Source organism: Coregonus lavaretus (genome assembly GCF_964263955.1).
Source record: "Coregonus lavaretus genome assembly, chromosome: 7".
NCBI classification, from domain to species: Eukaryota; Metazoa; Chordata; class Actinopteri; order Salmoniformes; family Salmonidae; genus Coregonus; species Coregonus lavaretus.
In genome coordinates this window covers 46,069,442-46,141,530 of record NC_139994.1, presented here as the reverse complement: position 1 = coordinate 46,141,530, position 72,089 = coordinate 46,069,442, and the positions used below count along the sequence as shown (strand labels likewise).

The 72,089-nt window shown below is 43.3% G+C and overlaps 2 protein-coding genes across 2 annotated transcripts in view; both read left to right on the top strand.

Annotated features, from left to right (window-relative positions):
- The window catches only part of LOC311132979 (protein NDRG2), a 42,924-nt gene extending 35,525 nt beyond the window's left edge, over positions 1 to 7,399 (top strand). The window contains exons 6-16 of the mRNA XM_084166383.1: positions 3,015 to 3,077; positions 3,248 to 3,308; positions 3,757 to 3,843; positions 4,543 to 4,599; positions 4,790 to 4,893; positions 5,421 to 5,459; positions 5,760 to 5,811; positions 5,930 to 5,977; positions 6,086 to 6,121; positions 6,362 to 6,413; positions 6,550 to 7,399. Of these exons, the coding sequence (XP_084022509.1) occupies positions 3,015 to 3,077; positions 3,248 to 3,308; positions 3,757 to 3,843; positions 4,543 to 4,599; positions 4,790 to 4,893; positions 5,421 to 5,459; positions 5,760 to 5,811; positions 5,930 to 5,977; positions 6,086 to 6,121; positions 6,362 to 6,413; positions 6,550 to 6,713 (763 nt within the window). The 3' untranslated portion in view covers positions 6,714 to 7,399. The remainder of the gene's footprint in view (positions 1 to 3,014; positions 3,078 to 3,247; positions 3,309 to 3,756; positions 3,844 to 4,542; positions 4,600 to 4,789; positions 4,894 to 5,420; positions 5,460 to 5,759; positions 5,812 to 5,929; positions 5,978 to 6,085; positions 6,122 to 6,361; positions 6,414 to 6,549) is intronic.
- A 9,967-nt stretch (positions 7,400 to 17,366) lies between these two features.
- Positions 17,367 to 59,592, top strand: LOC311132540 (uncharacterized protein; the record flags this gene model as incomplete). Its single annotated transcript, XM_084165807.1, has 44 exons — positions 17,367 to 17,417; positions 24,087 to 24,155; positions 25,562 to 25,624; positions 25,945 to 26,156; positions 26,937 to 27,288; positions 27,596 to 27,646; positions 27,996 to 28,031; positions 28,163 to 28,237; positions 28,472 to 28,531; positions 28,768 to 28,857; positions 29,255 to 29,356; positions 29,960 to 30,019; positions 30,316 to 30,417; positions 30,848 to 30,946; positions 31,408 to 31,512; positions 32,390 to 32,461; positions 32,592 to 32,631; positions 32,722 to 32,779; positions 32,890 to 33,629; positions 38,249 to 38,324; positions 42,848 to 42,911; positions 43,374 to 43,436; positions 44,504 to 44,560; positions 44,940 to 45,017; positions 45,152 to 45,211; positions 45,302 to 45,364; positions 45,648 to 45,722; positions 45,907 to 45,981; positions 46,067 to 46,138; positions 46,234 to 46,302; positions 46,480 to 46,545; positions 51,369 to 51,440; positions 51,534 to 51,605; positions 51,692 to 51,769; positions 51,893 to 51,958; positions 52,748 to 52,831; positions 52,937 to 53,014; positions 53,217 to 53,270; positions 53,415 to 53,522; positions 53,713 to 53,752; positions 53,850 to 53,901; positions 54,116 to 54,530; positions 54,923 to 55,120; positions 58,090 to 59,592. 44 exons carry the CDS (start codon positions 17,367 to 17,369, stop codon positions 58,360 to 58,362), a joined length of 4,845 nt encoding a protein of 1,614 aa, XP_084021933.1. The 3' UTR covers positions 58,363 to 59,592.
- Between the last annotated feature and the right edge of the window lie 12,497 nt (positions 59,593 to 72,089).

Below are 72,089 nucleotides of genomic sequence, written 5' to 3'. Positions count from 1 at the left end.
GTTTTTTGTTCTTCCTCCTCCTTGTACCCCTATTTTTACAGTACTGTACCCTGCATCTCACAAACTTCTCCTTTGTCTCTGTGATACTGTAATTCTTGTTCTTAGTTGATATGAACCTGCAACCAGTCAAAATCTATTGAGCAGTCAGTACTGTTAACAAATGGAAAGCACAATGTTCAGGGCCATACAATTTGTCCATTGTACAGTATACAGCCTACAATGCACTGTACTATAGTTTACAATATTAAAAGGGACAAAAATCAAAGGAGTAAACATGTGATCAATGTGCTTCTTCTTGTCTTTGGGCTGGGTCAGGCCAGAGCACTTCGTCAACATCACAAGCAATATTGTCCTCCTGAGGCAACGGGGGAAGAAGCCTCTTGTGTGCCGTATCCAGCCCTGACATGATTCCTCACCTATATCACCACAGGCTAAATCCATGGCTTGCAGCAGATTTACTCTGGTGTAGGGTTGTCTATCATACACTTTCCATCTCCAAGAGGAGAAAAACTCCTCAATCGGATTCAGGAAAGGCGAGTATGGAGGGAGGTACAAGTTCATCAACTGCCCATTGATGTTAATCCATTCCCTTACCTGAGCAGCTCGGTGGAAACTGACATTGTCCCACACTATCACATAGGTGGGAATGGGATTCTCATTTAGCTCTTGACCCTGCTGCTCTTGAACCTGCTGCTCAAATAAAATATCTCTTAGATTGGCAATAAATCTTAGAAGGTGCTGGGTGTTATATGGCCCGAGTGTAACATGGTGATGTAGAACACCATGGTTGCTGATAGCAGCACAGATTGTGACATTGCCACCTCGTTGACCAGGGACTTCAACAATGGCCCTCTGTCCAATCATGTTTCGGCCTCTCCTTCTCCTCTTTGTTAGATTGAAGCCTGCTTCATCGACAAAGATGAACTCATGGGGTCTGTCCAAGGATTCCAAGTCAAATATTGTCTGTGTAGAAATACAATATACTGTATGTAGGATTTTGTAAGTCGTACAGAGACAGTGCTATACTGTAGAGTACAATTAGGCCTACTGTATGCACTTCTGATTCACATACATTGTATGTACTGAAGAGTAATGTCATTCACATAGTATGTGTTAGTACTGTAGACAATCTGGATTACAGTAAATGTTTCTGAATGTACACTAACTTGCACATACTGAGCTCGCAGTTCTTTCACCCTTGGTGAGTTGCGCTCAAAAGGTACTCTGTATACTTGTTTAATTCCCATCCTGTTACGATGGAGGACACGGTCAATTGTGGAAATGCTCACACTGTCGATTCCCTGGAAGTGTGTGTTGTCTTGTATCACTCGTTCCTGGATTTCTCTGAGTCGTATTGCATTATCTTGAAGGACCATGCCAACTATAACGGCCTCTTGCTCCTGAATGAATATAGCTGTCCTTCCACCTGCATGTGGCAGCCTTGCAATTCTACAAAAAGTAGCTGTGCAGTTACAAAACATATTCATGCAGTACAATACATACAGTGATTAACTTTACAAATGTCTATTGAAACAGCTGCAAATAGTGTAGTACAGTACATTTGCAATTACAAAAATACAGTAGTATACTGTACCTGTTCTCTTCTCTGAATGTCCTTACTATGGTGGACACAGAAAATCGGCTCAAATTGGGTTGCACTCTAAGTCCTGCTTCCCTCATTGTCAGTCCATGGACAAGAACATGGTCTATGACTGTTGCTCGAATTTCATCAGATATTTCCACTCTTTGTCTTCCTCTTCCTCCTCCTCTTCCTCTTTCTTGCCCTCTTCCTCCTCGTCGCCCACCTCGCATACGCACTCGTCCTCGTCCTCTCACATTGTTTCTTCTATCCATTCTCAGACTTTCTCCTTCCCACCTTCAACAACCTGTTTGCTCTCTGAACTGGCTTATATTGGTTGTGTCGCATCATTTGACACAGGTTAAATCAATTTTGAGTGGTTGTGTTCAATCAATCAATTTCAATCAATTTTATTTTATATAGCCCTTCTTACATCAGCTAATATCTCGAAGTGCTGTACAGAAACCCAGCCTAAAACCCCAAACAGCTAGTAATGCAGGTGTAGAAGCACGTCAATGACATGTGTTCTCTATTTGTATTTGATTGTTGCCACTTGTGTTTACCAGTATGGATGACATGTGCATTAGAGTGCAGAATGTGTTTTGAGAATGAGAATGTGTTTAGAGTTTTGCTGAAAAGTCTAAGTGAGATCTGCAAATTGTGTTTTACCATGTGAAATAGTTTAAGGTATTGACAACAGACTGCATAATTAGCTAAATGAGTCCAGGCAACTGAGAACTTTGTTCAGCCAATGGATTTGAGTGTTTTAGCAATTGAGAAAAACTATAATACTGTTACTGTACCATACTGGGGCATACGGTATTAACGTTAGTGCACACCAGGGGCGCCTTTTCTTTCCAAACTTTTGTTTAAAACAAAATGTATGCTAACAAAGGACTAGGGAATTCCCATAGCAGACGCTAGCTTAATGCTAACAAGTGCAAGCAAACATAAACTAAATGCAAGAACAGACAACCCAGCTCATAAAGTTATACAACTATCTCAAAAGGCTACTCACACTTGATCCAGGAGGAGATTGATTGTCTCTGCTGTAACCATTAAGCTTGATCTTGCAAGCTAGCCACCTATAGCTAGCAAGTTAGCAAACCAAATGGATAGCTGGAGCCCTGAGCAGGAGGACATGTATTTGGCACATTTTAGATAGCTAGTTAACGTTTAGCTGGAAAACATTAGTATTGAATTTCAAGTTTATCTTGAAACTTCCGTTTGCTCCATGTGAGAAAACATACCATGTGACTGGCTCAATTTATTTTGTATATTTTTGTTGACGGTATTGAAAATCATACAGTCAGTATTTCAAAATACCTCACTATGTACAGTATACCGCCTACGCCTAGTGTGTGTGAGTGTGAGTGTGTGTGTGTGTGTGTGTGTGTATATTTAATAAACATATGTTCCCGCTCATGTTTTTTAGATACCAGTATCCATCCATGGAACAAATTGCAGAGATGATCCCTGCAGTCCTGACATATTTCAAGTGAATCAGACTTATTTCATCATCATTACATAATACTCACTTGTTTACCAGCATGTCCACCGTAATCGTTATTTTATTTTATAACGTAGTATTCACAAACATCTGCAATACAGACATGTTGGCACTAATAGAATATCTGTCACTAAGTTTGTACTCTCTCACTGTTCTAGTTTCCGTACTGTCATCGGAGTTGGAGTGGGAGCTGGGGCTTACATTCTCTCCAGGTTCACAGTGAGTGTCTGATTTCACCTTGTCATGTTACTGCCCCATGTATCAGTTCATACAGCTGCCCTGTGAAAAATCACAGTGTACCATTCTGTTAGCTTCTGTTATGCAGTCTCTTGGTAGTCTGTGCATTGAACTAACATGGGTTAGCATATATTTGCTATATGGTGGCCCTCCTGTAGCTCAGTTGGTAGAGCATGGCGCTTGCAACGCCCGGGTTGTGGGTTCGTTTCCCATGGGGGGCCAGTATGAAAAATGTATGCACTCACTAACTGTATGTCGCTCTGGATAAGAGCATCTGCTAAAATGACTAAAACATTTTTTTTAATGGTGCTCTCCACAGTGTATACCAATGCTTGCTTCTTTTTGTCAATTCATACAATTCAACAGTCTCAATGTACAATTTACTTATTTTTTCTCTCTCTCTTTCATTCTCTCTCCTCCGCCCTCTCAGATGGCCCACCCAGACTCAGTTGAAGGTCTCGTTCTCGTCAACATCGACCCTCAGGCTAGAGGGTGGATGGACTGGGCTGCCCAGAAGGTTACTGTCTCTTCAATATGCTTAATCTTAATTTGAGCCACTTTGCCATACTGGAAATTACAAACTTTAGCCTTTTTAAGACTCAAATATACCACAAGTTTGCATTTCCTGCCATGCAGGAAAATTCTCAGCAACAAAGGAGTGATCAAATTAAGATCCTACATCTGTATAATACAGGCAAGATTAGTATTAAATATTATTATTATCATCACTCAGAAGCCCAGAGGATTTTTGAATATGTTCATGAGTACTAGCAGCATTTCCATCAATTTGACTTTTAGATCCAATATCAATCCAATATCCTATTCAATATCACCATTACTCTTCTGTGTTGTTGTGTTGACATCTACATTACAATTCAAGTTGATACTCAATTACCAGTACATATATCCATTACTCTTGATCTAGCAGTTAATAAACAGTCATTACTGTCTTGGACAATGGGATATTTTGATTTTGACCATTTGATAAAGTAACATTTAGATGAGGAAAATACATAGTGGAATTGTATTCATGGTGGTTTTACTGTACGTATGATATTGACTGAGCTGTTATTGATTTGTCCTAACTATACCCTCTCTCTCTCTCTCTCTCTCTCTCTCTCTCTCTCTCTCTCTCTCTCTCTCTCTCTCTCTCTCTCTCTCTCTGTCTCCCTTTATTTCTCTCTCCCTCTCTATCTCTCTTTCTTTCTGTCTCCAGATCACTACCCTGACATCCTCCCTCACAGAGCAGATCCTGAGTCATCTCTTCAGTCAGGTGTGTGTGTGTGCGTGCTTGCGCCCGTGCATGCATATGTGTGCGTGTGTCTGTGTGTGCCTGGGTGGTATCAAAGTCTGTGTGTGTTATCATAGACTGGAACCCTATGTGTGTTTTTTGACTATGGAGCTATTTTCTTGATCTTATAAAACTCACATTGTTATTGTATCATTTCTGTCTTGTTTTATAGGAGGAGATGTCAGCTAATGCAGACCTGGTGAAGTCACACAGAGATCGCATCTCTAAAGCCCCCAACCTCATCAACATCGAGCTTTTCTGGAGGGGCTACAACAGGTACATACACACACAGACACACATACACACACTGGACACACACACACACACACACACTGGACACACACACACTGGACACACACACACACACACACACTGGACACACACACACACACATTGGACACACACACACACACACTGGACACACACACACACTGGACTCTCACACACTGAACACACACACACACACACATTGGACACACACACACACACACACTGGACACACACACACACTGGACACACACACACACACACACACTGGACACACTGGACACACACTGGACACACTGGACACACACACACACTGGACATACACACACACACACACACACTGGACACACACACACACTGGACACACACACACACACACACACTGGACACACACACACACTGGACACACACACACAGGCACACATGCACACACACACACACACACACACACACACACACACACACACACACACACACACACACACACACACACTAACAAACCTACAATAGTGTAACCTTCCTTTCCTCTTTTCCAGCCGCAGAGATCTGATCATTGACCGTACCAGTAACTTCAAGTAAGCATTTCACCATAATAATAATATAATAATAATATGCCATTTAGCAGACGCTTTTATCCAAAGCGACTTACAGTCATGTGCGCATACATGTTTTACGTATGGGTGGTCCCGGGGATCGTACCCACTACCCTGGCGTTACAAGCGCCATGCTCTACCAATTGAGCTACAGAGGACCATCAAACCACTTACATCTGCTGTGACAATAGTATGGAATAGGTCTCTCACTCTTTCCATTGAATATACCTAAGAGTCTCTCTGTCTCTCTCAATCTATCTCTCTGTCTCTTCTCTTTCTCAGGTGTCCTGTGATGCTGGTGGTTGGGGATCAGGCACCTTATGAGGAGGCTGCTGTACGTTTTCTACATTATATATTTTAATGTAGGCCAACCATGTAGCCATCGAACACACCCAGGTAAAGCGAATGTAGTGATGTTGATTAATTCACATTTTCCCCTCCATGTCCACCAGGTGGAGTGCAACAGCAAACTGGACCCAACAACAACCTCATTCCTCAAGGTACTCATCACCCCCTCATTCATAAAAAAAAAAAACACACACACAAGCCATTTTCCTCAGGCATTCAGTTGCTACTAAACACTATATTATCCACATCTTCTTCCTCAGATGGCAGATGCTGGTGGTCTTCCCCAGCTTACACAGGTAAGACACATTAAACATGCCAAGTCGTTAAATATATATATATATATTTAGTTCACACAAGTTGTGAATTTAACATGTGTTGTGGTGCCAATACAGAAATACAGCACGTATCATGATGAATACAACTAACCATCCAGTAACTATTGTAATTCCTGCATGTCCATGTTATTGTACAAATATCGATTTTATATAACATATTTTATGGATAAAATGTAATGTACATTCTGTGTTTGCTTACAGCCCAGCAAACTGACCGAGGCTTTCAAGTACTTCATCCAGGGGATGGGCTACAGTAAGTTATATGTGGCTATGACGACCTACTGTGACCTTTTGTGTTACTGTCTCTCTGTATTAATCAAATTATCCTCCCTCTCCCCCTCTCTCGCTCTTTTTCCCCCTCCCTCTTGCTCCCTCTCCTTCTCCCACAGTGGCATCGTCCGTCATGACCCGTCTGTCTCGTTCGCGCACCACCTCGCTGTCTTCCTCGTACTCCATGGAGGGGGAGCGCGAGCGTTCTCGTACCCTGTCTCAGAGTTCTCAGGGTGGGCAGATGCCCCCCAGCCCCTCCCATACCATGGAGGTGTCCTGCTGAAGAGAGAGAGAGAGAGAAAGAGAGAGAGAGAGAGACAGAGAATGAGAGTTTGTGTGTAAGAGAGAGAGAGAGATAGAGAGAGGAATGGAGAGAGAGGTGGATTTAGAGAGGAATGGAGAGAGAGAGAGAGGGATGGGTGGAGGGCGGAGGACCAGCTGAGAGAGAGAGAGGGAGAGAGAGAGAGAGTGTGTTCTGGGAACGTGGATGTAAAGGAGAGGGAGAGTGAAAGACAGTTACTTAAACACTGTCATTTATGAATCTCTTCACCCAGAAAGCGAAGGATAGAGGGAATGGATAAACGAAAAAAGGAAGTATTTAGGAACAAGGGAGGGAATATAGGGAAAAGTGTAGCAAGGAAAGGGCGTTTTAGGGGCGTCAGCCAGTCCTCTCTCTCCTTCTATCGTAACATCTGCAGCCAATAGAGCCTATTAACCTAGAGAGTGGAATGGCCTGTAGTGATCTCACCTTAGTGTTCACCAGTAGTAATAATTATGATAATGGGAAAGATTGTGATGATATTAACACTATTAATAATGACAATGACAATAATGTCATAGTAATATTATTATTTTTTAAATCTCTTTATTTTTAAAGTATGAAATAGAAGGGAAAAAAGACTATAGCAGAAATACTTAAACTGAAAATGTGTGTCTGTCAACTCTAATAAAAAAAGTGTTTTTTTTGTGTTTATTTTACATTGTTTATTTTTGTAACCTGCCTCAGTGAAGGCGTGAAGTTTCTCATTGGTCACTTGATCCTTAACCATAGCAACGGCCAGTGAGAGTCTACTTCCTCCTTGCTGTTGCCAGGTAGATCATTTCTTCCATTGGCCCTGTTTAAAAGTGACTGTAATTTTTGTTCCCATGAGGGGCTTGGGTTGGGCGGGTAGGGTGTGTGTGTGTGGTCATTTGACTGTGTGGAGTATCTATACCTGATCTGATTTCAGCCCATGTGAAAATAGACTAGATGTTTCCTTTTTCTTTTATATGCGAAGATGAGTTTGTTGGTACGTGTGTGTGTTTGTGATGTAACTGATGGGTGAGGATTATGATGAAGATGAGGACGGATGATGAAGAGTGACCTTGTTAGAGTGAGTGAACTCCTATACTAGTAAATCAGTAACAAGTGCTTCCAATGCTGATGGCAGTTCCAGACTTGACCATCAACAAGGTGAAGAATCTGTCGATGTGCCCTTGAGCAAGGCACTTAACTCTAATTTACTCCAGGGGCTCTCTACTACTATGGCTGACCCTGTAAAAATAACATATTCTTTGGGGGTCACTGTGCTATTGGGTTTATGATGACATACGTGTACCTGCATACATACACTACTCACATATCAAAGAGATAAGTTAGCTAATACCTTCTTGAACAAGCATGCTGTACGTGTTGTGTGATCGCTAGATGTAGGTGTTGCATAGCCCTAGAGTGATGCACTGATCATGACTGATAGTTGAAAGCACCAATAGCATGTCTGTGTGTCAGACTGACAGCTGAGAGAACCAATAGCATGTCTGAAGTAGGACCTATGTAGGAGCTATTGTTCTAGAAGATGTGAGCGGGAATTAATGCTATCTGTAATTCTGTCATGCAGTGGAAGGTACTGGGTAGAGAGTGTGAATAAGGCATTATTTAAGTTGTGTGTGTGCTTGTTTGTAAGTATGTGTATTTGAAAGCTCTCAAACCTTCTAAGCACAATTTAAGATCATGTAAGTCGCTCTGGATAAGAGCGTCTGCTAAATGACTAAAAATGTCAAATGTTAAGAGGAGAGGACACCCACTGTACCATTGGACCTTCTTATGATCTGCCAACAGGGTATAGCCAGCTACTACACCCTGAACCCTAAACCTAGAATCCTGACTGTCCACGCTCATTTTACATTTTAGTCATTTAGCAGACACTCTTATCCAGAGCAATTAGGGTTAAGTGCCTTGCTCAAGGGCACAACGGCAGATTTTCACCTAGCCAGCTCGAGGGTTCGAACCAGCGACCTTTCGGTTACTGGCCCAACGCTCTTAACCACTAGGCTACCTGCCGCCCAGCAGTTGTACTATAGGAACTGTTCTCTGTGTGTACGAATCACAGTTAGAACTGAAGTGTTATAGACTCAAAATCTATGCTCATAACTGTTTTCTAGGAATGTAATATTATCATGATTTATATATAGTAAAACCTAAAAGACTAAAAGTATTACAATAGCAGCACATCCATGTGGAGCTCAACACTGCCCTGATCCAAACCAATGGACAGAACACACTGTTGAAGGACCCGATTAGAACAAAGAACACTTAGAGAGCTGTGTGTATGTGTATGTTTTTGCGTTTGTGTGTGTATGTGTGTGTGTGAGAGAGAGTGTGTGCTTGTCTGTTTGGATTCTGTAGTTGCGCGCAATCATTCATAATGGCGTATGTCGCATTTTTTAAAAGTATGACTTTGAACTTTCCAAACCTGTTTGGGGTTTGCTTGTTTCTTTCCGATTCTCTTCAGAGCTCCTCCCCCTACATCACTTTCTTATACATTTAGTAGAGCGGGTTGGATGGTTGATGATATTGAAGAATCTGAGGTTAAGTCGGATGAGAAGGGTATTTTGATGATGGTGGTGGTGATGATGGTGATGATATTTCTAGATATTAACAGGAATGTTATGTTGACGATGAGGAGAAGGGTGATGAAGACTGAAGAATAGAAGGAATGATTAGGCTCCTCCCAGTCTTGCATTGAGAATCAACCAATCTGGCATGATGTACCAAAAAAAAAGAAAACGGGTGACGCTTAATAGTTTACCAAGAAAAGGGGGTGGAACTTATTGTTTGAGTGGACTAGGGCTGTGTGAATGTACATTTGTCCATTTATTTTCTGTTTATTCTTGTTTTTCCTTTGATCATATTCTTTTTCCAACTTTATTTTGGACAATTTTGTTTTACTACGTGAAGTGTTAGTTTCCCGTCCCAGTTAGAGCACAAGTTAGACAACAGTGTGTTAGTTCTTGTGTAAAAAGGAAGAATAATAGAAATCATTAACATAAAAAAGTTAAAGAATAACAAAATACAATCAAACATACTTGTGTGGCTAATTTGTCTGTATAATTCAATGAACAACCTAAAAAATGTAATAATATTAAAAGAAGAAGAAAGAAGAAATCTTGACTATGTTATTTTTTCATTATTAGTCAAATGGGTGGTATTCAAAATGGCATTGGAGTGAGTTTAAGTAAGAGAGAAGATTGGGAATTGCTTGTAAAAAAATTAATATATATATATATATATATATATATATATATATATATATATAGCACCAGTCAAAAGCTTGGACACACCTACTCATTCAAGGGTTTTTCTTCATTTTTACTATTTTCTACATTGTAGAATAATAGTGAAGACATCAAAACGATGAAATAACACATATGGAATCATATAGTAACCAAAAAAGTGTTAAACAAATCAAAATATATTTTAGATTTTAGATTCTTCAAATAGCCACCCTTTGCCTTGATGACAGCTTTACACATGCTTGGCATTCTCTCAACCAGCTTCATGGGGAATGTTTTTCCAACAGTCTTGAAGGAGTTCCCACATATGCTGAGCACTTGTTGGCTGCTTTTCCTTCACTCTGCGGTCACACTCATCCCAAACCATCTCAATTGGTTTGAGGCCGGGTGATTGTGGAGGCCAGGTCATCTGATGCAGCACTCCATCACTCTCCTTCTTGGTCAAATAGCCCTTACACAGCCTGGAGGTGTGTTTTGGGTCAGTGTCCTGTTGAAAAACAAAAGATAGTCCCACTAAGCGCAAACCAGATGGGATGGCGTATCACTGCAGAATGCTGTGGTAACCATGCTGGTTAAGTGTGCCTTGAATTCTAAATAAATCACAGACAGTGTCACCAGCAAAGCACCCCCACACCATCACACCTCCTCCGCCATGCTTCACGGTGGGAACCACGAATGCGGAGATCATCCGTTCACCTACTCTGTGTCTCACAAAGACACAAATCTCCAAAAGGACAGATTTCCACCCGTCTAATGTCCATTGCTCTTGTTTCTTGGCCCAAGCAAGTATTTTATTCGTATTGGTGTCCTTTAATAGTGGTTTCTTTGCAGCAATTCGACCATGAAGGCCTGATTCACACAGTCCCCTCTGAACAGTTGATGTTGAGCCCATTTATTTGGGCTGCAATCTGAGGTTTAGTTAACTCTAATGAACTTATCCTCTGCAGCAGAGGTAACTCTGGGTCTTCCTTTCCTGTGGCAGTCCTCATGAGAGCCAGTTTCATTATAGCACTTGATGGTTTTTGCGACTGCACTTGAAGAAACTTTAAAAATTCTTGAAATTTTCCGGATTGACTGACCTTCATGTCTTAAAGTAATGATGTACTGTCGTTTCTCTTTGCTTATTTGAGCTGTTCTTGCCATAATATGGACTTGGTCTTTTACCAAATAGGGCTATCTTCTGTATACCACCCGTACCTTGTCACAACACAACTGATTGGCTCAAACGCATTAAGAAGGAAAGAAATTCCACAACTGAACACCTGTTCATTGAAATGCATTCCAGGTGATTACCTCATGAAGCTGGTTGAGAGAATGCCAAGAGTGTGCAAAGCTGTCATCAAGGCAAATGGTGGCTACTTTGAAGAATCTCAAATATAAACTATATTTTGATTTGTTTAACACTTTTTTGGTTACTACATGATTCCATATGTGTTATTTCATAGTTTTGATGTCTTCACATATATTCTACAATGTAGAAAACAGTAAAAATAAAGAATAACCCTTGAATGAGTAGGTGTGTCCAAACATTTGACTAGTACTGTATATATATACTGAACAAAAATATAAACGCAACATGCAACAATTTCAAATATTTTACTGAGTTACAGTTCAGAAGAAAATCAGTCAATAGAAATAAATGAATTATGCCCTAATCTACAGATTTCACGACCGGGCACGGGCACAGCCATGGGTGGGCCTAGGAGGGTATAGACCTACCTACTTGGGAGCCAGGCCCACCCACTGGAGAGCCAGGCCCAGCCACTGGGGAGCCAGGCTGAGTTTTCACCCACAAAAGGGCTTTATTACAGACAGTCATTTGAGAGAAATAAGCTTTTTGTGTGTATATACAATTTTGGGATCTTTTATTTCAGCTCATGAAACATGGGACCTACACTTTACATGTTGCGTTCATATTTTTTTATATTTTTGTTCAGTGAATTAATGAATGTCTATTGTGTGTATGTTTATGTTCGAGAACAGCTATGACCAAGCCACAGTTTTGCCTTCCGCTGTACTTATCCATATACAGTACCTTTTCTGTTGCTGTTGCTCACCTCATTGCTAACACACACAACACACTGCATTTTTCTACAGACAACAATATAAGGACCTGAGGCCTCATTTATAACCGTTGCGTAAATTTTACACTAAATATCTGCCTGCGCTATTTCCGAAAAGACTGCGCACGCACAGAAATATTGAAATGGCGCACGCCATACATACGCATGTTTCCTATTATAAATCAGACCTGTCGGAAAACTGTGCACGCGTGAAGGAGCATTATAACTCCGCCTGAATAACGCCCATCATTCACCTTTTATGGTGACAATAACACCCTTATTTGCTGTCTACTTTGGACATTTTTGGAATTAGGCCAAGACAGTATTTCTAAAGGAAATATCAATGGCAAACTTGATCAAATGTTTTTGGAGGTTGTTTTTTGTTTAAAAAAATTAAAAACCAAATATTAACCCATCCCTCTTCACATATATTTTTAATTTTTTTATTCACAGCTTTTCTGCTACATATACATACATTTTACATACATGGTACTTTTATATAAAGCAATCACATAACAATAATACATTACCAAACAAAAGCGCTTTAATCCCACCCCTCAGCCACTCTCAGCCCATCTCACTTATCACCATAGACCACCCTCGTGCCATGTATTTTTCAATTGTGCTGTGATGTTTGACATAAATATTGAACCTTTCTAATCGTATAGTATCCACAGATTGTGAGCTAAAGATGAAAACCTTTCCTACGAGTGTTATTATATTATTTATTGACTGACTATGGTGTTCCAAATCGCCCAACACTGCTATTTGTAAGTTACATTTTAAGTGAATGTTGTGATTTTTTAACCATTCCTGAACCTGTGACCAGAAACAAGCTACATAGGGGCAATACCAGAATAAATGATCTAGTGATTCTGTCTCTTCGCAGCAAAATCTACAGAGCTGAGATTGTTGTATGCCCCATATATATAGCATTCTGTTGGTGGCAAAAATGTTGTATAATAATTTAATTTGAAAAACTTGAAGTGTTGAATCAACATGTGTTGCATCACTGTGCGTATGCATAGTCTAAAGTTTGCGGGAGGATAAACACATTCTCACCTCAAGTTCAGTTTTTCTAAACGCCAACTTTTGCGTGAAAACTGGCGCAAGCATGTTTTGGGGCATATTATGTGGGTACACAACGTTATTACATGAGGCCCCTGGCCTAGCTAGAGAAACCCAACTCCTCTCTCTACATAACCTGTTACTACTCAGTACTCTCATATACTGTACATTTCCCTGTTTGTCTGAAAACGTTGCTAGCTGGTTCGAAAAACACCTTATCCACCATTCACACCACATACCAGTTATAATACTATGTCAACACTGATACACATATTATGGTCAGTCCCACAGAACAGTCTGAGTGCAGCATTAGCCATTTCACTGGATGATATCATCTGATTATTCAAGTTATTGATCAAAAAGAGTGAGATGGAATTCAGTTGGGTAACACTTTATTTGGATAGTCTACAGACTATCAGTAACATTTCAACTAACTACCTACTAACCCTAACCCTTATCCTAACCCTAAACTTAATCCTAACCCTAGCACTAACCCTAACCGTAACCTTAGCAAGTGGTTGCTTGTCAACATACAGTTTGTTGATAGTATGAACATCTGTAGAGCATCTACAGATGGACTATCCGGCCTATCCAAATAAAGTGTGACCTTCAGGGGTAGTTGATATGGAGCAGCTGATATCATGAATGACTGGGGCTGAATGACATATTCAGGGACAAATCAAGGTTGTAAATATTTGAAAAAGGACTGAGGGAAATATCCTGACATTTCAGAAAGAGTACTGCTCTTTGGAAACTCTAGTTGAAGACCAGGTTACAAATTACTGTAATGAATACTCGGACAGAGTGGTAAGATCCAATCGCAGAATAGCGATGCTTTATTAGAGTACAGACAAGGGAATAGCTTAATCGTGGTCGGGCGGGCTGTGGTCAAAACCGGGCCAGGCATAGACAGGCAGAGGTACCAATGGAGCGGGCTTAGTCGTAGTCGAGGGCACAGGCACAGGATCAGAGGACGTAATCACTGGGTAGACAAGCAGAGGATTAAGCAATTCGGGGAGTCAAACAACAAGGCACAGGTCGGATACACGGGTAATCAAAAACAACAAACTCTCTCTCTCTCTCGGAACAAAACGCTTAGCAAGTCACAATGGAACAATACCTCGCGCCGACTGAGCTTCTGAGCACACCTTAAATCCTACACTAATTACTGACAGGTGTGCTCAGAACTCAGGTGAACCAGATCGAGTCTGATGACTCCCCCTCTCTGTAGATCGGGGAAGTGTCAGACTCTGTCTAGACCCTGCCAACCCCCGATCCCTTACAGTATCCCCCTCCCCAGGGCCGGCTCCTGACGGCCTTCTACCTCTACCGGGTGGTCTTCCTCTGGGTCGGGGTCTTGGATGATCTGGGTGCTCAGCGTGGAAAGTGGCCTTGAGAGCGGGATCCAGTATGTCCTTAGCCGGAACCCAGGACCGTTCCTCAGGTCCATATCCCTCCCAGTCCACGAGATATTCGATGCCCCCCGTCTCCGTCTTGACTCCAGTATCTCGTGGACTGTATAGGTGGTGTCCTGTTCATCCTCCAAAGGTGGTGTAGTAGGTTGTTGAGCGATTGGTGGATACATCGGGCTATAATGGACAGGTTTCAACAGGGAGACGTGGAACGTAGGGTTTATCCTGTAGTGTCGAGGGAGTAACAGACGGTAGGTGACAGGGTTAATACGTCTCTGAACTTTGAAAGGACCAATGTACCTGGGTTGGAGCTTCTTGCAGCTCCATCGGAACCGCAGGTCAAGGGTAGACAGCCACACTCGTTGCCCGGGTTGATAAGTGGGAGTAGGTCTCCGGCGTCGGTCGGCGTAGGTCTTTTGCTGTTGTGAGGCTTGACTGAGAGGTTGATGGGCCGTCTCCCAGACCTGCGCACTCCGACGGAACCACTCGTCCACTGCCGGTACCATCCCTGATGCGGTATCCCATGGGAACAGGGGGGGTTGATACCCTAGAACACACTGGAAGGGCGTTAAGCGTAGGGAGGTGTGAATGAGTGAGTTCTGAGCATACTCTACCCAAGGAAGGAATCGACTCCACTCTTGCGGCTGCCGCGAACATTGTTGCCGTAGATATTTCCCAATTTCCTGGTTGAGCCATTCTGTCTGCCCATTGGCCTGGGGATGATATCCGGAGGTTAAGCTAACCGAGATGCCCAAGCGTTCACAGAAGGCCTTCCATACCCGGGATACAAACTGGGGTCCCCGGTCGGAAACAATATCCTCCGGGACACCAAACTGCCGGAACACCTGGGTAAACATAGTCTCAGCCATCTGAGTGGCGTTAGGCAAACGGGTCATGGGTACTAACCGGCACATCTTGGAGAAACGATCGATGACCACGAGAATTACAGTATGGCCCTCTGATTCTGGTAGGTCGGTAACAAAGTCCATAGCAATGTGCGACCATGGTCGTTGAGGAGTTGGCAATGGCATCAGCTTACCCTCCGGTAGTGCACGAGGTACCTTGGACTGAGCACATACTGGACAGGATAAGACATAGTCTCTGACGTCATCTGTGAGGGAATCCTCCTGACACCTTGCTGTCCCCAGTCCGCCTGGCCTTGCTGCTATTCCAGTTTCAACTGTTCTGCCTGCGGTTACGAAACCCCTACCTGTCCCAGACCTGCTGTTTTCAACTCTTAATGATCGGCTATGAAAAGCCAACTGAGAGACCTGAGCCCTAGGACCATACGTCGGGACTACCGGCCGTGGTGACTCCTTGCTGTCCCCAGTCCGCCTGGCCTTGCTGCTATTCCAGTTTCAACTGTTCTGCCTGCGGTTATGGAACCCCTACCTGTCCCAGACCTGCTGTTTTCAACTCTTCATGATCGGCTATGAAAAGCCAACTGAGATTTATTCCTGATTATTATTTGACCATGCTTGTCACTTATGAACATTTTTGAACATCTTGGCATGGTTCTGTTATAATCTCCACCCGGCACAGCCAGAAGAGGACTGGCCACCCCTCATAGCCTGGTTCCTCTCTAGGTTTCTTCCTAGGTTTTGGCCTTTCTAGGGAGTTTTTCCTAGCCACCGTGCTTCTACACCTGCATTACTAGCTGTTTGGGGTTTTAGGCTGGGTTTCTGTACAGCACTTTGAGATATTAGCTGATGTACGAAGGGCTATATAAAATAAAATTGATTGATTGAATCCCACCAGTATTTTCGGCTGATGAGTCGTGTAGTTCGAGTGATTCCGGGATGACCAGATCCCAGCGACGTGTGGCACCATTCCATCAGTTGAGGTCGAAGAGGAGCTGGCACAAACACCTTAGACCCCGGGGTTTCTGGAGGGGCTGGTTCCGCTTGTAAGCTCTCCTGAATCGTGTCATCAATAGCCCACCTCACCGGACCAGCACGGTAACTCATGGGGAGAATAGGTTCTGGCTCCACGGGTCTTTCCGTGCGCTCGAACCGTCGGGAAAGCGCGTCCGCCTTACCATTCTTGGATCCGGGGATATAAGAGACAGTGAATCGGAAACGGTTGAAGAATAAAGACCACCTTGCCTGTCGGGAGTTCAGTCGTTTGGCACTGTGAAGATACTCCATGTTGCGGTGGTCCGTGAGCACTTGGAACGGATGCTCTGCTCCCTCCAACCAATGTCTCCACTCCTCCAGTGCTAACTTCACCGCCAGTAATTCCCGATTACCCACGTCATAGTTCTGCTCGGCAGAATTCAGTTTCCTTGAAAAGAGAGCACAGGGTCGTGATTTAGGCGGCTCACCTTGGCGTTGGGATAACACGGCTCCAACTCCAACCTCCGAAGCGTCCACTTCCACGATAAACGGTAAGGTAGGGTCCGGCTGACATAGAATAGGAGCGGTGGTAAAGCGTTGTTTCAACGTCTCAAACGCACGCACTGCCCCCTCCGTCCAGTTCAGACCGCGACCCTTGTAGCTGGTCATCGCTGACACGGGCGCTGCGGTTGTGCTGAAATTACGCACAAACCGTCTATAGTAATTGGCAAACCCTAAGAACCTCTGGAGCTCCTTCACCGTCTGGGGTTGAGGCCAGTCTTGTACCGCTTGCACCTTGGATTCATCCAGTTTAACCCCGTCGGGAGTGAGTATGGCCCCAAGGAAGGAAATCGTAGTGACATGGAATTCACTCTTTTCTGCCTTCACGAACAGAGAATGTTGTAGGAGCCGATCCAGAACCTGTCGTACATGGGACACATGTTCACTCAGAGAGTTAGAATATATTAGGATGTCATCAATGTACACTATAACAAATCGATCAATCATGTCCCTGAAAATGTCCTTCATGAATGCCTGGAATACTGAGGGCGCGTTGGTAAGTCCATAGGGCATGACACAATATTCGTAGTGTCCTCGATGTGTGATGAAGGCGGTCTTCCATTCATCCCCCTCTCTAATACGCACCAGATTGTACGCACTCCTGAGGTCCAGTTTACTGTACATGGAGGCCTGTCCCACCTGTTCAAGGGCTGCTGGAATCAAAGGAAGAGGGTAACGATTTTTGATGGTAATATCGTTCAACCCTCGATAGTCTATACAAGGACGCAGTCCGCCATCCTTTTTCTTCACAAAGAAAAAACTGGATGCGGCGGGAGACGTCGATGGGCGAATGGCCCCTTGCTGTAGCGCCTCATCAATATACTGGCTCATCGCTTCTCGTTCCGGCTGTGACAACGGGTAGATTCTTCCACGAGGAGGTGTAGCTCCGGATAGCAGATCAATCCCGCAGTCCCAGGCCCGATGAGGTGGTAACACGGTAGCCCTCTCCTTGGAGAACACCTGCGCGTAATCCTGGTATTCTGTAGGGACCACAGTAGACACCGCACCCTGCGCATCCTCCACAGTAGACATTTTGCACGGTAAATTGAGGCACTCTGCCCTACATACCTCACTCCAAGCTGTGATATCGCCAGATTTCCAGGAGATGACCGGATCATGGAGGACGAGCCAGGGGTGGCCGAGAACTAGTGGCTCCCGTGGAGCGGAGATGACGAAAAAAAAGATGTTCTCCTGGTGTATGGAGCCCACTTGTAACTTGATTACCTCTGTACGGTGCGTAATGAACCCAGTGCCCATGGGCTCACCGTCTAGCGCATTGACTCGCAGGGGAGGTTGAATTGGGATAAGTTGAACTCCCAACTCCTCAGCAAGACCCATATCCAGAAAGCTGGCAGCCGCTCCGGAATCAATAAGTCCTTCCAACCTGCGCACTTTCTCTCCGACAGATAAGGTAACTGGCACATACATTTGTTTCGATGTAATGTTCAAAACTTGATTCTCACTCACCGGTTTGGCAGTTCCGAGGCGATATCCTGGTGTACGGTTAGGTCGTACCGGACATTGGCGAACGAAATGACCCGACTGACCACAATACAGGCATAGTCCGTCTTGCCGACGTTGTTGTCTCACCGAACCTTGTAGAGGTGACCGTCCCAGTTGCATAGGTTCCTCCTCAGATTCTCTCCTCCGCTCTGTCGATTGCATAGGACCAGTGATCGAGGACTCCCGGACTGTGGATGCCTTGTGTTGCACTATAAGATTATCAATAGAGATGGCTATTTTGATAAACTCATGTAGCGCAGTGATATCTCCTCGACAAGCCAACTCAGTCTGTACGTCTTTGCGCAGCCCTCTTCGGAAAACTGTGAGCAAAGCAGTCTCGCTCCATCCGCTACCGGCTGCTATAGTACGGAACTCTAAAGCGTAGTCGGCTACTGTGCGACGGCCCTGCTGAAGTTCGCATAGTTGGTCTCCCACACTACGCCCAGATACTGGGTGGTCGAACACCTCTAGAAACAGTCTCTTGAACTGAACTTCCGCATTCAACTCGGGGACCTCAGCTGCCCAAAGCGCAGTAGCCCAATCCAGTGCTCTTCCCGTTAGCAGAGAAATCATGAAATCCACCCTGCTACGGTCATCGGAAAACATAGTATAGACATATACAGGGACGTCTGGAGTAAAAACCCCTGACATTTGCCAGGTTCCCCGTCATACCTTGTAGGTAGAGAAATCGGAGGTGCATGACGAGGACTGACCGTGCTCGGGGTGATGCCTTCAGCTGCACCAGCGTTGAGTAGCTGTAGGAGTTCATCCATCCGTTTCTCCTGTATCTCCCATCGCCTCTGTAATTCCGCTGGATCCATGGTATTGGCGAGGTATTCTGTAATGAATACTCGGACAGAGTGGTAAGATCCAATCGCAGAATAGCGATGCTTTATTAGAGTACAGACAAGGGAATAGCTTAATCGTGGTCGGGCGGGCTGTGGTCAAAACCGGGCCAGGCATAGACAGGCAGAGGTACCAATGGAGCGGGCTTAGTCGTAGTCGAGGGCACAGGCACAGGATCAGAGGACGTAATCACTGGGTAGACAAGCAGAGGATTAAGCAATTCGGGGAGTCAAACAACAAGGCACAGGTCGGATACACGGGTAATCAAAAACAACAATCTCTCTCTCTCTCGGAACAAAACGCTTAGCAAGTCACAATGGAACAATACCTCGCGCCGACTGAGCTTCTGAGCACACCTTAAATCCTACACTAATTACTGACAGGTGTGCTCAGAACTCAGGTGAAACAGATCGAGTCTGATGACTCCACCTCTCTGTAGATCGGGGAAGTGTCAGACTCTGTCTAGACCCTGCCAACCCCCGATCCCTTACAATTACAACATATACAGTGTATTCGGAAAGTATTCAGACCCCTTGACTTTTTCCACATTTTGTTACGTCACAGCCTTATTCTAAAATGGATTAAATTATTTTTCCCCCCTCATAAATCTATACACAATACTCCATAATGACAAAGCAAAAACCGTTTGCAAATGTATACAAAATAAAAAACGGAAATATTATATTTACATAAGTATTCAGACCCTTTACTCAGTACTTTGTTGAAGCACCTTTGGCAGTGATTACAGCCTCGAGTCTTCTTGGGTATGATGCTACAAGCTTGGCACAACTGTATTTGGGGAGTTTCTTCCATTCTTCTCTGCAGATCCTCTCAAGCTCTGTCAGTTGGATGGGGAGCGTCGCTGCACTGCTATTTTCAGGTCTCTCTAGATATGTTAGATCAGGTTCAAGTCCGGGCTCTGGCTGGGCCACACAAGGACATTCAGAGACTTGTCCCGAAGCCACTCCTGCGTTGTCTTGGCTGTGTGCTTAGGGTCGTTGTCCTGTTGGAAGGTGAACCTTCGCCCCAGTCTGAGGTCCTGAGCGCTCTGAAGCAGGTTTTCATCAAGGATCTCTCTGTGCTTTGCTCCATTCATCTTTCCCTTGATCCTGACTAGTCTTCCAGTCCCTGCCGCTGAAAAACATCCCCACAGCATGATGTTGCCACCGCCATGCTTCACTGTAGGGATGGTCCCAGGTTTCCTCCAGACATGACGCTTGGCATTAGGGCAAAGAGTTCAATCTTGGTTTCATCAGACCAGAGAACCTTGTTTCTCATGGCCTGAGAGTCCTTTAGGTGCCTTTTGGCAAACTCCAAACGGGCTGTCATATGCCTTTTACTGAAGAGTGGCTTCCGTCTGGCCACTCTACAATAAAGGCCTGATTGGTGGAGTGCTGCAGAGATGGTTGTCCTTCTGGAAGGTTCTCCCATCTCCACAGAGGAACTCTGGAGCTCTATCAGAGTGACCATCGGGTTCTTGGTCACCTCCCTGACCAAGGCCCTTCTCCCCCGATTGCTCAGTTTAGCCGGGCGGCCAGCTATAGGAAGAGTCTTGGTGATTCCAAACTTCTTCCATTTAAGAATGATGGAGGCCACTGTGTTCTTGGGGACCTTCAATGCTGCAGAAATATTTTGGTACCATTCCCCAGATCTGTGCCTCGACACAATCCTGTCTTGGTGCTCTACGGAAAATTCCTTCGACCTCATGGCTTGATTTTTGCTCTGACATGCACTGTCAACTGTGGGGCCTTATTTACACAGGTGTGTTCCTTTCCAAATTATGTCCAATCAATCGAATTTACCACAGGTGGACTCCAATCAAGTTGTAGAAAATCTCAAGGATGATCAATGTTAACAGGATGCACCTGAGCTCATTTTCGAGTCTCATAGCAAAGGGTCTGAATACTTATGTAATGTATTTAAGGTATTTCTGGTTTTTATTTTTAATAGATTTGCAAAAATTTCTGAAAATCTGTTTTTGCTTTGTCATTATGCGGTATTGTGTGTAGATTGATGAGGAAAAAATGTAATGTCATCAATTTTAGAATAAGGCTGTAACGTAAACAAAATGTGGAAAAAGGAAAGGGGTCTGAATACTTTCCGAATGTACTGTATGTACTCATATGTATTCAAAATACTTTGAAATAGATACAGCTAGGTCCATAATTATTGGCACCCTTGATAAAGATTAGCAAAAAAGACTGTATAAAATAAATAATACAAATACTGAGATACAGTATATTGTATGCAAAAAAGAAAGGGACATTATATTATTTTATATTAATACAATTGCTCAGAGAAATATATTTTGTTTAACAAGTAAAAATAAAAAGTAAAAAAAGATAGGGGGCAAAATCATTGTCAGCCTTGTTTTCAAAACTCCAACACAGACTTTTTCTAAAATGTTTTATGAGATTTCAGAACACGTTGGGAGGGATCTTAGACCATTCTGCCATACAGAATCTTTCCAGATCATTGATATATTTTGTCTGCCTCAAGTGTCAGCCTCCTAGCAGAGGCAATCTGGTTTTTGGATAAAATGTCCTGGTACTTGGTAAAGTTCACGATGCCGTTGACCTTAACAAGGGCCCCAGGACCAGTGGAAGCAAAATAGCCACATAACATCAAAGAGAATGTGCAAAGAGTGTGCAAAGCTGTCATCAAGGCAAAGGGTGGCAACTTTGAAGAATCTCATATAAAATATATTTTGCTTTGTTTTACACTATGTGTCATTTCATAGTTTTGATGTCTTCACTATTATTCTACAATGTAGAAAATAGTAAAAATAAAGAAAAACCCTGGAATGAGTAGGTGTGTCCAAACTTTTGACTGGTACTGCAGATCTGGGACTGTGAAACCTCCCCATGAAGTTAAAAAAATATGACTCAATGGTAGGAAGGACATCTATGCAGTATGTACAGTTGAAGTCAGAAGTTTACATACACCTTAGCCAAATACATTTAAACTCAGTTTTTCACAATTCCTGACATTTAATCCTAGTAAAAATTCCCTGTCTTAGGTCAGTTAGGATCAACACTTTATTTTAAGAATGTGAAATGCCAGAATAATAGTAGAGAGAATGATCTATTTCAGCTTTTATTTCTTTCATCACATTCCCAGTGGGTCAGAAGTTTACATACACTCAATTAGTATTTGGTAGCATTGCCTTTAAATTGTTTAACTTGGGTCAAACGTGTCGGGTAGCCTTCCACAAGCTTCCCACAATAAGTTGGGTGAATTTTGGCCCATTCCTCCTGACAGAGCTGGTGTAACTGAGTCAAGTTTGTAGGCCTCCTTGCTCACACACGCTTTTTCAGTTCTGCCCACACATTTTCTATAGGATGGAGGTCAGGGCTTTGTGATGGCCACTCCAATACCTTCACTTTGTTGTCCTTAAGCCATTTTGCCACAACTTTGGAAGTATGCTTGGTGTCATTGTCCATTTGGAAGACCCATTTGCGACCAAGCTTTAACTTCCTGACTGATGTCTTGAGATGTTGCTTCAATATATCCACATAATTTTCCTTCCTCATGATGCCATCTATTTTGTGAAGTGCACCAGTCCCTCCTGCAGCAAAGCAGCCCCACAGCACCGTAGTCTGGCTTTTTTATGGCGGTTGTGGAGCAGTGGCTTCTTCCTTGTTGAGCAGCCTTTCAGGTTATGTCGATATAGGACTCATTTTACTGTGGATATAGATATTTTTGTACCTGTTTCCGCCAGCATCTTCACAAGGTCCTTTGCTGTTGTTCTGGGATTGATTTGCACTTTTCGCACCAAAGTACATTCATCTCTAGGTGACAGAATGCGTCTCCTTCCTGAGTGGTATAACGGCTACGTGGTCCCATGGTGTTTATACTTGAGTACTATTGTTTGTACAGATGAATGTGGTACCTTCAGGCATTTGGAAATTGCTCCCAATTTTTTTCTGAGGTCTTGGCTGATTTCTTTTGATTTTCCCATGATGTCAAGCAAAGAGGCACTGAGTTTGAAGGTAGGCCTTGAAATACATCCACAGATACACCTCCAATTGACTCAAATGATGTCAATTAGCCTATCAGAAGCTTCTAAAGCCGTGACATCATTTTCTGAAATTTTCCAAGCTGTTTAAAGGCACAATCAACTTAGTGTATGTAAACTTCTGACACACTGGAATTGTGATACCTGCGCGTCATTGACTGCACTTCCTCCTTGAGGCGAGAACAACTGGTCGGGCCGCATTTTAGCGCTGGGATGAAAATTTGAAGGGGAGGGACGTCCGGTCCATAACAACACCATCACCAGCAAGATTTGACCAGCAATTAATAGGTGCGCTTGATTTAGCAATTCAGCTCGCCATGCGCGGGTAGGTCTAGAGGGGGGTTTCACTTTGTGACCGTTCCATTGGTTCTACAGAGCGACGAGGGGACGAAATCAATCGCTGTCCATCAATCATCCAATCACCAGCGCATGCAGCGTAGACTGTTTTGCCAAGTAGCGCAGTTGGAAATACTAGTTTGGCAACTAGTGAATTTATTCCAGTACAACCTTTCGTTTAGTGCAAACGATAGCTTACAGAATCGGATATCAACACAACAACCATGGTAAGATCAAACTAATTTAACAGTTTTCTTGACAAGTAATAGGCCTACCATGGAAATATTACCGACACATTCGTTTGTGTCAAATCACAACTCTTTAAACTCTTGAATAATTCTAAAATATTATTTCAGATCAATAAGATTTCAGTTCAATAAGAGTTGAACATCCAACATTTTACTTTTGTAACAAGAAGATCAAACTCCATTGTGCTTTGGTTTGTACTTCTTTCTCTGTCAGGATAAAGAGGAGGAGAGGGAAGGGGAACAGCGTGAGCCGGTGGAGGGGTTTTTGGGGGAGAGAAGACCGGTGAGTAAGATTCTGGGCCAGGTTTCCCAAAAGCATCTTGATGCTAAGTTTATCGTTAGAACCATAGCACGGATCATGGTTCTAAAGATGAACTTGAGATGCTTTTGTTCAATACTATGCCCTAAATGAAAGCATCTTGACTAGGCCTATTTTAAACCTTGAACTGAACTTAATGTGCAAAGCATGTTGTCAGGTTGTTACCAACAAAGTACAGTAGTAGGCCCTACAGTATGTGTATGCTTATTATATAGAGAGCTATTTTTTTCTCATTAGCTGTAGTTCAGGAACTGTGTTGGCATGGCATTGTGTCTGAAATTCTTTCAGGGCAGTTGATTGAGAAATTATGTTCCTTGTTATGTCAGGTATTCTGGATGCCGTTTAAGAATATTGCAAAACAGCCTGAGAAATTAACCCACCTGATACTAAAAAATATGTGGAATTTGTACAGTCCTTCTTAGGTTGTCTGGTGTAGTTTTGCTTACCATTTTCGTACACAACACAAGGTTAATTATCCACTGTAGACAAGCAAGCACTGTATACCCTTAGAGTATAGACAAGCAAGAAAACAATACATATAGTAGCTATAGGCATTCATTCATGGAGTCATTTAATATTTGTTTTAAAATTCTTTCAGAGTATCATGAGACTACAGGGGATGTTGAGGAGAGTCTCCCAAAGTCCCTTCCACAAACCATACAGGGTAAACGACACTGACACACACACACACACACACACACAAGCTCAAATCTAAATCAAATGTATTTATAAAGCCCTGTTTACATCAGCAGATGTCACAAAGTGCTTATACAGAAACCCAGCCTAAAACCCCAAACAGCAAGCAATGCAGATGTAGAAGCACGGTGGCTAGGAAAAACTCCCTAGAAAGGTCTGAACCTAGAGAGGAACCAGGCGCTGAGGGGTGGCCAGTCCTCTTCTGGCTGTGCCAGGTGGAGATTATAAGAGTACATGGCCATTAGGGCCAGATTGTTCTTCAAGATTCAAAACATTCATAGATGACCAGCAGGGTCAAATAATGATCAGTGGTTGTAGAGGCTGCAACAGTTCAGTACCTCAGGAGTAAATGTAAGTTGGCTTTTCATAGCCGAGCATTCAGAGGTAGAGAGAGAGAGAGGCGGAAACAGCAGGTCCGGGACAAGGTAGTTTGGCGAACAGGTTATGGTTCCATAGCTGCAGGCAGAACAGCACCAGGTAGACTGGGGACAGCCAGGAGTCATCAGGCCAGGTAGTCCTGAGGCATTGTCCTAGGGCTCAGGTCCTCTGGGAGAGAGAGAGAGAGAATTAGAGGGAGCATACTTAAATTCACACAGGACACCAGATAAGACAGGAAAATTACACCAGATATAACAGACTGACCCTAGCCCCCCTGCACATACATTCTCTTTCAGACTCCTATCCCCTCCACTTCAGAATCCAGAGATTGCTCCATCAATGACACTCACCTGAAGCAGGTTAGACTGCATTATGGGGCAACTGTTAATGGTAAATGTTTCTCATCAATTCCCATTTATTTGTTACCCTATTTTACGTTTAAATCTCTCTCTCTCTCTCAGAATGGAATCAATCGCAGCTTGTCAAAAGATAATCCATTATTCTCTTATATGAAAGTAAGTCTTTATCAGTGACATTGCATTTTCACTAGGTCTCTAACCTACCATTTGTATGGTGGTATGACACATATGTACAAAAATATTGATAATGACTGTTTTGTTTGACTTATGTGTTCATTTGCCTACATGATGAGTCTGGTGTTGGTCTTTTTAACCCGCAGGAATCGAGCAGTGTGACTATTGACGGGGACACTGAGAATCAGGATTCAGAGGTTCTACGTCAGCAGAGTTTAGCCACCATCTTTGCTCCTCCGCCTGAGTTTCAGAGCACAACAGAGGACATCAAACCTGACAAAAAACAGACGGACAACAACCTTCAGACCACACCATCTGATCAGCAGACATATATTTTCAAAACCATGTCTGAAAGACGGTCACCGGATCTCTTCAAAACAACACCCCTAACTCAAAACACACCAACAAATTTGAGCCATAGTCCTTTATTTGTCACAACTTCTGAAAGACTGGAGCTTTGGAAAACTCCTTCAAACCAACAGGACCTATTCAAAACTCTGCCGTCAAAAACACCAGACCCATTCCAAGTTCCTCCCACCAAGGGAGAGTACCTATTCAATGCTCCACCCACCAAGGGAGATGATCTTTTCAATGCTCCGCACACAAAGGGAGATTACCTATTCAAAGCTCCGCCCTCAAAAACGGCAGACATATTCCAAGCCCCTCCTACCAAGGGAGATGACTTCTTTCAAGTGCCACCTACAAATGGAGATAACCTATTCCAAGCGCTACCCACCAAGGGAGATTACCTATTCAAAGCTCCGCCCTCAAAAACGGCAGACATATTCCAAGCCCCTCCTACCAAGGGAGATGACTTCTTCCAAGTGCCACCTACAAATGGAGATTACTTATTCAATGCTCCTCCCAACAAGGGAGAGGACCTATTCCAAACTCCACCCACCAAGGGAGATGACCAATTCCAAGCTCCTCCAACTAAGGATCATGACCTATTCCAAGTTCCTCCCACCAAGGGAGATGACCTATTCCGAACCCCTTTGTCCATTCAAAAGGACCACTTCCAATCCACTCCTTCTGACACGCCCAATCTCATTCAAGCCACGCCTACTAGGTCAAATGACTCTTTCCAAACTCCCTCCTCCAATGTGACACCAGACATCTTTCAACCTCTGCCTTCCAGGACATGGGACATTTTCCATTCCTCGCCCAATGACATCTTTCAGGGTGCCTCTTTCAGTACTCGGTCTACAGTCAAACAGTCCACACCTTTATTCCAGACTTCATCAGGGCAGAAAACAGACATCTTCTCAGGGTCAGATTTTGAGAAGACTGCTGAGCTCTTCAATGCATCACTCTCCAACACGCAGGCTTTCAACCTTGCAACACCCTCTGATAAACAGTATGACATCTTCCTGATGACCCCTCACGGAACCAAACATGATGTTCTCCGACCCAACCATACTGCTTTGAAACATGGTACCCTTCAGGCCAGATCCCTGTCCCCCACGCAGGCTTTAAATGGTTCCCCCCAGGTAACTTACAAGTATTTTTCCTCACATCTTCGTACAGTCTTTGATATCCATGTGACCTCTTCTTCCTTCATTGCAAAGAGTGACATGTTGTGAACTCTCAGGTGAAGACCTCCAACAGCCCTCCCAAACCAGCTCCTCGAAAAAGACAGCCCAAGCTACCAAGTCTTGTAAGGACACCACAATACGTTGAACAGCAGTTAAATGACGGAACTGTTCTACAACTTTCAGTAGACAAGACGGTGTAGTATATGAACATTGTTATCTCTCTCTCCGTTGTTGATCTGAGAATAACGTTCTGGTTTTACAGGACAACAAATCAGAGGAGGAGGTCTTCGAGAACATTCTTCTGACTGGCCAGGTATCAACAAGAGGGGCACCACTTGGACAGAATGAGTGTTGAACTTTTATCTTTGACTGTCTTATTGCTGTGTGTACTGAACTCGGGTAACTTTGTGAAACCCAAAACAGGAGAGGTGTGTGGAGGATTGGCCTGAAGACAGTCCTGAGCTCAATCCTGACTGGAAACCTGTAAGAAACATACTAATATAATGGCTTTTCTACATGTTCATTGTTTGCATTAAATGATCAACTCCTTGCCACACTCCTACCTATATTACTATATATTTTATTTAACATAAATCTATTTTACATTGACTAGCCTAAAAGTTAGTTAATAACTGTTTGATGTATCTTTTTTCCCCCATCAGTCTGGCAAGCTGAGGCTTAGGAGGGAGTCAATGAAGGTAAAGTCATCACATCAGTTTTTACTGAAATTTGTGCTTAGTGATGGTCAGTTGATACTGCAGGAGTAAAGGTGGATGGTATTTCTGTTCCTCACACATCCTCTCTCCTATCTCTCGCTCTCCTATCTCAGGTGGCAGCAGACTCTGATGGGGGGAGTGTAGAAGAAGAACTGGAAGAGAATGGCCCTGCAAAACGTGGGAAAACCGTATGTCTTACTCTCTGTTTTTGTATTTGTTTTTGTAGTTAAGTTTCTGATTTCTTTCTACATTTATATCCCTTTGTTTTGTTTGAAACTTTTTAGACGTTTTCTTTTTTTATTTCAGAAAAAGTTCAGGGTATCCTTTCTTTCCAGAAGAGGGTCAAAGGTAAATCAAACTTTTTATGAATTATGTAGATATGTTATGCTGCTGTAGTCAATAAACATGTTTTTATTCTATAGGATAAATATTCTGAAGACCTGAAGGATCGTGACAGCGGCACACTACGTCAAGGATCAAAGGTGAGGACTGTGTTATCTTTAATTAATTGTATGTGTGATTGTGTATGTAGCTATATGGAAATTCTTATTGTCAATGTTTAATGTGTCATTTTTTGGTTTAGGATAGATTTTCTGAATCCAAGGATGGAGAGAGCAATAGTCTCCGTCGGCGGTCAAAGGTGAGTGTCTTCCTGTGTAAAGATTGTAATGAATTAAGATGTTTAATACAGTATTCATTACTTTAATGTGTTGTCCAGGAGGGCTTTGAAGACTTCCCAAAGAAAGGGGTAGATGTCTTCTCTGCAGATTACGAAGATAAGGAGAATTACATGGAGCACGGCAAGCCGGTATTTCATATTTTTAACCAGTTCGTTTTGAAAGTCTGTTTGTTGTGCAACTTTCATTCATTTAGTATCGTAAGTGTTTAAACTTCCTTTCCCCTCAACAGAAGAAATCATTCAAATTCAAAATGCCCCTTGTGCATCGCAGAGGATCTAAGGTATAATTTGAATATATAATTTAGGGAAGGGGTGTTTAAATAATATAACAATTTGTTAGAATAACATTTATTTTTTATTTTTAGGATCGATTTTCAGCTGAACGTCTTGAAAAAGCTTCAGGCCTACATTCGCCTCAACATAGAGCTAAGGTATAATTTTTTATATCTGTGTGTTTGTAAACAAAAAGAGCAATATATTGGTGTACAAAATCTGAATTGACATATTCCTGTGGTGCGTTTTCCAGGAGGGCTTGCTAGATGATGACTTTCCTCAGAAGAAAGCAGGTTTCATATCTGCAGGGGAGAATGAAGATGAAGAACGGAATGGGATGGAAGACTGCAAACAGGTACCTATCTTCTTTATATTTCGAGTTTTTTGACAAAAGTGCTGGTCTTAACACTGATCCCTGTGGAACACCACATATGGTTTGTTGTTTAACAGCCCGTGGGTTTGGATGAGAACTCTGAAGAGGAGGCAGAAGAACGTGATGGGACGAGTGCATTTGTATGTTTTTTCTCATGCTTATCACTTTTAGGAAATTGACAACTATATCGTATGAGTTTTGTTTTGAAAAAGATTGAAACAATCTTTTTTTTTTTTAACAGGAAAAAAGTAAACGGGTCAAAATTAAGTTTGTGCCTCAGAGAGGGTTCGCAATCTGCCTCGAAAAGGTAAGGAGGGAAACGTGTACAGGAGGCTAAATGCACATGCTTTTGTATTCATGCAATTATTAAATGTTAATGCTAAGAATGTTTTATTGTAGAGTTCCCAGGATGAACCAACAGGCGCTCGTGGATACACACCTCGCAGAGGCTCAAAGACGCTTCATGTATGTATATACTGTGTGTGAAAATACTTGTGACAAACACAATATATTCGTTTCTATACACTTTTTTTCCTTTTGCCCATATGCAGTAATCATGAGTGTTTGTGGTAATGTGTTTCTTAGGAGAAACCTCTTGTTGAACTTAAAGGTGCCAATGGTTATACACCCCGCAAGGAGTCCAAGGTACTGCGAGTTTCTATGCATGAACTCTATGTACACAGTACTATGTACAGTCATATTTTAGTGTTTCAACATTTCTTTATTCTTTTGTAGGTTAATATTTTTGAGGAAACAGAAGAAGTGAAAGGCTACGTCCCTCAGTCACACCCCAAGGTTGTGTCTGTGTCCTAATTGTCTGTGTAGTTGTATTTGTATTTGTGCCAACTCAAATTATTCTATGCTGTACATGCTGTTCAATGTACAAAGAAAATGTAACATGACAGCATAAATGTCTAATTTATTTCATGTTTTTCTTTCAGCAGAGCTTTTTGGATGATTACTTACCTGAGAAGGGGGCATGTTTCTTCTCGGCAGGAGAGGTAGAAGAATATCAACAGAATGTGATGGAAGACTGCAAACCGGTACTTCTCTCTTTCTTTCACATCCCTCACTTCCACTGGCTGCATTTTATTTAACCTAATGACATGATAAGCATTGTTTTACTTCTACAGAAGAAACCGTTCAAATTAAAAGTCCTACATATGAATCGTCGGAAATCTGGGGTAAGGTTTCTGTGTGGTTGTGCTTTGTTTCTATTTTTGGGTAAGACCGTTTTCTTTATAGAACAAGATGGTCAAGTTGTGAATGTTAGTGCATTCTTTTTCATTCTTACAGAGTGCCGAGGAGAATCCACAGATTAGTAGTACACAACAGTACTCCCCACAAAGGAGATCAGAGGTTCACTTATTATTATTTTAGTTTTCCATTTGAGCAAATTTGGATGCACCGTCTATTTACAAGTTAGATACTTTAGAAGTTGGGACTCAATACATGTCTCTTGTTTTTGTCCAGGAGGGCTTTCTGGACAGTGATGTGCCTCAGAAGGGAGCAGATCTCTTCTATGCAGGACAGATGGAAGATGAACAGAACGAGATGGAAGACTGGAAACCGGTACTTCTCTTTTCCATTATACCGTCGAACCTTCTCTTCTTAAACTTTGGATGGATTCCACTCATGCTCTGAATGTCCTCTCTCTTCAACAGAAGAAACCTTCGAAATTTAAGAACCGACTTGCAAGTCGGCGGAAGTCAAACCCAATCCAGGTAATTATGTTTGTGTAGGCCTTCTGAGTGGATGGTCTGTTTATTAGAACCTTTTTTATATTTCTATTTTAACAGATGTACATTGCCATTATTGGCCTATAAAGAACATCTGTATTTTTAAGTCTGCTTTCATTCCTTTATTCTAGGAAACATTTCTACATGAAAAGTCACAGATTGGTTCAGAGCGCTACACACCTCGACGAGCATCCCATGTGAGGGCATTTCTATTGGTCCAAAGATATGTCTTTTGTGCATACTTTACATGTTGCTAGTGTTAGTGTTGACTTATTCCTGTGGTATGTTTTCCAGGAGGGCTTTCTGGATGATGGCACTTCTCAGAGGAGGTCAGATCTCTTCTCAGCAGGAGGGAATGGAGAAGATGATGAACAGGATGATATAGAAGACTGCAAACCGGTACTACTACTTTATATCCATCTTTTCTTCATTAACTCTGTGATTTAACCCATTTATTAATCTATATCCCATCTTTCCTTTACAGAAGAAATCATTCAAATTTAAAGCCCCTCATAAGCATCGCAAAGGAGCTAAGGTAATTGTGTGTGTGTGTGTGTGTGGTGTTACTTCCGTATGTTTACTGATGTTAGTGTCTGTTTCTCTCTCTCTCTCAGAATAAAGTGAGAGATGGAGGGATGACTGAGTACCCACCAGGAGCTACATCTAGTGACTACTACTTTTCAGAGGCTGCAGAGGTACACACACAAGAACACACGCCCAACGTGTACATTTGTGCCGACTCATTGTCCTGTTTTGGAGACAGACCTGAAACGACTGAACTTAGAATACCATGGGTAGTTGCCAAATTATAGAGGATGAGTCTTGTATGACTAACATAATAGCATTAAAAAAGCCACATGCCCATGTTGTTGTTAACAACTATGGTATGGACCTGGCTGGGTTCTCTCTCTCTCTCTCTCTCTTCTATCAGTCATTCCAGGGCCTTAGGGCAATTGAGTGGCACATTCCCTTCAGTCATGTAACTGAACCGGATCTGCTGCATACTGTAAGAGGGATTTTAACTCCTCAGGAGAAATAGGCCTCAAAGAGGGAGAGGGAGAGAAAGCTGACAAAGGCCATGGTTCTCATAAAAGGCAATGCAGACTATCCCTTTATAATGATAGTAAGGTATGCACAGCAAAGAGATTAAAACTCAATGAACAATAATCTCTCCTACACCCTCTCTCACTTCTTTCTCACATTGTCCCCTCTCTCTCTTTCTCATTCTCTCCCTTTTCGCCCCCTCTCTTTCTCTCCCTCTACCGCTCTCTTGCAGGCTGAGTGGCGTTCTGCTCAGATTGACGAACAGCTTGCAGAAGGTCTGGAGGATGAGGAGGAGGAAGAGGGGGTCAGTATTTGAAGAGTCAAATGTCACTCACAAATCACCATTTGCCCTATTTCAATGGTAATAGTTTGAAAATGTGACTGTGTGAAAGCAAGTCCAGAGATTATATCAGTGTTGCTCTGTTGTCTCACAGGACACTGACAGCTTGATGGAGTGGTGGAACACTGTGGAACGTGAGTCATACACACATGCACACATACACGTGCGTACACATACACGTGTGTGTGCACACAGTTTGTAATCTGGAGATTGTCTTGTCTCAGAATGGGATGAGCTGCCGTCAGATGATGAAGACAAGACGGTGAAGGACGATGAGACCAGGTATGTCCTCTGTGTGCTGATAACAACATAAGCCATAGTAATCAGTAGTCACTCTTGAAACATTGCTGATGTGTAAATACTTGTTTTTTTCTGCCTCTCTCTCTCTCAAGGTCGTTCACCCTACTGGCAGAGAAGGTGCACCGCGGCCTGAGTGTCTTCAACAAGGTGTTCACGGAGCGTGCCGAGGTCCTCTGGCAGTACGTCATCAAGCTCCACGCCCTTGCCGACGACATCACCTCCTTCCATAAGAAGGCCAAGATCGGCAACATCACCGGCGGCACCACTGCCGCCGTTGGGGGCGGCGCAGCCATCGTCGGCCTGGCCCTCGCCCCCTTCACCTTTGGCGCCTCGCTCATCATCACGGCTGTGGGCGTCGGAGTGGCAGCGGCCGGCGGGATCACGTCGGCCTCGGCGACCATCTCGGACAACGTGAACAACATGCAGGACAGGAAGAAAGTGGAGGTGGTTCTGGAGGATTATGAGGCGAGGATGGAGGAGTTGGTGAAGATCTTGAGGTTTGTGTGCCAGGGGCTGTATAGACTCAGGGGGCATCCTCTCCTCCGGAGGGGAACCCAGCACTACTCTGGAGACTGGGAGGTCCGCAGGGCCGTTCACATGGTCAGCCTAGTGGATAGACCAGTGTTGAGGGCCACAGAGGTAACAGAAGGAGCTGCTGTGGCCCTCAGGGGCCTCTTCAAAGGAATGGATAAATACTTCACCAAGGACTCCCGTGAGCTGAAGAAAGGGTTTAAGAAAGAGGTGGTGTTTAAGATTAGGCAGGTAGCTCAGGTGCTGTATGAGGGCCTGGTGGAGCTGAATGCTATCAGGGAGGAGCTGCAGGATGCTAATGGCAATATATAAAAAACTACAACTCCCACAATGCAACGTGTCTTATGCGACTCACGGCCCCCCTCTACTGTTTAAGATCTCCTTTTTCTTTTTTTTTACATAAACCTAACAAGGACTTTCCCAACTTTCATAATGTTCCTCTTTAAACGAAAAGGAGAAACTGCCTTGTGATAACTTGTTTCAAACTTTGATTGTATTCCACAATTCGGGCAACTATGCAGCACGTGAAGCTTTTACTTACAAATAATTTGTATGTATAACTTTTACTGGATTGTAAAGTAGTAGGCCTATGATCTTGGACACGTGTTTACAACTAGTTTAGGCATCTAAACATTCCTCAGCGCAGTTTTTTAGGCACACAGAAAATCACCTGACAACTCATATGACACTGGATTTAGAGATTTCGCTTTTTGCCTCACCGTGTGTGTGTGCACTGACTGAATGCTTTGTAAAGCATCTGTTCCAGTTATTTCCTTTATTATTGTTCATATGATATCATGTAGCCATGGGATCTAATCTAGCTATTCTTTTAATACCGAGTATATATTTCAACGCTAATAAATAGGTTACTTATCCTGTAACCAAATGAAATGTGCAATGTTGATAACTAAGTGTAATGAGGTAACTATTGGAATTGTGTTAATAAAGAGAATTATGCATTTGAACTTTTTGAACGTTTCAACCTTGATTGTCACTGATCTAAATGTACATTTCAGTATTTTATCATGTTTTTTTCATCAAGTTGGAATTATTGTTCAAGCGCTCCCAACTCGGAGTGTAACTAATGAGAGGGTTTGATTAATCTCTCCCGGGCGTCCGTGTAGGCTTGTTTCGCACCGGCTGAAAGTTGCTGCATTCCATTTGGAACCGGGTTGACTCATGGGTGTGAGCCAGGTGCACTGATGTATAATTAGAACCAGATTACAAAATATTTTTATAACAGACAGACCACAGCCTGTCATTTCTAATAGGAACAAATGAGTCATAGTGGGCAAAACAAGCAAGGCGGGTGGCAGAGCCAAATACGAGCTAGCGAGATCCTGTTCTAGCATGTATTTGCATATTTCCATTATGGAATGCCTACTCTGTGAAGTGCGTGTGTGCAATATATGAAGTTGCCCTTGCACTCCTTCTAAACAACGTGTTTTTTTTAGCAAAGGGTAAAATCTACAAAACTTTACCCACTGTTCGTAACAGATTCTAGTTTTGGGAACAGAACTGTATTGAGATCAAATGTTTAATCGATGAGGACATTTTCATAATGTCGGACAAAATCCATCTCCCTCTATCTTCTACCACTGCCGGCCACTGGGCTTCCTCTCATTACCATATTTGGTAGTGTCAAGTTGCGTCAATTCAAATCTGGTATAGGAACAAAAAGAGGTCAATACACGTCTTCTAAAATAGACTAGTATTTTATTAATGCAAATGTTTAAATGGTAAGTATGAGAGTTCGTATACGGCCTCACTGAAACACCACGCTGGGCAGACAGAGAACTGAGCTTTTGTTATAAGTTCTTCTTTAAATACTCTGACAGAGATAGTTCCCGCTCCCTGCTGGGCCTGTCAGAATAGAGGCTAGGCGTGGTTTAAACTTACCCAGCCTATCGCTGGCGCTCAGGCTGGTCCCAGACCCTTGGCGCTCCACTGTTGTCAGGCATTAGTTGTTATCTTTACAACTTGTCTCGAGTCAGCAACCTCAGACATAGTTTCCTGTTCTTCAGATTTCAGTACTTTTCCACTCTAACTGTGCTCTATGTACACATGTCCTTGGGCGTGTGGGAAATTATTCTCTTATATTTTAGATGTGCTGTTAGCTTAGAAAGAATACATTAATGATTAAACATAATAGATTTGTGCTGTACTGATACAGATTGTTTAACATAACAAGCTGTGATTAATGTGGGGAACCATTAGGGGGTAGGCCGAGACAGACTTGTGATTCTCACATACACACACACACTGCCTCTTTGTTAAAATGCTCAAGGACATGTGTTCTGCTACAAAGATGTCTGAGGTTGCTGACTCTCTGGACAAGTTGCAAAACAACTAGACACCTGGCAACAGTGAAGCGCCAAGGGGCTGGGACCAGCCTGTGCGCCAACGATAGGCTGAGTAAGTCTAAACCACGCTCAGTCTCTACTCTGATAGGCCAGCAGGGAGCGGGAACTATCTCTGTCAGAGTATTTAAAGAAGAACTTATAACAATATACCAGTTCTCTGTCTGCCCTGCGTGGTTTTTCAGTGGACCCGTATATGCGAACATCATATTTACCATTGAAGTGTTTTGCATTAATTAAAATACTAGTCTATTTTAGAAGACGTGTATTGACCTCTTTTGTTCCCAATACCAGATTTGAATTGACGCAACTTATCAGGCGGTTAAACAAAGAGGCAGTATGTGTGAGTCACAAGTCTTATCTCAGCCTACCCCCTAACGGTTCCCCACATTAATCACAGCTTGTTATATTAAACAATCTATATCAGTACAGTACAAACCTATTATGTTTAATCATTAATGCTTTCTTATTAAGCTAACAGCACATCTAAAATATAAGATAATAATTTCCCACAGTAGTGAGTGGGAACACCAATGGAATGCTTCACACTTATACATCCGGGGAAATATCTGGCTCATTATAATATCTCTGACTAGACTGCCTCCAAGATAGCCAACTTTTTGTTTTCAACGTAATATACTCACATTCGCATACGCCGTTTCATGATTACTGCCATCTTTCTGACTGGGATTACTCCACCTGCACACTAGCGCACTGGACAGACTGCAATATTGAGCAAACATGCTCCAGGAACTCTGAGCATGTGGACAACTGAACAAGCCAACCAGCACTTCCCCTGGCTAGCTGGGGTCATGACGTCAATGCATGAATATAAAATGTTAATATCTTCAGCTGTGATTGATGTTTAAAAAAAAGGTGATGATTAAAGTGTCTTATTCGGAATGTTCAAATTTGAATTATCTTTGGGGCCTTCAATGGGAATTGTCTTTCTCGGCCGTGATTCAGTTAAACTGCAGTACCGAAGCAATACTGTAGGTGCAGTCAAAAGTGTGCTTCCAGACTGGAACCAGTGTTGCCAACTTAGCGACTTTGTCGCTATATTTAGCGAGTTTTCAGACCCCTCTAGCGACACATTTTTTTAAAAGCGACTAGCGACAAATCTAGCAACTTTTTCTGGTGTTATTGGAGACTCTGATGTGAAAGCACGTATCGTTCTTACTCTTCTCAACGAGCAGCGGGTGCTGCCGTGCCGTGCCGTGCCGTGCCGTGCCGTGCCGTGCCGTGCCGTGCCGTGCCGTGCCGTGCCGTGGGCCCCACCCCCGTCCCAAAGCACTCACAGGCGGCCCAGTCCTCGGGCAGCAGTCTCTCCCAGCTGCAGTCAGAGCAGGAGATGTTCAACTCTCCGTATCCAGACTGCAAATGAATTGCGCATGCGGGAAGCCGCCGCTGGCTGATCCCGCCCTGGCTTACATTCAGGGCGGGATGTCAATGTAGGGTGTTTTTTACTCACTTTTTGTCTCTCCCACAAGGTTATTCCTCTCTTCTACATCGTCCATCACAATTACATGCACATGGCCAATTATGCAAATGTGGTGATTTTCCTTAATGAGGAGTTGGCAACACTGTAGAGAAGACTGGCGGTACTGCAGTTTAACTGACGCCGAGCCCAGAAAGACAATTCCCATTGTAAATTATCACATTTGTGCCAAAAATATAAATTTTTCCATGAATTGTCTTTGAGGCAGATTTTTTTTCCTTCACTCACAGCCGAAGTTTTTAACGTTTTATATTCATACTATTACATGGACACACAGAAGGAAAAACTATGGAAATCACTCACACACTCTTGTCCAGGGTCATCATGGCTAGAAGGGATCCAGCTTTTGTCAAATTAACGTCAGATTTGACTTTACTTAGCAGGTTAGGATAACTTTCGTAGCAGGTTAGGATAACTTATGCAGCAGGTTAGGATAATTAGGTTAAGGTTAGGAAAAGGGTTAGGGTTAGCTAAAACTTTTGACGTTAAATTGACAAAAGCTGGATCCCTTCTAGCCATGACCCTCATAGGACCTGCTCTCAGTGATCTCATCTCACACAGCCTCAGGTGAATTTAATTTGTGTTCGTGGCCAAATCATCACATTTTCGTCATTTAGCAGACGCTCTTATCCAGAGCGACTTACACATTTTAAAATCTTTTTTTTTTTTTTTTGGGGGGGGGGGGGGGGGGGGGGGGGTTGGGGTAAGGGAGGGGTAGAAGGATTACTTTATCCCACAACTGTTTGTGGCTAGACAAGCTAGCTAGTTAGTTGAGTGACTTGGTAATCTAGCCAGCGTTAACCTAGCGGCTGTGCACATAAGTTAACTTTTAAAAAAAACGTTTAGCTAGCTAACGTTTCCACTCGATAGACTGCGTAAAGTTAGCAGTGCGGTTAAGATTAGGTTTAAAATCTGATTTTAAGAAGAGAAATTGTGGAACTGTTTCTCTTTCCAAATAGCCTACCTGTCTATGAAACTGGAGGTGTTTGGTGTGGAGAGGAAGTCTGAGAGTTGGACTTTCTAAGTCTGTGTTTACTGTTTTCTGTTTCTCTTTCCAAATAGCCTACCTGTCTATGAAACTGGAGGTGTTTGGTGTGGAGAGGATGGTGGACTCAGTGGAAGACATCCTAGCCACTTGGTAGTGAGGGGATTCGATTAATATCGCCCGGGCGCCTATGTAGGCGTGTTTTGCACCGGCAAAAAATTTATTGCATTCTATTTGGAACGGGGCTGCCTCCCGGGCGAGGAAAACTAGTTAGAAAATTTGAACATACAGTACCAGTCAAAAGTTTGGACACACCTACTCATTCCAGGGTTTTTCTTTATTTTTACTATTTTCTACATTGTAGAATAGCAGTGAAGACATCAAAACTATGAAATAACACATATGGAATCATGTAGTAACCAAAAAAGTGTTTTATATTTGAGATTATTCAAAGTAGCCACCCTTTGCTTGATGACAGCTTTGCACACTCTTGGCATTCTCTCAACCAGCTTCATGAGATAGTCACCTGGAATGTATTTCAATGAACAGGTGTGCCTTGTTAAAAGTTAATTTGTGGAATTTATTTCCTTCTTAATGCGTTTGAGCCAATCAGTTGTGTTGTGACAAGGTAGGGGTGGTATACAGAAGATAGCCCTATTTGGTAAAAAACCAAGTCCATATTATGTCAAGAACAGCTCAAATAAGCAAAGAGAAACGACAGTCCATCATTACTTGAAGACAAGAAGGTCAGTCAATCCGGAAAATTTCAAGAAATTTTAACGTTTCTTCAAGTGCAGTCACAAAAACCGTCAAGCGCTATGATGAAACTGGCTCTCATGAGCACCACCACAGGAAAGGAAGATCCAGAGTTACCTCTGCTGCAGAGGATAAATTCGAGTTAACTGCACCTCAGATTGCAGCCCAAATAACCGCTGTGTCTTTGTGAGACGCAGAGTAGGTGAACAGATGATCTCTGCATGTGTGGTTCCCACAGTGAAGCATGGAGGAGGAGGTGTGATGGTGTGGGGGTGCTTTGCTGGTGACACTGTCCGTGATTTATTTAGAATTCAAGGCACACTTAACCAGCATGGCTACCACAGCATTCTGCAGCGATACGCCATCCCATCTGGTTTGCGCTTAGTGGGACTATAATTTGTTTTTCAACAGGACAATGACCCAAAACACACCTCCAGGCTGTGTAAGGGCTATTTTACCAAGGAGAGTGATGGAGTGCTGCATCAGATGACCTGGCCTCCACAATCACCCGACCTCAATATAATTGAGATGGTTTGGGATGCGTTGGACTGCAGAGTGAAGGAAAAGCAGCCAACAAGTGCTCAGCATATGTGGGAACTCCTTCAATACTGTTGAAAAAGCAATCAAGGTGAAGCTGGTTGAGAGAATGCCAAGAGTGTGCAAAGCTGTCATCAAGGCAAAGGGTGGCTACTTTGAATAATCAAAAATGTTTAACAGTTTTTTGGTTACTACATGATTCCATATGTGTTATTTCATAGTTTTGATGTCTTCACTATTATTCTACAATGTAGAAAATAGTTTTTAAAAAATAAAGAAAAACCCTTGAATGAGAAGGTGTTTCCAAACTTTTGACTGGTACTGTATGTTTTTATTGAAAATAGATTTTGTATCTTTCTGAATGATGCACCATGCTACCTTGTTGACAACATGACCGAGCAGCACAGATTACTGTTCGATTTGAGAAGGGCGCTCCTCCCTCACCGCTTTTGCCCATTCACGTCACGGGCCATAGCCGGGTGCACTGCGGCGCAGGTTAATAGACCTCCCTCAGCGTTGGCACTGCTACTACACTACACTATTAGCAGTGATCCCCTATTTACATGTTTGGGTGTATGTGTGTGAAATGTGAGGGAGGATAAGCCTGTGTTTGAGAAGAGGCATCTGGTGGGTTAGGAGGACATGCAGATGCACTCCAATTTCCTGGACAGAAAGGTGACATATTAAGTATTTCCCTACACCTTACCAATTACCCCCTACTCTAACCCAGGCCTAGCCCCTTACTCTCAAACCACTAACCCCTAAGTTTCCAACATGACCTGGCTTTTGTATTTGTGTGTGTGTTACACATGTTGTTGCAGGAGGAGTTGAAAGCAGAGTATGCCTCATATCTGCGGCAGCCCCCGGATCTCCGTTTCATAATGGCCGACTTCTTGCAGTTCCTGTTACTATAAAAACCGAGCGACATTATCATGTTCACCCGCAAGGCTTCTTCGCCTCCCGCTGACCCCCATGAGGCCCATTCAACACCTCTTCACCTTGAGGACACACACTGTGGCTGTGTCTCAATAGTCTAGTAGCTTCCTCTCACAGGCACTTTAGTGAGGAAAATACTATTCTGGTTAGCAGTCACTAGTGGTGGCCCTTGAGATCTAGAGTACTGATCAAGTATGAATGCTTTTATGGATGTTTTGTTTTTTATTTTGTGATACAGTTTTTACTGTCTACTGTTTTTGTTTGCATGAGCTGTATTGAAACAAATTCCAATCAACTCTGTTGATATGGCAATCACAAGAGTTACACTTATACATTTACATTTTACATTTTAGTCATTTTGCAGACGCTCTTCCCAGAGCGACTTACAGTTAGTGAGTGCATACATTTTCATACTTATGTCAGTTGGTGTGAATAAAATAAAATGTATTATTTAATGTCTTGTATAATATAATTTAATATATAATATGCCATTTAGCAGACGCTTTTATCCAAAGCGACTTACAGTCATGCGTGCATAAATTTTTACGTATGTATGTCTCTTATTGTATGTCTCCCATGCTTAATATCTGTTAATCACTTTATCCTCTGGTGAGAATTGCAGTAACTGCTACTTTGCTTTGGCTCTGATGTGGTCAACCCATACATTTCTAAGAATACATTTATAAATGAAATTATGCTCATGCTCATCTGACTCAACAAGTAATGCTATTGTTTGTATAACTTTGCTGCCCAGTTTTCCTAGGAATGTGACAGCCCTTGAATAACACAATTATGTGTGAGTATTAATACTCCAGACCATCTTGCAAGATAGACTGGGACATCATTGACTTTCCATACCAAACTGTCTCAACTAGGTAGAGGAAACATCTCAAACCATTTGAGTGCAAATGAAAAGCAACATTTCATCCATGTAGATGTATCTACTGATGCACTGGCACTTCAATGCACTTAAGAGACAGGGTCAACTCAGTTAGTGGGGACAGGTCTGGACCGGGAGCACACACCAGATACAGCATCATTACACTCTTCCACTATACATATTCTACATGCTTTAGTTTCAGTTTAAGGGAATATATTATGACCTAAAAATGTACTGTAGCTTACACCAAAGTCTGAGGAACTGTTGTCTTTTTTGATTGGATGTGATCAGTCTTCAACAACTAAACATTTTTGCAAAATCAAAAACACCTTTGTGTTTTGCTGTTTAAGAGGACTACAGTTCCCAGAGTACACCTGATGTTATCGATCTACATCTGTATCAAGGCTTGGTTGTTGTGATTGCTGTTGTGTTAAATAGTAAATATCATCCAACTGTCTCCCGAGGTGCACATATAGAGCAAGCTAGAGCACAGTCCTCTTAGTCCTTAATAATTTGGCACCCCCCACGAAACGTCGTATGCGACAGAGAGTAGATTTTATTGAAAACAATGGTTGGACATATTGGAGGCAGTTTCTAGTTCTTATTATAGCTAAGTGGGACAGGTGCTCCACTCTGTCAGAAGGCAAAGTCGGCTCGACTTAAAACAAAAGTTACGTAATTAAGCACATGTAGTAATGAGTAGGATTCAGTGGTTTCACATGCAAAAGCGATTGCTTTTGATAGAAACGTGTTATCTGCCATCCCAATGAATGGTAGTTTGAAAATTCAAACGTCTATTTTATGGAAGGGATGTATGTTTCTGGATGATGCACCATGCAACCTTGTTGACAACATGACCGAGAGGCGCAAATTACTGTGTGATTTGAGAAGGGCGCTCCACCCTCCCCGCTTTCGCCCGATGACGTGACGGGATATACCCCGGTGTACCCCGGGCCAGATTAATCGAGCCCCCTCAATAACTCTGAGCGCAATATCAATACCCGTGGGCGGGTCTTCTTAATTCTTACATCTCAAACTTTTCACAAAGCGCAGAAACAGGACTCGACTCGAGGGTCTAGTGTATTGCTCCCCTTTGCGATAAAATGAGCTCATCATAAACCGGAGCAGAAAGAACAAAGTTGAATGCAGTCAAGTTTGTGTTGCCTCTATTCCGCGTCAGTAGGCTAGTTCCCTTCGCTGCAAAATGAGTTTGACAAGTCATCAGGGAAGTGACGGAATTGCAGAAGTTTTTTCCTTCGCGTTTTCTACAGCCCTACTGTAACACCTCAAATAAAACACCTAAACTTATACACCGACTCGACGTGCCATATAAAGGTAGGCGACCAACGCTATTGTAGTAGGCTAAATATATCCCAATCGTGTTGTGTATTGACATTGCTTAGCAAAGTCAAAGTCAACTCAAGGTAGTTATGTATGTGACCCAGTATCAGTGGTTATAGGGACACATATAACACAATAACGCTATACTACCTGTGTGTGTGTGTGTGTTCTGTGTCCTGTTCGAATCATGTGTTTCTCATGTGTCACCTTTGTATATGTAACATAGTATGAATATTCCGCGAAGGGACAACAAGGATACTCCAGTGATTCCACCCAGACCCAGTAGTGAGGTAGGACACTGATTTAATACACACGCTAGAGCTGGGACCATAAACCGAAAAGTATCGACCCTACCGATCACTTATAGCAGGCATTTTCCTGATCTCGTTCATTACGATAAGTAGCCTATACTAGAGAAATGTGAAGTTAGAAAATGAAATGTTTGTTAATATGGTTGATTGGGACAATTGATGTCTACAACCAGTTTGTAAAAACTGTTATGTACAGTAATGTTATAAACTTATCGTTTTATTTATCGTTATCGCATTAATTCAAGATTTCTGTCCATATTGCCCCCCCCCCCCCCCCCATTGAATCCAGTGAGCTCATGTTATGTGTGTATGTGGTTGTGTGAATACTGAAACAAAAGTGTCCTATTGAATGGACGAATAGTGTTTCTTTGTTAGTTGTTTTTGTTTTTCATCAATTCATTCATTTGGTCCATGATATTGATGTGTTCTGTCTGTCCACAGGAGATGAGCAACACAACCACACACAGCTTGAACAAGGACAATGATACTAGCGGTAACTCACAGGTATAAGAGAGACTTACAATGCTGTAGTCACACACACACACACACACACACACACACACACACACACACACACACAGCTTTGTCTTACTATACTCGTGAGGACTTTTTGGGGACCAACAATTGATTCCTATTCAAAATCCTATTTTCCCTAACCCTAAACCTAACCACTGACCCTTAACCCTAAGCCTAAAATAGCATTTTTTACAAGTGGGGACTGGCAAAATGTCCTCACTTCTCTGAATCTCAGTTGGTTTACTATTCTTGTGAGGACTTCTGATACTCACAAGTATAGTAAAACGTGTACACACACACTGTCATCACCATACGTGCTCACACATCCCTAGCTGCTTTTAGCAACGCAGGTGTATTTACATACACTAGCATTGCTTTCAATTGTATTGGGTTGCACAAAAACAGTCCGCGTTAAGGCAGAAGTTAAATACAATTCCATTTCAACTTACTGTGCCAGTGGGCAGGACACTTGTTATTATGACAGGGGTAATTTGAGACAAAATATCTTAAGGATCGCATTATTAAACAGACTTTCCAAACATGGGTGTCTTGTAGACCAACTTCCTCTCTGCTTACCTCATGTCAAAATAAAAGTCCTGCACATGCGTCATAAGTGGACAAAAAAGGAATAACATGTGGGACTTTTATTTGGACATGCGGTATGCAAAGAGGAAGTGGGTCTACAACACACCCACGTTTTGGAAGTCTGTTAAATAATACCATCCTTTAGATATTTTGTCTCAAATTCCCCCCATCATAATGACCAACCTTCCTGCCCACCGGCACAGTAAGTTGAAATGGAATTCCAGCTAATACATCCCCATTGTATTGTCTGTAAACACAACACCAACAAAACGTTTGTGTTGTTTTTACATACGATGCAATTGACTGTTAACCATTATCAACTGATTGTTTTGAGTAGAATAACAATGATGTCAAGAGTGAGCTGCTCCCCAAAAACAAGGTTATAAAAGGCTACAACTAAGCACGCTCTCCCTGCCCATTGTAAGTAGATTTTGTGATGAGTTGTGTTTTTGTTTGTTTGTTTCACACAGAGGACTGGGGTGATGGGAGTCATGCAGAAAGTTAATCCGTTCAAAACCACAACACAGGTTACTACATCAGTAATGTTAAATAGATTACTATTTTCATTTCCTGGTCCCAGATCAGTTTGTTCTGCTTTGCAAACTCCTAAGGTCATTGTCACCAACGACCGTAGAAGTTGGCAAGGCATAGAAATATAATCTATTTCTATTTGGCAAGGCAGGATAAACTGATCTGGGACCAGGGCCTGTATTCAAAAAGTGTCTCACAGTAGGAGTGCTGATCTAGGATCAGTTTTGCCTTTCAGATCATAATGAGTAAGATAGGGAGAGTGTCATCCTATATCAGCACTCCTACTCTGAGACGCTTTATAAATACAGGCCCAGGCTACTATTTTTAGTGGAAACAAACACCAAAGATCCTCATTGATCCTTCTCTTCCACCCAGACCTCCTCTACAGCCAGTACAGCTACAGATCCAGTGTCAGAGAAGACTGTGGATAGAAATGTCCCTGACACGAAACAGGTAGATTTCTGCTCTGCATACTCTGTATCTAAACTAATCCGACTTGTCAGACTTCTGTTCCTTTTCGTTATTAATAAAAAAATAAGATATGTGTGATATAATTGAGGGAACCATGATGCTTGTATGTGTTGCAGAACCCGGGTATGTTTAAAGGAGTAACACAGAAAGTCAACCCATTCAAGTCCTCTACACAGGTATTACCTATAATCCACTTCATCATACTATGTTGTTCAACACTATGTTCTTTATATTTAGTACCCATTTGTGTTTGTTTGTGTTTTTAGGTGAGAAAAGAGGACCCTCCAAAAGACACTGTGGATCAGGAAAAGCTACCAGAAGGCAAACAGGTAAACCTGTCTGTTCATCCTTGGATCTAAAGCATCATTATCCTTAGTATATTTACATTTTAGTCATTTAGCAGACGCTCTTATCCAGAGCGACTTACAGTTAGTGAGTGCATACATTTTCATACTGGCCCCCCGTGGGAATCGAACCCACAACCCTGGCGTTGCAAACGCCATGCTCTACCAACTGAGCTACAGAGTATAGGACTATATTAGTGTGTAGAGTAAAATTTTATTATTGCTGCTGTACTGAAAGTGTTTTGTGTGTCACGTGTGCACCTTTTAGGTCGTCCAGAACCCTGGAATGTTCACGGGAATGATGCAGAAAGTCAATCCTTTCAAATCTACAGCACAGACACAGGTAGTGAAGATGATGAGTTCACTAGTCACATTACAGTTGTCTCATGAAATACATTTGGTCACCCTGTATCATATTGCAAATACGTTTTATTTTTATTTTGGACTGATAATTAGAATAACATTACTAATGCAAAGCGGCAAATATTCAAATACCCTATTTTTCGCTCTCTTTCCTTATGTTTGAGGACACTCAGTCGATACACAGTGATCTGTCCTCCAGTGCTGGCAGTCTGGCTGAGAACAGCTCAACAGAAAGACAGGTACAACACATGTCAAAATAATGTCCTACCTGTAATCTATTGAAGACTATTCTGTGCATTTGGTATCTATTTGCTTGTGTTTCAGGTGAGAAAGGAGGACCCTTCAACAGACACTGTAGATCACCAAGTGACAGCGAAGCTACCTGAAGCCAAGCAGGTAAAGATGTTTATCAATGTACAGTATAATGAGTTGAATAACTTTAAGGGTTGATCATCCTGAAAGGGATTTGTGTGCCATGTGGTTTGATTTAGCAGAACCCTGGAATGTTCACGGGAATGATGCAGAAAGTCAACCCATTCAAATCTACTGCACAGACACAGGTACTTATAATGGTGATAATGATGAAGATGGTGGTAGTGACAGTGATGATGATAATGCTGTATCATATTGCAATTACATAATTTGGGACTGATGGTTTTGGTTATGCAAAATACCTAGTTGTGCTAAATAAGCAAACTCCCTATTTTCCTGATTTCTCCCTTTGTCCTCTTTTTCAGGATACTCTGTCCATACACAGCAATCTGGCCTCCAGTGCTGACAGTTTGGCTTCCACAGGAAAACAGGTACAATACAACATCTCTACAAAAAAACTAAAATACTAATATATATATATATATTAGGGGTGTAACGATCCATCTACTACATCGATGTATCGATTTATATTCCTATGATCCAACTACATCGATCTGTGCTCGGCGAGTTGGCCTTTTGGACAACATACAGTGGGGGAAAAAAGTATTTAGTCAGCCACCAATTGTGCAAGTTCTCCCACTTAAAAAGATGAGAGAGGCCTGTAATTTTCATCATAGGTACACGTCAACTATGACAGACAAATTGAGGAAAGAAAATCCAGAAAATCACATTGTAGGATTTTTAATGAATTTATTTGCAAATGATGGTGGAAAATAAGTATTTGGTCACCTACAAACAAGGAAGATTTCTGGCTCTCACAGACCTGTAACTTCTTCTTTAAGAGGCTCCTCTGTCCTCCACTCATTACCTGTATTAATGGCACCTGTTTGAACTTGTTATCAGTATAAAAGACACCTGTCCACAACCTCAAACAGTCACACTCCAAACTCCACTATGCCAAGACCAAAGAGCTGTCAAAGGACACCAGAAACAAAATTGTAGACCTGCACCAGGCTGGGAAGACTGAATATGCAATAGGTAAGCAGCTTGGTTTGAAGAAATCAACTGTGGGAGCAATTATTAGGAAATGGAAGACATACAAGACCACTGATAATCTCCCTCGATCTGGGGCTCCACGCAAGATCTCACCCCGTGGGGTCAAAATGATCACAAGAACGGTGAGCAAAAATCAAAGAACCACATGGGGGGACCTAGTGAATGACCTGCAGAGAGCTGGGACCAAAGTAACAAAGTCTACCATCAGTAACACACTACGCCGCCAGGGACTCAAATCCTGCAGTGCCAGACGTGTCTCCCTGCTTAAGCCAGTACATGTCCAGGCTCGTCTGAAGTTTGCTAGAGTGAATATGGATGATCCAGAAGAGGATTGGGAGAATGTCATATGGTCAGATGAAACCAAAATAGAACTTTTTGGTAAAAACTCAACTCGTCATGTTTGGAGGACAAAGAATGCTGAGTTGCATCCAAAGAACACCATACCTACTATGAAGCATGGGGGTGGAAACATCATGCTTTGGGGCTGTTTTTCTGCAAAGGGACCAGGACGACTTATCCGTGTAAAGGAAAGAATGAATGGGGCCATGTATCGTGAGATTTTGAGTGAAAACCTCCTTCCATCAGCAAGGGCATTGAAGATGAAACGTGGCTGGGTCTTTCAGCATGACAATGATCCCAAACACACCGCCCGGGCAACGAAGGAGTGGCTTCGTAAGAAGCATTTCAAGGTCCTGGAGTGGCCTAGCCAGTCTCCAGATCTCAACCCCATAGAACATCTTTGGAGGGAGTTGAAAGTCTGTGTTGCCCAGCGAAGGCCCCAAAACATCACTGCTCTAGAGGAGATCTGCATGGAGGAATGGGCCAAAATACCAGCAACAGTGTGTGAAAACCTTGTGAAGACTTACAGAAAACGTTTGACCTGTGTCATTTCCAACAAAGGGTATAGAACAAAGTATTGAGAAACTTTTGTTATTGACCAAATACTTATTTTCCAATATAATTTGCAAATAAATTCATAAAAAATCCTACAATGTGATTTTCTTGAGAAAAAAAGTCTCATTTTGTCTGTCATAGTTGACGTGTACCTATGATGAAAATTACAGGCCTCTCTCATCTTTTTAAGTGGGAGAACTTGCACAATTGGTGGCTGACTAAATACTTTTTTTCCCCACTGTATATCAATCTAACATCGTTTTAAAATGTAATACATCGATTGTATCGATACTAGGAAATAACCCATTGGATTTAAGCACGTCAGACTTTATATGGATGTTTTTTCTTAGGACTTTTAATGATAAAGGCTTTAAACATTACTCGATTCAGTCTGCCTATCCAGCAGCGCAAAGGCGCAAAGACAACAAAACATAGCATGGCGGACGACAGAGGAGAAGCCGACGAGCGAGAAATTATCAAGCCACCATTGCGGTCCTTACAAGAAACAGGAATCTAGGAAACTTCACTTGCACTGTCCAGTATCCAGGTATTTATTTCAGTCACACTGGTTGAATTTTTGGCTAAAAGGTTACTGAATCGATTTCAAGTCACTGAATTGTTTCGGATCGTATCGTTCTAAATGAACCAATATCGTCCTTGAATCGTATCGACAACCACGAATCGTGATACAAATCGAATCGTTGTTAAAACGAATCGTTACACCCCTAATATATATATATATATATATATATATATATATATATATATATATATATATATATATATATATATATATATAGTACCAGTCAAGAGTTTGGACACACCTACTCACCTTACGGGCCCTTCCCAACAATGTAGAGAGAAAGAACATAGAGAATTAATAGAAAAAGTAAAACGCATAATAATAAAAGTAATAATAGATACCCAAAGAGTAAAGATAGCTTGGCTATATACACGGGGTACCGAGTCAATGTGAAGGGGTACATGGTAATTGAGGTAGATAGTGTATGGACATACAGTTGAAGTCGGAAGTTTACACATACTTAGGTTGGAGTCATTAAAACTCGTTTTTCAACCACTCCACAAATTTCTTGTTAACAAACTATAGTTTTGGCAAGTCGGTTTGGACATCTGCTTTGTGCATGACACAAGTAATTTTTCCAACAATTGTTTACAGACAGATTATTTCACTTATAATTCACTTTATCACAATTCCAGTGGGTCAGAAGTTTACATACACTAAGTTGACTGTGCCTTTTTAAACAGCTTGTAAAATTACAGAAAATTATGTCATGGCTTTAGAAGCTTCTGATAGGCTAATGGACATAATTTGAGTCAATGGGAGTTGTACCTGTGGATGTATTTCAAGACCTTCCTTCAAACTCAGTGCCTCTTTGCTTGATATCATGGGAAAATCAAAAGAAATCACCCAAGACCTCAGAAAAACAATTGTAGACCTCCACAAGTCTGGTTCATCCTTGGGAGCAATTTCCAAACGCCTGAAGGTACCACGTTCATCTGTACAAACAATAGTATGCAAGTATAAACACCATGGGACCACGCAGCCATCATACCGCTCAGGAAGGAGATGCGTTCTGTCTCCTAGAGATGAACATACTTTGGTGCGAAAAGTGCAAATCAATCCCAGAAGAACAGCAAAGGTCCTTGTGAAGATGCTGGAGGAAACGGGTACAAAAGTATCTATATCCACAGTAAAACGAGTCCTATATCGACATAATCTGAAAGGCCGCTTAGCAGGAAGAAGCCACTGCTCCAAAACCACCATAAACAAGCCAGACTACGGTTTGCAACTGCACATGGGGACAAAGATCGTACTTTTTGGAGAAATGTCCTCTGGTCTGATGAAACAAAGATAGAACTGTTTGGCCATAATGACCATTGTGTTGGAGGAAAAAGGGGGTGCTTGCAAGCCGAATAGCACCATCCCAACCGTGAAGCACGGGGGTGGCAGCATCATGCTGTGGGGGTGCTTTGCTGCTAGAGGGATTGGCGCACTTCACAAAATAGATGGCATCATGAGGAAGGAAAATTATGTGGATATATTGAAGCAACATCTCAAGACATCAGTCAGGAAGTTAAAGCTTGGTCGCAAATGGGTCTTCCAAATGGACAATGCAATCACAAGCACACTTCCAAAGTTGTGGCAAAATGGCTTAAGGACAACAAAGTCAAGGTATTGGAGTGGCCATCACAAAGCCCTGACCTCAATCCTATAGAAAATGTGTGGGCAGAACTGAAAAGGCGTGTGCGAGCAAGGAGGCCTACAAACCTGACTCAGTATCTCTATTTGCACATCATCTCTTGCACATCTATCATTCCAGTGTTAATACTAATTGTAATTATTTTGCACTATAGCCTATTTTATTGCCTTACCTCCATAACTTGCTAAATTTGCACACACTGTATATATATGTATTTCTGTTGTATTTTTTTTGACTTTGTTTTGTTTTACCCCATATGTAACTCTGTGTTGTTGTTTTTATCGCACTGCTTTGCTTTATCTTGGCCAGGTCGCAGTTGTAAATGAGAACTTGTTCTCAACTGGTTTACCTGGTTAAATAAAGGTGAAATAAAAAAATAAAAAATAAATAAAAGTTACACCAGCTCTGTCAGGAGGAATGGGCCAAAATTCACCCAACTTATTCTGGCAAGCTTGTGGAAGGCTACCTGACACGTTTGACCCAAGTTAAACAATTTAAAGGCAAAGCTACCAAATACTAATTGAGTGCATGTAATCTTCTGACCCACTGGGAATGTGATGAAAGAAATAAAAGCTGAAATGGTTAAGAGCGTTGTGCCAGTATCCGAAAGGTCGCTGGTTCTAATCCCCGAGCCGACTAGGTGAAAAATCTGCCGATGTGCCCTTGAGCAAGGCACTTAACCCTAATTGCTCCTCTAAGTCGCTCTGGATAAGAGCGTCTGCTAAATGACTAAAATGTAATGTAAAAAATGTATTATTCTGACATGTCACATTCTTAAACTAAAGTGGTGATCCTAACTGACCTAAGAAAGGGAATTTTTACTAGGATTAAATGTCTGGAATTGTGAAAAACTGAGTTTAAATGTATTTGTTTAAGGTGTATGTAAACTTCTGACTTCAACTGTGTAACTAGGAATAAAGTGACAGTAAAACTAGCAGCAGCATATGTGATGAGTCAAAAAGTTAGTATATAGCATCTACACCTATCCATGAAATGTCCCACCTGTAAACTGCACAGGTACAAGGTTACCAGAACACCAGGCTTTCCTATTTACATTTGGTATCCATTTGTGTGTATTTTAGGTGAGAAAGGAAGACGTTCCAACGGACACTGTGGATCACCACGTCACAGCAAAGCTACCAGAAAGCAAATCGGTAAACCTGTTCATGAGGCATAAATAAGCAATACTGATGAAGATGTTTTTTTTTGCTGTCATACAGAAGATTTGTTTGCCTTGTGTTTTGCAGCAGCAGAATCCTGGAATGTTTATGGGAATGATGCAAAAAGTCAACCCTTTCAAATCTACAACACCGAATCAGGTAGTCATGATATGATGATCAACCTGTATCATATTGCAAAGTTATGCTAAATATGAAATGTACTATTTTCTCTCCTTTCTTTTCAGGACACCCAGTCCATACACAGTGATTTGTCCTCCAGTGCTGGCAGTCTGGCTGAGAATAACAGTTTTGCAGGCAAAGAGGTAAACCCGTTTATCCTTGGTGCTGAGGCATACATCTTCTTAGTATAGAAATACAACAGTGCTGGTAGAGGAACATTTTTATTATCACTACTAAGTGATTTCTGTGTTCACCTGGTTTTTCAGAACCCTGGGATGTTCAAGGGAATGATGCAGAAAGTCAACCCATTCAAATCTACAACACAAACCCAGGTAGTCTACTCACCCTTGTTGTACTGCATCTACAACACAAACCCAGGTAGTCTACTCACCCTTGTTGTACTGCGTCTACAACACAAACCCAGGTAGTCTACTTACCCTTGTTGTACTGCGTCTACAACACAAACCCAGGTAGTCTACTCACCCTTGTTGTACTGCATCTACACCACAAACCCAGGTAGTCTACTCACCCTTGTTGTACTGCATCTACAACACAAACCCAGGTAGTCTACTCACCCTTGTTGTACTGCATCTACAACACAAACCCAGGTAGTCTACTGACCCTTGTTGTACTGCAAAGGAAGCTCCAATAGTTTAGACTAGTGTTTCCCAAACCTGTCCTGGAGTAACCCCAGCCAGTCCAGTTATTTGATATATTCCAGAACTAGCACTGCTGATCCAACTAATGAAGGGTTTGATGATTAAGAGGCCGTTTGAATCAGCTGTGCTAGTTCTGGAATAAATCAAAGACATGGACTGGCTGGGGGTACTCGAGGAGAGGTTTGTGAAACACTGGTTTAGACTGACTGACTGGTAGAATGTCACTATATGCAAAATGGCAAATATTTAATTGGTAGAGCATGGCGTTTGTAACGCCAGGGTAGTGGGTTCGATCCCCGGGACCACCCATACGTAAAAATGTATGCGCACATGACTGTAAGTCGCTTTGGATAAAAGCGTCTGCTAAATGGTATATTAATATTATTATTATTATTATTATTATTATTAAAATACTCCCCCTCTCTTCCTCTTACTCCCTTCCTTCTTCTCCCTTCATTTCAGGAGACTCAGCCGTTACACAGTGATTCATCCTCCAGTTCTGACAGTCTGAATGACACCAACGTTTTACCCCCTACAGAGAATCAGGTACAACAACACGTCTATGATGTCCCAACTGCAAAATCAAATGCAGGTGTATATTTCACGTACAGGGTTAGCCAAAATGACAACTTACTCCATGACTTGTTACAGAGCGTGTGGTACACAGACAATGACGCAATATTTTCAGTGAAAAGTGAACCTCCACAAGAAAATAAGAAAAGGACTGGGGTATGTAACTTTAAAAAAAAACATACTATTATGACTATTATATTATACAATTCATCAAATGTATTTTAAAAAGTCCTTTTACATCAGCAGTTGTCACAAAGTACCACACTATAATACTATCATCTTATTTAAGTACATCATCTACATAGGGCCTCTTCACAGGGTGTGTTGTTATGTTTCTGTCTGTTTGTCTCTCTGGTAGACATTCCGAATCCGAAGGATTCTCCCTGGTACCCTGTTTGGCTACGGAGCTACAGTAACCATATTTTCACTCTTCCTTTTGGTCTTAGTCATGCCTGTCTTTTTTACTCTAGGTGTTCTTTCTTAATGTTCATATGAATAATAATAATATTACAATTTAATAATATCTTCACTTATATTCATCTTTATTTTCATACAGAATACTGATGCTCAGCCCACAGCCCAGGTGGGCATAGTGGAGGTCCAGAAACTGGAGATGGCTGCAGTGCCAGTACCTAGTGAAGGAAACCCACTGGACAGTGAGGATGTATGTATCACATGTACTATGTTGCATTATGATACTTCATAATTTACTATGACACTGGACGGTGGTTATTGAACATGTATGCCTTAAATCGCAATATAACCGTACAACATATTACTCAGTATGACACTATACCTTGTTTGTGCATTCATACTGCATTATGTGTATGTGACTAATAGTATTTTATTCTCAGAATGAGGAAGGCCTTATGGATTGGTGGAAAACAGTAGAGGGTATGTTTGGCATAAAGCACTATTTTTCACCAGTGTGTATGTGTGTTCTCCTGTCGTTGTTTACAGTAACTACAGGTTATATCTCTGCTCCCCCTAGGTTGGGAAACGTGGAATGAGTCCAACACCTTTGAAGCGGATGAAGGAGAGATGTAAGTATTTACCCATTGGTTATGTCGTTTTAAGATAAATTGTCAATGTGAGATTTCAGGCAATGTGTATTACACGTCTTTAGGGAACCCAACTGAACTTCATAACACCGAGAAATGATATTTATAGTGTAAGATCAGGCTTACTTCTCCAGGATTCTTACTTCTCCTTCCCTTTTTCCATCACTCTCTTTCTCCTCCTTCCCCTCTCTCTCAGGGCAGTGGAGGCGGTGGCGGACCGTGTCTTCATGGCGGCCCGTCTGTTCGTGCGCCTCTTCAACCAGCGCGGTGCCTCCTTACAGCAACGCATCCTGGAGCTCCTATCATTGGCTGACGCCGCCGACAGCTTCCACAAGAGGACTGTGAAGGCCAGCGTGGGGGGTGGAGTCGCCAGCGTTGCCGGGAGCATCACCACTATCACCGGCCTCATCTTGGCGCCGTTCACCATGGGAACGTCGCTCATCGTCACGGCAGTGGGCATCGGCGTCGCGACGGCGGGGGGGGTAGCGTCAGCCTCTGCGAATATTACCGATACGGTGCACTCCAAGACAGACAGGAAGAAGGTGGAGAAGATGATTCAGGATTACCAGGAGGAGATGAAGGATATCAAGGAGTGTCTGGACTTTTTGCAGGTGGGTGTAGGGTGGAGTTGCCCTTAGATCAGGGGTCGGCAACATGCGGCCCACATGCCAAAACTGGCCCGCTAGTGATTTCTTTTGGCCCCCCAAATGTTGGTAGTCTGCCAGTCTGCCTGCCTTTCTTTATAATTTTGTTTTTAAGTAAAAAAAAGACTGTAAAATCACCAGGAATTCAGCAAAAAATGAGTTTAGTTTAGGAAATCTGTTCCCATGTATTCCCACAAATAAAAAAGAAACGTGATCGTGTCTCAATGTAATCAAGGTATGACTTGACCAAGGAATGTCTTGACCTTTGACTTTATATCATGTTGTTGCTTCTTTTCTTACTCTCCCTTTTATTTCTCCCTTGCGCTCTCTCTTTCTCCATCTCTCTCCATCCACCCCAGGTCGGTATGGAGACCCTGGAGGAGTGGGACTTTGACCAGTACGTGGACAGCATCTCTAAGAAATACCTCAACCAGAATGTCAAACACGTGATGAAGGAAGGTGGCCGGGCCGGCAAGGCATTACTAATCAACACAGAAAGTCTGATCAACACCGTGCAGGTTCTCAACGTGGCAGGCGGCGCGGCCAAGGCCGCCCAGGTACATGATTATGATGATGATAGTACATTATTTGTTAGGGACAGATTAGGGACGTGAACGTTTAAACGTTCAAATATTTAAACTAAATTGGGATACTTAACATTAAGAAAAAAAAGTTTTTTCGCCCCACAAAATTAAAATCACAGTGCAGTTATCACAAAACATATTATTTTCTGTGTTATAGCCTAACTAGACGATAAGCTATAAAGGCCTGGGGAAAGTTGCATAATTTAAATAAAACCAGAGAGGAAGAGGCAAACTGTAGGCTACTTTGGTGAATTTGCGAGGCATACAAGACGTTGCTAGATACAGATTACCTTGCCAGAAGATACTGACCCTACCGTTACGCTTGTTTACACTGATCTGCACTGGGGTGAGAACGCAATCATGGTTATATTAAGACACCGTGGAGCCGATGCGAGATATGGGTCAAAAAACGTCAATGCAGGGATGGTATATGTCACTGTACTGCAAATTGTACCTTTATCCATACTGCTCCATCGAGAAGATTGAAATACTGCTAGTTTTCCTGGGAAACTGACCTTTTCGTTCTCATGCTAGATAGCAGTAGCCACAGCAGCCATTATGGAATGCACGTCGTATTGAACAACAAAGGAGCTGATTGGCTTCCTGCCATTCCAAAAAGGCTGTGGTGGCTACTGCTAGCTAGCATGAGGACGAAAAGGGCAGTTTTCTGGGAAAACTAGCAGTATTTAAATCTTCTTGATCCTAACGGAATCTAATTTTGCCATAGAAATGGGAGTCAACACCGGGAGTCGACGTGCAAGGAGTCAATTATTTTGGAGTCGAATCTCCACTACTACGTCGTTAACAGTTAAGCGACAGCTGTGAAGTCCTTTATGGCAATACTTTGAGAAGTTAAATGAAAAGGAAATGCAGACTTTGCAAGTGGAATTGAGGTACAGTAATGGTAGTACAGGTGCAATGCTTAACCATCTGAAACGGAAGCATCGTGAGACCCAAACCGTTCCTTGCGCAGCTGCATTGTGAATTCACATGGAATGTTAAGACATTTTCTTATCGTTTTAACGGAAAACAGATTTTAAAATATAGGTTTTAAACATTAAGAAAAATTCTCAATTTGTCACATCCCTAGGACAGATACAGTGGGGGAAAAAAGTATTTAGTCAGCCACCAATTGTGCAAGTTCTCCCACTTAAAAAGATGAGAGAGGCCTGTAATTTTCATCATAGGTACACGTCAACTATGACAGACAAAATGAGAAAAAAAAATCCAGAAAATCACATTGTAGGATTTTTTATGAATTTATTTGCAAATTATGGTGGAAAATAAGTATTTGGTCAATAACAAAAGTTTCTCAATACTTTGTTATATACCCTTTGTTGGCAATGACACAGGTCAAACGTTTTCTGTAAGTCTTCACAAGGTTTTCACACACTGTTGCTGGTTTTTTGGCCCATTCCTCCATGCAGATCTCCTCTAGAGCAGTGATGTTTTGGGGCTGTCGCTGGGCAACACGGACTTTCAACTCCCTCCAAAGATTTTCTATGGGGTTGAGATCTGGAGACTGGCTAGGCCACTCCAGGACCTTGAAATGCTTCTTACGAAGCCACTCCTTCGTTGCCCGGGCGGTGTGTTTGGGATCATTGTCATGCTGAAAGACCCAGCCACGTTTCATCTTCAATGCCCTTGCTGATGGAAGGAGGTTTTCACTCAAAACCTCACGATACATGGCCCCATTCATTCTTTCCTTTACACAGATCAGTCGTCCTGGTCCCTTTGCAGAAAAACAGCCCCAAAGCATGATGTTTCCACCCCCATGCTTCACAGTAGGTATGGTGTTCTTTGGATGCAACTTAGCATTCTTTGTCCTCCAAACACGACGAGTTTAGTTTTTACCAAAAAGTTATATTTTGGTTTCATCTGACCATATGACATTCTCCCAATCCTCTTCTGGATCATCCAAATGCACTCTAGCAAACTTCAGACGGGCCTGGACATGTACTGGCTTAAGCAGGGGGACACGTCTGGCACTGCAGGATTTGAGTCCCTGGCGGCGTAGTGTGTTACTGATGGTAGACTTTGTTACTTTGGTCCCAGCTCTCTGCAGGTCATTTACTAGGTCCCCCCGTGTGGTTCTGGGATTTTTGCTCACCGTTCTTGTGATCATTTTAACCCCACGGGGTGAGATCTTGTGTGGAGCCCCAGATCGAGGGAGATTATCAGTGGTCTTGTATGTCTTCCATTTCCTAATAATTGCTCCCACAGTTGATTTCTTCAAACCAAGCTGCTTACCTATTGCAGATTCAGTCTTCCCAGCCTGGTACAGGTCTACAATTTTGTTTCTGGTGTCCTTTGATAGCTCTTTGGTCTTGGCCATAGTGGAGTTTGGAGTGTGACTGTTTGAGGTTGTGGACAGGTGTCTTTTATACTGATAACAAGTTCAAACAGGTGCCATTAATACAGGTAACGAGTGGAGGACAGAGGAGCCTCTTAAAGACGAAGTTACAGGTCTGTGAGAGCCAGAAATCTTGCTTGTTTGTAGGTGACCAAATACTTATTTTCCACCATCATTTGCAAATAAATTCATTAAAAATCCTACAATGTGATTTTCTGGAATTTTATTTTCTCAATTTGTCTGTCATAGTTGATGTGTACCTATGATGAAAATTACAGGCCTCTCTCATCTTTTTAAGTGGGAGAACTTGCACAATTGGTGGCTGACTAAATACTTTTTTTCCCCACTGTACAATTAAAACATTTACACATTTAATCATCGACAGGCAGATGCATTGCACCATCATGCTTTAGCTGGTGCTAATTTGCAGCATCCGTCCCTAGATGGGGTTTAAAATAGGGAAAAGGAAATAACAAGAAAACAAATCACTGATCAAAACAAACAATATAAAATGGATCACAAATGGTTAAATTCTTGATGTTCTCCATGTGCTGATTTGCTTGTTCTTATTTTTAATTTATTTTTTTAGGTGATGAGTCTCACCACAGGAGTAATGTCAGGTCTCTTCCTGGCCCTGGATGTCTTCTTCCTGGCCAAGGACTCCATCGAGCTCAACAAGGGAGCCAAGACGGAGTTTGCTGGGAAGATCAGGGAAGTGTGTAAGGATCTGCAGAATGGACTGTTGGAGCTCAACCGCATCAAAGAGCAACTGCAGAAAACTATGGATGGGATTGAGGTGGAGGAAGAGGAGGAGGAGGTGTACGAGTCTGATTCAGAGAAACTGGCCCAGCTGGAAGAATGAGTGAAGGAAGAGAGGGAGTGAAGGAAGTTTGGGGTTGTGAAACCTAAAGCTTTTGACCAAATATTGAGACCAATTTGTTTTGTTACCTACTCCATTACATGCAATATACATATTATATGTCCTATGTTTCAGCCAGAAAAAGGTGCCTAGAATGTTTTGACGTGGCCAAACCTTGTCAAATTGCCATTTTATTTTTCAGTTGAGAATGTAGTGCCTTATTTAATATAACACTGATGGTGTCACTAGTCTTCCTATTTCTGTATTTAGCACATTTTTATGGGTGTTCAGTAGGGGAGACTTGGGTATGTTGAGCCATTCTTTACATTCAGCATCACTATATCAAGGTAAATATAGTATTCTTTCTAACAAAGATATCTACATATATTTCAGGATGTCATGTATCCCTGGAAATAATCAGAATGAATGTAAACATAACGGTTTTGAAAACCATAGCTTGTCCAAAAACAACTTTTTAAAATACTTTTAACATAGGCTCAGGCCCTGGTTTAACCTCATATCCCAGTGATTATGCCTTGCATTACGCCTGGGAAGAAAACACTTCAATTGTGGCCTAGAGGGGGGTGAACCCAACTGAGAAAGGCATTTATCATCATTTGAATATGATTAATCCTACTTCTTCAAAAAACAAAACTTGTTATGCATAAAACTGACAATGTAATCATCATTTGTATGGGGTATATTGATTAGCCAATGGCTCAATTTGCCCCTTGCCAAGTTGTACAATTTACCCCTTGCCAAATTGCACAATTTACCCCAAAGCCACCATTTTGACTATATTAGCCCACACAAGGATGCACTTTCATGTTAGATTTAAGACTTCATATTGTAGCTTATAAAGACCTCAAATGATGTATAAAATGATAAACTTTAGTTTAGGTACAAGCAGTGGTGTAAAGTACTTATGTAAAAATACTTTAAAGTACTACTCAAGTAGTTTTTTTGGGGTATCTGTACTTTACTTTACTAACTTTTACTTCACTACATTCCTAAAGAAAATGATGTACTTTCTACTTCATACATTTTACCCTGACACCCAAAAGCACTTGTTACATTTTGAATGCTTAGCAGGACAGGAAAATGGTCTAATTCACATATTTACTAACAGAACATCCCTGGTCATCCCTACTGCCTCTGATCTGGGGGACTCACTAAATACATGCTCTGTTTGTAAATGATGTCTGAGTTGGAGCATGCCCCTGGCTATCCGTCAATAAAAATAAAATAAAAACTAGAAATGTGGCCATCTGCTTTGCTTAATATAAGGAATTTAAAATTATTTATACTTTTACTTTTGATACTTAAGTACATTTTAGCAATTACATTTACTTTTGATACTTAAGTATATTTAAAACCAAATACTTTTAGACTTTTACTCAAGTAGTATTTTACTGGGTGACTTTTACTTGAGTCATTTTCTATTAAGGTATCTTTACTTTTACTCAAGTATGACAATTGGGTACTTTTTCCACCACTGGATACAAGCATGATGAAACCTATAACACAAATGACTTTGTGAAAATCTTTTTTTTGGACCTAACTTGTTTAACACTTTTTCCATGTGGGTTCTTCCGAAGACTCCAAAGTATTTGTCACATGATTAATTTTGTGTATGGTTTCCTAGAAACAAGGGGTTGCGCAACTAACCCTTCCACAACTTACCCCACTTCCCCCTACTGTGAAATATATAGGTTTTAAAACATGTAGTTGAATAGTAATATATTTTAAATAATGTATTTGTATTGTAATATTGTTGATTAAAATGTCAGACTTAGATGTTGCAGATTCAAGATGACATCTACATAGATTAAAAAATGAATATATACACTGAGTGTACAATATATGAAACACCTGCGCTTATGGGTGGTCCCAGGAATCAAACTCCCTACCCTGGCGTGACAACTGCGCTACCCAGGACCACTAGTATCAATGTCAACCCTGGAGCAATTAGAGATAAGCGCCTTGCTAAGTATACAGCAGAGATGTATACTTAGCAAAAGTATACAGCAGAGATGGACAACCAATTGACTGTATGTACTATCAGTCTTTGTGACAAAAGCAACTGCGGCAGGTAGCCTAGGGGTTAGGGTGCTGGGCCAGTAGCCAAAAGGTCTTTAGGTCGAATCCCTGACCTGGTGAATGTCACGAGAATTTTGTTATCTCAAATGGTTGAAGTCAACTACTTCTTAAGTCTTTGAATAATTCCCAAGAGGTTGTAAATCTCTTAGTTTAAATAAATTAAACAAAGACTCAATCCTGCAATGGTCAGCCTTTATTCATTGAGAGCGCTCTGAAAATCATAGAATGCACAACGTTTTTTATACCTCTACTACGCCCCTAAGTGGGCCAATGAGAAAGCTCCTAGGCAATTGTCACATTTGTCACCACCCTTTAGGCAATTGTCACATTTCTCTGTAAGCTTGAAGAAGCAACCTAGTCGTCTTTTCCTGTGTCTATTTCACACTTATTTAAAAAAAAAACTAATAGTCTGTTGCTGAGCAAATATGTATCTTATACAGACACCTAAGATGGGGACATGTTCTTCAGTGTCTAGTTTCACATCCTGTTTCCTGCTAGCATAGATATGAAAATAAGCCAAAGCCCTTGTTTTTCTTCTAACTAAGCTTAACACATTATCAGATTGTAGTTTTATGATTCTATTACATTCCTATAATTTTCAGGGTGTAATACTTTAGTCACATTAACAAATTCCTCTATCAGTGAAACATTTGTTCATGTGTATGGAAAGCCAAAAGTTTCAAATCGTCTTACCCGGAACACGTCTTAACACTTGTTATGGTCATTTTTCACTTGCTTTTTTCAAGTGTCAAAAGTCATTTTTACACGTATTCTTTACACCTGTCCAGTGTCCATTGACAGGTGATTAGAACGCTTGTTATGGTCATTTTATACATGTTCACTACACCTGTTCAGTGTGCATTTACAGGTGATATTAACGCTCTATCCCAGAGACTAGAGTCTCGCTCCAGAGACTGGGTGGGCCGACCCCCGGGGGCTGGATCCCGGAGGGCACCACTACATCCAGCCAGCTCCCTTCCCCCAGGGATATGGAGAGAGAGGGCAGAGGCTGACCCAGGCAGGGGGGCCTACCCCCGCCCACGGCCACCAGGGGGCACCAGTAGATCCAGCCAGCTCCCTGCTCCAGAGAGATGAGGGGAGAGGGCTGAGGTCGACCAAGGAAGGGAGCCGTCCCCCAGAGAGGGGAGCCAACCCCCGCCCACAGCAACCAGGGGGCGCCAATACTTCCACCCAGCTCCCTTCCCTAGGGAGGTTGCCCGACCCCCGCCCGCAGCCACCACGGGGCGCCACTTCATCCAGCCATCTTCCTGCCCAAGGGATATGGGGGGAGAGGGCCGGAGAGGGGTGGGGCCAACTCAGGGAAGGAGGGCCGACCCCCGGAGAGGGTGCCCAATCTCTGCCCGCTGCCAAGGCTGCAATGGGGCGCCACTCCATCCAGCCAGCTCCCTGCACTAGGGAGATCAGCGGAGAGGGCCAGAGAGAGATGGGGCCTACCCAGGGAGAGGGGGGCCAACACCTGGAGAGGGGGCCGACCCCTGCCCACGGCCACCAGGGGGTGCCACTACATCCAGCCAGCTCCCTGCACCAGCGAGATGGGGAAGAGGGCCAGAGAGGGCTGGGGCCGACCCAGGGAGGGTGAGGTCGTCCCCCGCAGAGGGGGGCCGACCCCCTGCCCTCGACCACCAGGCAGCCAGTACATCACCTTGCTCTCTGCACCAGGAAGAGTGGGGGAGACGGCCAGTGAGGGATGGGCCAACCCAAGGAGGGGGTGCTTACCGCCGGATAGAGGACCCGACACCTGCCCCTGGCCACCATATTATCTCATAGAAGAAAACGTATAAGATCTCCTAAGCCCATCTTAACCTGACCTTATTTTCTGCGTTTTGTCATATTTCTACCAAATCAATGCAAATAGTCTGGGTAGCCATGATGTTCAGGAGTCTTATGGCTTGGGGGTAGAAGCTGTTAAGAAGCCTTTTGGACTTAGACTTGGCGCTCCGATACCGCCTGCTGTGCGGTAGCAGAGAGAACAGGCCATGACTAGGGTGGCTGGAGTCTTTGACAATTTTTAGGGCCTTCCTCTGACACCGCATGGTATAGAGGTCCTGGATGGCAGGGAGTTCACCCCCAGTGATGGACAGGACTTGGTGAATAGAGTGCATAACTGACTGAAACATCAGTCAAAAAAGACAAGAAAGTGATTTAATCGCCATAGCCAGAAAGCCAGACATAAATTGTCTCTTTAAATTATCTTCATTAAATTCTTCAAGGTTCCTTGGACAATCTATGTGTTCTAAAGTATGAGGTCTAAAGTACCCCTGTTTTTCTGTCCCACAGAACTCCAACATAATCTCAAACATCAATTTGTCTAGGTAAACTACTCTATGAGCCATGGTGACATAGACTACCCACTCCAAACAGCTAAACAGGGTTGAAATACCTCAGGCTGCCATTCTGTTTGAACAATACGCTGAAAGGAAACACACTCCTCTTCTGTGACACTAACCATGTTTCTATCCACAGTTTTTATGCGAGTAAAGTCATATCATAATGGAAACAGGAAGTTTCTGTACAATTTTATAAATGCTGACAGATAATTTGTTCGTTCGACAGGGTGGGATCTTTTTGTGTCGGTCAAATTAATGATAAGAGAAAGGGTGGTGGAAATGCCTTTATGTGCAAATATTGATATAATAACCATAATTTCCAAGTAAACTTGGAGTCACGCGATGATAAGGGTTGTGCTCCTCTCACTATGACTCAGGAAACCATGCAGTTTATTAGGCTACAGATGAAATAAGTTATGATGAACTTCACAGGGTGGTGAAAGTACATGGTAAAATCGATGATCTTTTCCAATAAATATTCTGTGTTTTATTCTGGTGACATGATGATCGATGCTTGACTGCGTTTGACAAATCAAAATATTCTCCCTCTTATGCATAAAAATCTCATCACGTAGACTAGGCTACCCACACAGTCTACCCGCACTGTATCTGCAAGCTCTTGGCTAGAGTGTATGTGCCAAGACCAGAGTAGGCAGGCGGCCACTTTTGTAATTTAACGCAACATTTTTTGTGAAAAAACTATCGGTAGAGTTGAAAATGCGATGGAAACACATTTAATTTTTGCCTTTTACTCGGTAGGCCTACATGATAACTAAAGTGAAAAAGTACATTTTGTGTGCACTTCCTCATCACGCACTGACTTTTATCTGCAACAAGTCTGTTTGATGGAAACACCACTCGCTGGTGGGAAAATGTGCATATTTTCTTTATGCATGTTTTCAAATATTCGCATGAATATCTGTCGTCGATTGGATGTGTTACAGGAGGGGGTCGCAGTTCCGGAGCGACCCACTAGGTGTCGTCCTCCGAAAACCTTAGGCACCTCCTCACTCACAGTCTGGACTAATCACCATCCTATTGGTTTCACCTGTGTCTATCTGTTCACCTGTGTATTTATATCCTCACTTCCCTGTGTTCCCTTGCTCAGTTTTCTCTGCTAGTTTCTCTATGTCCAGCAGTACTACTCAGTGTCTGATCGGAGACCTATGAACAGGTACTTGAGAAGTGTTCTCCCTGTTTCGTTATTTGTTTCAGTCTTAGGTAGTATTTCGTATTTTGGCTGTCAGACGGTTTTTGGAGACTTATCGTGATAAGTTTGTTATTTTGTATTTTGGCTTCGGGACCACCAGTAAATATCCTTGTTTCACCATCTCTGCCTACTGCCTACTGTATATCCTGCTCCACACCTGGGTCACACCTCACCCCAACCCTTACAGAAAACTGAGCCAATATGGACCCAGCGGAGGCAGCACAGTATCGCAGCGCATTGGCAACACAGGGAGCTATGCTGAACCAACACGACCGCAGCCTGCAGCAGATCACCGAGAATATCCGGCAGCTGATGATGGCCGTGCAGAGACGGGTGGACACCCAACCAGCCCCGGCACCCGGTGGAGTGGAAGCCGTGGCAACGGTGTCTCCAGTCTCGCCTGCGACATTGCAGGAACCCCGCCGGGCTGCAGGAAATTCCTCACCCAGTGTTCCCTGTTATTCAGCCTACAACCCTCCTCCTTCCTAACGGAGCAGGGCCGGGTGGCCTACATCACCACACTGTTGACGGTTCGGGCCCTTTCCTGGAATACCGCGGAGTGGGGAAGCCAATCTCCGGCGTGCTCCAACTCCTACCAATTCACCCGGGAGCTACGCAAGGTGTTCGACACCTCTCGGGTGGTGTCAGGGCATGAGGCCGGGAGGCGGCTCATGGCCTGTCGGCAGGGTGACCGCACGGTGGCGGACTACTCCATGGAGTTCCGGACCCGGGCTCGAGAGGCAGGATGAGAGGAGACCGCCCTGGTCGTCCTTTACACCCAGGGGCTATCAGAGGGGAAAAAGGACGAACTCTCTTTCAGGGAGCTGCCTGAGCGACTGGATGGCCTCGATGAACTCTTGGTGCGGGTAGACAATCGGCGTCGTGAGAGGGCGCATGAGAGAGGGATGACGCAAGGCATGCCTCCGCGTCTCCCTATCAACCCGGAGGCTTTCCGCCAATTCAGGGAGGAGACGCCTCAGGAGGAGGCTATGCAGCTGGGGGCGGCGTGCTTGTCCAGGATGGAGAGGCAGAGGCGTCTGCGCCAGGGACGTTGCTAGTACTGCGGCAGGTCACCACTGGGACTCATGCCCGGAGAAGCCATGGGAAGCCAATGGGAGGGCCCGTTAGTATCGGGAGGCGTGCTAGCGAGCCGGAACCGAAACCCAGAGACTCCCAGACTTTTCTCCCCGTCAGGGTTCAGTGGGCCCGCGCTTCGCGTCGGGCGCATGCACTGGTGGATTCTGGGGCCGCGGGAAACCTGATGGACGCAGGGCTGGCCCAGGGGTGGAGCGTTCCATTACTATCCCTCTCCGAGCCGGTTCCGGTCATGGGCCTGGACGGCCGGCCGTTGGGGTCGGGCTTCATCACCAGGCGCACTGTCCCTGTGCGTGTCCTTGTGGCGGGGGGGGGGGGCTAAGGGAGGATATCCAGTTTTTCATTGTGGACTCTCCGGAGTGTCACCTCGTCCTCGGGCACCCCTGGCTGGTCGCCCACAAACCCCGGATATACTGGTCCACGGGGCGGCTCATCCTGGAAAGAGGCTCCGCCCCCGTCCTGGTCCAGGCTCCACCGACCTCTCATCAGCCCAAACCACCGTCCCAGACCACTTACCAGTCCTCACCTCTTCCCCAGGTCCCGCACTGCGAACCACCTACCGCCCTAGCGGCGGTTGCCACCGGTAGGACGGCAGCTACAGACTCCGTCACCGGCCCAGACCTGGCAGGCGTTCCCTGGGAGTATTGGGATCTGGGGGAGGTGTTTAGTAAGAGGCGTGCCAAGGCCCTACCTCCTCACAGGCCTTACGACTGCGCTATCGATCTCCTGCCGGGCGCCATGCTCACACGAGGGCGATTGTTTTCCTTGTCCCGGCCAGAGACGCTGGCCATAAGGGATTATATCGACAAGGCACTTGTCGAGGGTCACATCCGTCCCTCTACCTCGCGCGCGGGCTTCTTCGTGGGGAAAAAGGACAGTGGACAGTACGCAGTGGCAGTTCATTGATTATTGGGCGCTCAACGACATCACGGTTAAGAACCGCTACCCACTCTCCCTTATGACGACGGCATTCGAGTTGTTGCAGGCAGCCTGGGTCTTCACCAAGCTGGACTTACGTAATGCCTACAAGCTGGTGTGGATTCGGGAGGGGGACGAGTGGAAGACGGCTTTTAACACACCCAGTGGGCATTACGAGTACCAAGTCATGCCGTTCGGTCTAGCCAACGTGCCTGCAGTGTTCAATGATGTTCTCTGGGACCTCCTCGACTACAGCGTCTTCATGACATCCTAGTTTTTTCAAAGGACATGAGTGAACACCAGCAGCACGTTCGGCAGGTCCTCCAACGCCTTCTCCGTCACCAGCTCTACGTAAAGGCGGAGAAGTGTGTGTTCCACACAGACAGTCTCCTTCCTGGGGTTCATCGTCACCCAGGGGGACCTACGGATGGAACCAGCCAACGTTAGCGCGGTACTGGATTTGCCCCAGCCCTCATCCCTCAAGCAACTAAAACGGTTTTTAAGGTTCGCTAATTGTTATAGGTGATTTATTCGCTATTTTAACTCTCTAGCTGCTCCCCTGACAGCCCTCACCCAGACGAGCGTATGCTCCTTCGCCTGGACCCCCGAAGCAGGGAAGACATTTGATGCGCTTAAGCGGCGCTTTACATCGGCCCAGTCCTATGGCATCCTGATACGTCCCTGCCGTTCATTGTGGAGGTGGATGCTTCAGACGTTGCGGTGGGAGCAATCCTGTTCCAGCGGTTCTTCACAGATGGTAAGACTTACCCCTGTGCGTTTTTCTCCTGTAGGCTGTCGCCGGCGGAGAGGAATTAGGACGTTGGGAACCGTGAGCTGCTAGTGATGAAGCTCGTCCTGGGGGAGTGGAGGCATTGGCTAGAGAGGGCCAACCATCCATTCGTCGTATGGACTGACCACAAGAACTTAGCCTACATTCAAGAGGCTCAACTCGCGCCAGTCCAGGTGGGCGTTGTTCTTCACCAGGTTCCGGTTCACCATCTCATACCGTCCGTGGTCGAAGAACACCAAGCCTGACACACTCTCCCGGCAGTTCGACCCCGTGGACCTGGTGGAGAGGGATGATCCCATTGTCCCCAACGCCCTGATTGCTGCCCCAGTTTCGTGGGGAATTGATAGGATGGTCAGAGCAGCGCTACAGCGGGAGCCCGATCGGGGCTGAAGTCCGTCGGGGAGGATGTACGTACCCAAGGCTGCGCGCTTGCGACTGTTTTAGTGGTCGCACGCTTCCTACCTAACCAGCCATCCGGGGGGCACCAGGACGTTGGAGTTCATGCGTAGGAGGTTCTGGTGGCCATCTGCTGAGGGGGATACGCGCGCCTTCGTGGCTGCTTGCCCGGTGTGCGCACGCACGAAGAGCTCAGGTCAGCCCGCGGCAGGGCTGCTCCGACCCCTGCCTATCCCCAAGCGCCCCTGGTCCCATATCTCGCTGGATTTCATTTCCGCCCTACCGCCCTCTGATGGATATACAGTCATCCTGGTGGTTGTGGACTGGTTCTCACAGGCTGCCCACTTCATTCCCCTTCCCAAACTCCCGTCGCCCAGGAGACGGCTAAGTTGGTGGTGCAGCATGTTTTCCGGGTCCATGGCCTTCCCCAAGATGTGGAAGGCGTTCGCCACCTGCCTAGGCGCCTCCGTCAGCTTGTCTTCTGGCTTCCATCCCCAGTCGAACAGGCAGACGGAGCGCGTTGACCAGGATCTGGAGGGGGTGCTGAGGTGCTACGCCTCCAGCAACCCAGCTACGTTAAGTCAGCGACTGGCGTGGGCGGAGTATGCCCACAACACCCTTCTCTGCTCGTGCACCGGCCTGTCCCCTTTCCAGTGCCAATATGGGTATCTTGGCTATTGATCGGTGCCTTCAAATCTTTGGTATGATTTACTACCATATATGTGCATGCAAATTTATAAGGACAGGCCGAGCTGATGACCTCATTTGAAGACGGCTGCAACCTACATTCCGGTTAGCATTGTGAAGCATAAACGAAGTAAACACGGAATATGTTGAAACACACCAAAAGCAGGGACTCCACAGATCATGAGGATATCTTATTTGTCTGCCTGTGACCTACCATTATTGATCACCAGCCCCAAGAGTCAAAATGTTTATTTTACACAAGGTTTTCACAAAACAGAAAACATCTTACAAGGTATGTTTGAGAGAGGTTGTTGTTGTATGCATTTCGTTTTTATAGTGAACAATAACTACTAGGCACATCCAGTGTGCAAAAACAGTGCAATTACCACATTCGGACACTTTGGAGAGGTTGAAAGGACACTTGAATGTACCCTGTGTCTTGTTTTGTATGCTTTGTACAAAATAATAAAATGCAGGACGACAGGATCTTTATAAACGTAGCTCTTTATTAACTAGCTATAACTGGCATGTTCATGTGTCTCCGGCCATGATCATCTTTAGAATGACCTTACCACCTGGGTGGTCTTAACCAATCATAGCGCAGTATGATATGACGGTCGAATGCATCCAATTACAATTCAGTATGCTGACACATATGAATATTACACCCTGAATACCCCATAACACCACCACAAGGTTTGAGTGAGGTCGATATGGTAGAAATTGTGTTTTTATACTGAACAAATAGCAAAAAACTAAGAAACTGTTATTTTGTGTGTGCTTGATCTTGTGTATTCTGAACTATGTAACTCCTATCTATCTTCTGATCATTTCCTCATAATCTCCCAGATGTCTTCTTTCCAAATATACCAAGTTTTTGCTTGTCAGAATCATGTAATTACACATGAGTAGCAGTTACTTTGGGGTATGTCTATTTAGGTGGAAATCTACATTTTGCCATGACATTTAAGATTAAAGGTGCAATCAATTTTTTGACTTAGAAATTGAATATATGTACCAATTGATTCTTGAAGAATATACAGTGGGGGAAAAAAGTATTTAGTCAGCCACCAATTGTGCAAGTTCTCCCACTTAAAAAGATGAGAGAGGCCTGTAATTTTCATCATAGGTACACGTCAACTATGACAGACAAATTGAGATTTTTTTTCTCCAGAAAATCACATTGTAGGATTTTTAATGAATTTATTTGCAAATTATGGTGGAAAATAAGTATTTGGTCACCTACAAACAAGCAAGATTTCTGGCTCTCACAGACCTGTAACTTCTTCTTTAAGAGGCTCCTCTGTCCTCCACTCGTTACCTTTATTAATGGCACCTGTTTGAACTTGTTATCAGTATAAAAGACACCTGTCCACAACCTCAAACAGTCACACTCCAAACTCCACTATGGCCAAGACCAAAGAGCTGTCAAAATTGTAGACCTGCACCAGGCTGGGAAGACTGAATCTGCAACAGGTAAGCAGCTTGGTTTGAAGAAATCAACTATGGGAGCAATTATTAGGAAATGGAAGACATACAAGACCACTGATAATCTCCCTCGATCTGGGGCTCCACGCAAGATCTCACCCCGTGGGGTCAAAATGATCACAAGAACGGTGAGCAAAAATCCCAGAACCACACGGGGGGACCTAGTGAATGACCTGCAGGGAGCTGGGACCAAAGTAACAAAGCCTACCATCAGTAACACACTACGCCGCCAGGGACTCAAATCCTGCAGTGCCAGACGTGTCCCCCTGCTTAAGCCAGTACATGTCCAGGCCCGTCTGAAGATTGCTAGAGTGCATTTGGATGATCCAGAAGAGGATTGGGAGAATGTAATATGGTCAGATGAAACCAAAATAGAACTTTTTGGTAAAACCTCAACTCGTTGTGTTTGGAGGACAAAGAATGCTGAGTTGCATCCAAAGAACACCATACCTACTGTGAAGCATGGGGGTGGAAACATCATGCTTTGGGGCTGTTTTTCTGCAAAGGGACCAGTACGACTGATCCGTGTAAAGGAAAGAATGAATGGGGCCATGTATCGTGAGATTTTGAGAGAAAACCTCCTTCCATCAGCAAGGGCATTGAAGATGAAACGTGGCTGGGTCTTTCAGCATGACAATGATCCCAAACACACCGCCCGGGCAATGAAGGAGTGGCTTCGTAAGAAGCATTTCAAGGTCCTGGAGTGGACTAGCCAGTCTCCAGAACTCAACCCCATAGAAAATCTTTGGAGGGAGTTGAAAGTCTGTGTTGCCCAGCGACAGCCCCAAAACATCACAGCTCTAGAGGAGATCTGCATGGAGGAATGGGCCAAAATACCAGCAACAGTGTGTGAAAACCTTGTGAAGGCTTACAGAAAACGTTTGACCTGTGTCATTGCCAACAAAGGGTATATAACAAAGTATTGAGAAACTTTTGTTATTGACCAAATACTTATTTTCCACCATAATTTGCAAATAAATTCATTAAAAATCCTACAATGTGATTTTCTGGATTTTTTTCTCTCATTTTGTCTGTCATAGTTGACGTGTACCTATGATGAAAATTACAGGCCTCTCTCATCTTTTTAAGTGGGAGAACTTGCACAATTGGTGGCTGACTAAATACTTTTTTCCCCCACTGTATCTGTCCTAGGGATGTGACAAATTGAGAATTTTTCTTAATGTTTAAAACCTATATTTTTAAATCTGTTTTCCGTTAAAACGATAAGAAAATGTCTTAACATTCCATGTGAATGACTAAATACTTTTTTTCCCCACTGTAACTTATAAATGCCTCATGAGCTTAGTTCAACTGTTGTACCACATCAGAACCCAAAATATAAGCTTATTTTACTCCAATGTTTGTAAACAAAGAAAATCTAAACAAACACTCAAAACATGGTTAAAACTATCATTTTGATATCATGGATGGTCAGTCCTTGCATCCATAGCACTGTTTATGACTTTGAGAGGGGTTACATTTCTCCAGCCCCATCCCTCAGCTTTTTAAAGAACCAGAGGCGGGGAGCCTACTTTTTTAATTGTTCGTACTGCTGACTGCCACTTTAAATTCTTCAGAATGCATTAGGCAACCTGTTTTTAACAGTGCTCTTAAGTCTAATGTTTTTCTGTCTATCAGAATTTCCACTGGGTTAACAACTTATTGGCTCAAATACTCACCATCTCAAACACCAATTTAGGACAGTCTAGGAAAGCTTCTCTATATTAGTTATTTTGGATAAGAATGAAACACTGTACCCACTAAAAGCAGATAGACAGGTTTGAACAACCTCATGCTGTCATTCTGTTTGCTAACATCTGAAAGGAAAACACACTCCTCCTCAGTCACACGGATGTGGGGAAATGGTATTATATGACTTTACATATTCAAGCTAATGTTGTTTGTTGTCAGAGAGTGTGTGTGTGTGTGCGTGTGTTTGTGCGTGCAGAGTTGGTGTCACGCCCTGGCTCTGGGGACTCTTTAATGTTGAGCCAGGGTGTGTAGGTTTTATTGTTTCGTTTTCTATGTTTTGTTCTAGATCGTGTTGATCTATGTTGGCCAGGGTGGTTCCCAATCAGAGACAGCTGTAGCTCGTTGTCTCTGATTGGGGACAATACTTAGGCAGCCCGTTTGGCACTAGTCGGTGTGGGATCTTGTTCCGTAAGGTTTGCTTTGTATTAACCTAGGACTTCACGTATCGTTTGGTTTGTTGTTTTGTTCGTGTGTGTACAGTAAATAAAATGTACGCTTATCACGCTGCGCCTTGGTCCGCTTCCTCTAACGATCATGACAGAAGATCCCACCATCAGAGGACCAAGCAGCGTGCCCAGGAGGAGAAGTTGGCGATGTCCCAGGTGGGCCAATGGTGGTCCTGGGAGGACATATTCACGGGCAGAGGGCCATGGGCTAAAGTAATGGCCCAGGCAGGAGAGGAGAAACGGCGCCAACTGTGCAGACGACGGACACGCGAGAGGCAACCCCAAGTAATTTTTTTGGGGGGGCACACGGCGTGGACGACGGGGCTGCTGGAGGCAGCTACAGGGCGCATCGGCGATCTAGGAGAGGAGGCCACCAGGTTTGGGGGGCTGGAAGGGTGGTTGGCGGAGCCTAGAGGTAGAGCAGAGTCCTGTACGTCCTGTGCTAGCACCACGCACGTGTCGTGCTAAGGTGGTCATGCAGCCAGGATGGAGTGTGCCGG